This window comes from Abrus precatorius, unplaced genomic scaffold (genome assembly GCF_003935025.1).
Source record: "Abrus precatorius isolate BTA unplaced genomic scaffold, Abrus_2018 Scaffold8, whole genome shotgun sequence".
Lineage (NCBI taxonomy): Eukaryota > Viridiplantae > Streptophyta > Magnoliopsida > Fabales > Fabaceae > Abrus > Abrus precatorius.
In genome coordinates, this window is record NW_020874428.1 from 13,344,171 (window position 1) to 13,416,259 (window position 72,089).

Below are 72,089 nucleotides of genomic sequence, written 5' to 3' on the forward strand. Positions count from 1 at the left end.
AAACTTTGGTGGCAACTCTATTATTTTTAAAAAAATATTTTTACCGTACTGTTGCAACTGTTTGGCTACAACAAGATGGCTGACATTTTTTAGTCAATACCCAATATATGCCTGGTAATTTATAATCAAAGCTCAACAACTACCTGACAATCTTTTTCTGAATTCTAGTGTCAACCTAGCATTTAAATTTTTAGCCTAAGCACATTTTCTATCTAGCAACCCATATTTAAATCCTAGTATCAGCCAGGCAATGATCATTTCAATTTTTGTCTAACCACAATACCAAACTAGCATATCCTTTTAATTTAAATCTAATTTTGTTTTAAATTATAGTATCATTTGGGTAACAACCTGACCTCATTCTTCTTAATTCTTTCAAATCTCATTATCAGCTTGACACTATTTTAATGTCAATTCAAAGTATTAATTGTAACACTCTCATTTTGTAATTTATTATTATTGCAATTTATGTTAGTTGTTTATGCAGGTTATTTGAAATTAGGAGTGTTTAATTAATGTGAGCTGTAGCGAGAAATAAGCGTCTAGAATCAGACTCTCTAACACTCTCTCGTTGTAGCGAGAATTCTCTCGCTGTAGCGAGGATGCTCTCACTGTAGCTAGAATGACAGAAAGCAAAAGAAGAAAACTTCTAGTTTTTTCGTTGTAGTGAGAAAGTTGTGAGTTTGAGAGATATTTAAAGAACTCTCACCCTAAAAACTTTATTTTCAACGAAATCACCCTTCCCTCTCCATCCTTTTCGTTCTCTCACTCTCCCTTCTTAGAGAAAACCTCCAAAATCTCCAGATCTCCCTTAGATCTGAGCTCAAACATCCATTCCACTCGAATCTATGTAAGTTTTTAGAGCTTATCCCTTGAAACTCGTTCCTATTTCTCTTTTATCTTTTTCATAATAGAAATCTACCTTGTGATGTTAGGAAGAAATCTAGTCCTTGGGTAGTATTTTTGGTCAAAATGTGGAGTTTCTCTCTAGAGCACATGAAGAACTTAGTTATTGAGATATATTTCCAGGTAGGGAGAGTTACTCCTAAACCCTACATTCTATCTAAATATGTTGATAAATCTTTATAGAAAAGAGTTATCTTATTTTAAAAAGTAAATCCATAAAGTTTTCTTAAAACTAAATAAGTAAGAAATGGATTTTTGGTATAAAAAAGGTTTCTAATCTGTTTAAAATAACTGGAGACGTAGTTTATCATAAATAGTTACATATAAGAATAAGTTAAACAATTTATGCATAAGTTACTTTATTTTTTATAATGTATGTGTTGAATAGTAAAAAGGTGAAATATGTTGAACTTTAGGCTAGAAGATTCTATTAAGACCAAGAGAATGTGATCTCCGATAGTATATTCTAGATTGCACGATTTGGGTTGAATCCGAGGTGTCTGACTCTCGGCATATTGTATGCAATTGTGTGATGATATGTGTCTGCCTTGTGATTATATACATGATTGAGAAGTTTGTTGTTGTGTGAGAGTGATATAAGAGGTATCGTATCCTATATGTGTGAGTTGGATTAAGTTTGAATAAGTATGAATGTTTGAGAATCTTTAAGAAAGTATACAATTGATTATAAGAAAAAGAAAAATTGTGAAAATATGAAAAGTGATGATATGTGTGGAGGAAAGAAATAAAAATACTAGTACGTGGGTTACAAATCATTGATTAGTGAGATTATGATATATATATATATATATATATATATATATATATATATATTGTAATACATCGATGATAAGTCTGTAATAAGACCCTCTTTTGTAGCCCATATATTCATATTTGACCTTTATTTTATTTGAATTTTACACTAATTTATATATTAATTGTGTAGTTTGGTATAAAGAGGCCGCAAGTGGATTTTGGGTGCATTTTAGGCCCAAATTGATGGAAGATTAGAGCTTCACAGCAGTCAGCACGCCCAGACCCATTCAATAAGCAAGGGGTGCTTCGAGCCTATGCACGGCTGTGCTTAAGGCCTTGCACGGCCGTGCTCATCTGTGGGAAGCCCAAATTATGAAGAGTTTTTAGGGTTTTCAAATCCTATAAAAGGGAAGATCTTAGGCATCGTAAAGGGACCATTTTTATCTTGGCTTTGGCTCTAGAATATATTTTGATCTCGTCTCTTTTGCACGTGATCCTTGGCACATGCTTGGCGACACTTGGAGCTTCAAGCAATTGTACTTGAAGACCGGGAATACATCTCATACTCTAGTTTGCTATTTCTTTTGATTATGGCTTTGTTTATTATTGTTTTAGTTCTTTTCTTTAGCATGAGTAACTAAGTCCATAGCTAGGGCTATGAGAACTATTGTTCATGAATTTATGAAATTTTGATATTTGAATCTAAATTTGATTTCCGTTTTGTGATTAGATTTTATCCTATCACGCTTCTTTCTTAATCCTAATTAATTATATCGTTAGGCGACCGTACCTCGGTTAATTAATAGATTTATAGGATAAAACGAGACAAAGGATTAGGTGGACCAAACCAATCTTTCTCTTCTAATCGTTATTAAATTAACAAGTTCATAGGTTCCTTAAGCTTTCTCAAATTGATGTCTTGCATGACCATTGGGGATATTAATTTAGAGAAAAGAATATTAATATTGCATGACCATTGGGTATTAATAGTATTCGTATGAATGATTGGTAATCACAAGGAAATCGAATTTAGAGTTAAATAGAAAAATAACATAAAGGATTGAATGAGAAAACCCATATGCCCTAGGTTCCTCTTGGATAAGTTTAACCAAGACATGCATTGTATTCCTTGCTCTTAGTTTTATAATTGATTTTATAAATTCTTATTTTTTATTAATCTCGTATATTTGAAGCTTAAACAATTGAATTAGGAAATTCTTAATAATTGGAAAACAATCCTTGTGGAACGATATTTCGGGAACTTAATTTAAGAATCTTTTATTATTTCTCGATGGGTACACTTGCCCTCCAAACAATCGACAGGTGAGATTATAACATATATGTTAAGATATGGTATGGATAGTTCAAGGATACACTAGGGGTATAGGGTCTAGAGTTGATTGTGGAAATCTGGGAGAAATGAGAGTAGTAAATGCAATTGATTGATGTGTACACGATGTAAAAGTAGGAAGCATTTACTTGCCTCATGCTCATTTCTTGACCGAATTCCTAGCTTGGAAGGCTGTGAACACATACGTTGTATCAGTATGTGGTTTAGTTTACCATCGACTATCTATGCTGCGTAAGTCCTTCGTAACTAAGGAGAGTACGTTGACAACTATTTAGGGGTCCAAAAATACCTAAAGTACTGTTAATCGATGAGATATTCAGATTTGAGATGAATAAAGTGGCATGAAGATATAGATTGGATAATGATAATTGGTTAAATGTGGAGTAATATTCATGGATAACTTTCGTTTGATTGAAATTGTATGATTAAGTAAAGTGGCATGAGTTCAAACATTGAATTTAAATGGGTTAATTAAATAAGAAATGGAATATGTATTAGTAAATACAATAATGAAATATGTATATGAATGATTTTGTCTGGTTAAATATGTTAAGTATGGAATATTGCTACTTGGTTACCTGTTGTATTAGAAAATATTTTTGTATTATTATTTATTATTCTATAAAATAAGAATTTTAGTGGGGTAAGGGATGCTCACCCTTACAAACTTTTTCAGGTAACGAAGCAATAAAAAGGGGGATTGATCCATTCTAGGATCATACTCGCAAAGGGGTAGGAAAGAGACTGCTCTGCTAGGATCGATTATTTTGAAGAATGTAATTACATTAATTAAGTTTTTAATAAATCTATTGTAAATGACGATTCAAAGCATATGTTTAATATTTAGTAATTAATTGTTAATAGAGAAATTTTAGCTTTTCTGTAATTGTAAATTGATAATCTCAAAATTATATTCTTAATTCTATTACGAACGAGATTTATATGCATGAAGTTTTAAAATATTGTTCATTTTCAGTGATTCAAAGTTTATGCATATGAATATCCTTTCTATTAATTCATCTCTACTTATTTTAATCACATCATATTGATATTTCTATTTTTTTTTGGAGGAAATTATGTAAATAAATAAGGAATGTTACGTTAATATATCATTCTTTCATTTTATTTTTTATTTTGAGTCTTAAGCTAACATTAACTTGATACCATTCTCTTTTAATCTGTGTTTAAAGCTTGATATTTTCTTAACACTTTTCATTGTAGATACCTAATTCATTCACATTTCTAACTGATTATTTTATTCCCTTCATATATGCAAATTCACTTATTTGTCATGTTCTCACCAATTTTATTATCTTTTATTTTCTTTAACATTGTATGTCTGTGAATTAATCCTTAATTAAAATTTGTTCACTTCCTTACTTATTTTTTATTTTGATAACATGAAAAATGCTATTATTCATATTATTTAATAAAAAATATGTAAGGAAACTTTGAACATCAAATTTTATCTGAGGCTCTATGAAAAATTAATAGTGTTTTTTTACAAGTCTTTCACATTTTTTTCTCTTTTTTTTAAGTAAAATGAAATAAAAGTAACAAAAATTAAGCAAGGTCTTGACTTTTCTCCCCTAAATCATGTTTGATGTCTTTGTTTATTGACAAAAGTGAAGTCACGAGTCTTCTGCATCCTGCCTCATATTCAAATAAGTTATACAGTGTATGTTGGACAACGGAAATGTCATGTTATGGTGATAAAAGGAAAAGGAAATAAGAACATGAAATCAACATAAACATTTCACAAAAAAAGGGGATAGAGAAGGAAAAAAAGAAGAAGAAAGGCAGCATTCATGCACCCTACATCTGCTCACTATATATATACATATCTTCATCCCTAAAGGGGGAGAGAAAATCTAAAAAAAGAAGAAAAAGGGAGGAATGAAAAATCATACGAAAAAAACTAAAGAGAAATAGAGAAGCAAATGAAATTGAGGATTAAGAGATCAACAAGAGATGAAAAGAAAACATCTAAAAAATAAAAAACAAGATTTGAATACCAAAAATTTGGAGTGGGGTTCTCAGTCACGAATCTCCATAAACTCTTTGCCACATCTGCTGTTGTCATTGGTACCTCTTCCCATTCTCTTATATTCTCTCTCTCTCAACCATCTCCCTTTCTCTCACCCTTTCTCACATCTCTTTTCCTCTTTTATCCTTTCTCTTTTTACGACACTAAATTGCCGTTGCAGCCACCACGTTCCAACCATTATGAGTTGTCACCACCGTTGTGTAATACTCTCTTTTCATATTCAGAAAATTATGTTTTTTTTATTAAATAGCATTAAGGTGTGTTAGGAATAAATTGAGAAGAGATTTAGAAGAGGTTGGTGTATGGAATCTTGCTCATGCGACACTGAGCGCCTAGAAATATCTAGTTCCAAAGCAATCTCGCTCAAGCGAGATAGGATAGAATCAATTCAACCGTCGCCTCACTCAGGCGAGATGGAGATCTCGCTCAGGTGATCTGCATCGTTTAGGTGAGGACTCACACAAGAAATCTCGCCTCTTTGGTCACCATCTCGCTCAGGCGAGATAAAGCTCGCTCAAACGAACATATCAGAGAAACACTGGAAAAACCATTGTCTGCATATCTCGCTCAGGCAAGGAAGCCGTCGCTCAAGCAAGCTGTATGTCGCTCAAGCAAGATTGCGCGGGGCTAAGGTATATTTAAGAGATTTTCAACATGAAAATTCATTTCATTTCAACAACTCACGTCCGTCTCTCATATTCTTTGAACTCTCTTTTCTTATATCACATATAAAAGCCTTAGAAACTCCAAAACTTCACCGAACACAAGCTCAAACTTCAAATCTACGAAATCATCGGTGAGTATCTGAGAGCTCGAACCTCTCATTTTCACTTCTATCTTCTATATTTTCTCTTTACCCAAAGAATCTCTTTTCTTTAAGGTGTAGAACTACCTTGGTCCGTGATGAATCCACATTTTATTGGATTTTTACTTGTCATTTTGATGGTTCTTAATAGAAAAAGTAAACTTAGGAATTGTAAATAACATAAAAACATCATTTTGGTCAATTTATCATAGGTTTCTTAATTTTTGGTTAAATTACATTGATTTGCATGGATATAGTTTGCAATTTTGATCATTTGAATAATTGTGCAGGAGTTTCTAGACTTATTCCATGGATTTTTAGCATTTGAGAAAGTTTGAGATGAAAGTAATCACTTTGGAGTCCATAGTGAACACTACAGCAAGCTAGATCCAGAAGGGCTGACCAAAGTGATCACTATGAAACCATAATGACAACTCCAAAAAGGCCAAAAAGCACAAGACTTACGCGTAGCTACTATGGAACCATAGTAGACACTTTGGAGCAGCCAAAGTTATCACTCTGATACCAAAGTGACAACTCTAGAGAGGCTAAAAGCACAGGACTTGCGCATAAACACTATGGAGCGAGAGTAACTACTATGGAGCGCTACACGTTATCACTATGAAACTATAGTAGTTACTTTGGGCAAAAATTTCTGTACTATAAATAGGATTTGAGAAATTAGGATACGGATCTTTTTACACACTTTTAGCTTCTTTTGCCATTTTAGGGGACACTTGGAGAGCCTAGGGTGGCCTTGGGTGACAGCCAAGGGTCCAACCTAGGGTTTGAATTTCATTTCTTCTTTACTTTTCTTTGATTTTCATCTTGATGTTATTGATTTCTCTTTATTTTCATCTTGTAATGGTGAGACCCATCCTCATGGAGGGCTAAATTTTCTTGTAATCCCTAATGAGTTCATATGGATTCTTAAATTCCTAGGTTTTGAATGTTAATATAATTTATTTTCTTTCATGAATTGCTTCTTCCTAATCTCTTGAATTGAATTAATGGTTGAATGAGGGGAACATTGCTTAATTAACCCTAATTCCTTTTAATGATATTCTAAACTTGAATTGCTTAATTCTAGGTTTATTTTTAAGGTTGCGTAATCTAGGGATGAGAGATTAGAGTCCATTGAATTGCTTAATTTGTATGGAAACATAAAGTTGATTTTTGTTTGTTAAATTAACCTAATTCTGGGAGGAGAGGAAGAGTATTAAATCTTGAGAGGAATAAGGATAGAGTCTACATGAATGAACTAGGGGTTACCACTTTTTATTGATTGAACTTTATAATTTTGTTTCTTGCTTTTTACATTGATCTTGAAATCACAAAATCCCCCTTATTTACTTGCTTTTTGAATACACTGCACACCATATGTTTGATATTTGATTACTCGTCCAATGATTCATGGGAGACGACCTAGGTTAGCACCCTAGTATTACATTAATTTCTATTTATATTTTGGTGAGGATTCGCAGCAAATCTTTCGTTTATCAGTTCATGAACCAACCTTCTCTCACTTTCTCAACACCAAAACTAATTTTCTAAGGTAAGGAGAGCTCTATCTTATTATTAAGGAATGTTATGTTTGTATATATGAAAATGTTTGATTTGAATATGCGATAGGTGATAACATGTTTTGATATGTTTGGAATATGACTTGATATATGTGAAGCATGTTTTGGTGGTAATTGATGATGATAGTAATCTTTGTTCTAAATATATGCATGAATATAGTGGACTAAGACCGAGGAAACTAACTCTCGGCAATAACTGATTTATTTTATGAAGTAATAATAAGTTAGAATAAAATATGGAGAAATGAGATATAAATATGAAAAGGGAAAGGAATATGATAAGGACGGGTATAGATAGTTTAGAGGTACACTGGGAGTATGGAAGATGGAGAAAACTGAAAAGTCTTGGAGAAATGAGGGGTGGTGGATGCTCCTCTTAAATTGCGCAAGACAAATGAGAGTAGGAGTACCACAGGCCTCACACTCGTTTTCTGACTAAACTCTTGACCATACTTTTACTAAAAGGGGCCTGGTTAGCACACGTTGTATCCGTGTAGCTGCGACTATTCAGCGACTATCTATGCTAAGGAAGACTTCAAGGGATCCCAGGGGCAGTGAAATTGAGAAATGGAAATGTTAGTAGTAATAGACTTAAATTGAATAAATTAGATGAATAATGATTTTATAATATGATGTTTGCATGATTTCTTTATCTGTATCATTGAATTATTTGTGATTGTATGCTTAGTAATGAAAATAAAGACTCATTCTTGTATAACCATTTCAAGAAACCAGGATGACAGCACCCACCAACAGCCTTAGACTTGTAGGTAGTTCTGTAACTCATAGGTTAAATTATGTATTTAATGAGTATCAGTGACTTTGTTCCTTTAGGATTATTGTATATGAAAGTGATGTATCTAGTGATCTTATTATGATATAAATGAAATTAACTTTTAGTATACCTTTTGATTTTCCAGTAAGTAGAATCCATTATACTCTATGCGTATATATCTTTCCTGGCACCGTGAGGACTCCAGCAGCTCTGACGTACCTGTTCACGTACCATGACCATGATTATCTTGGAAGACCATCACATTGGACATTCGAGAGAATTACTAGTACCTAGGTTACTACAGACCCTGGTGATGTATATCTCAAATCAGATGACGATTTCGATTCTGACGATATAGCAATGATAAAGGGATGGCATGGGGATGACTAGTGTTTCTTTGGTCACGTGATGGATAGGCTTCGCATTAAGACTCATTATGTTTTGTATTTTGTGAATGGTCGAAATAAAGTCCTAATATATTTTATTGTATTTTAATGAATACTTTGTAAATGTTAACATTATGTATATTATAAGAATAATGTATGTTCATGTATTTTAATGCTAATCATTATTAACTCGTTATTCAAAGTTTTGTACATTTAATCAAAATGAATGAAATAAATGATAATTTTACTGTTATATTTGATCAGTAACTAAAAATTTATCTCATTTTCCATTTAATTCTGAAATTTTAGTATTATTGTTTAAAATAAAAATAAGGATGTTACAAGCTGCTCCTAAACCAACGTCGTGCCCTCTCTGTCCCTCACCTAACTTTTTAGAAAAATTCCTAATCAACGTTTTAGAAGTTCAAGAGGCTAGGTTTTCTTTATCCCTTAGGGCTCATTTAGTGCATGAAATTAGAATTGACGTTCAAAATTGTAATTCCAATTTCAATTTCATCAAAATTAAACTACACGTAAACGACTCTCAAACTCATTTTTATTTTTATTTTTTATTTCTATTTTATTTATTATTCATTATGATCTAATATATTTCTATAGTATGGTTTAACATTTCATAATTTAGTTGTTTCATTATCTGTCTATGCAAGGCTCCTTTTGATATGTTTTGAACTTGTGAATTTTGTAAATTTCTAATTGACGTGTTCCTTTTGTGTTCTGTTTGCCATCGAATATAGCAATTTCGTTTTGTGAAACATCGAATTGGTTTTTTAGTGACAAATTGGTAAAGTACATTTGGTAAATTTATGAAAAAAAATACACAAATTGGTATCTAAAAGTGACACTTTTGATCTATGAAAGATTCGCTTACACAATTCACTTACACTTTTGATCTATTTATTTTTCTTATGATTTAATGTTAATTAAACATTCTCCCGCTATCTCATTTTTGGGTTTTGAGTTTATGATTTAATTAATTGCAATGTTTATTTTCTTAGATTAGTTATATGCATTTGGATCTTAAAAATGATGAATGTCAATGTAGAATATTTTTCTTTTAACATGTGAAAAATTTGAAATAGATAGCTATCTATGGCTTACTGCTTGAACTATGTGATTTTGGTGTGGAATATAACTTTAGTTTGTGTTTTGACGTTGTCTTGGACTATTGTGCACGGTGCTGTATAGTAGGTGCGAAAATTTTGTAATCTAACATTGCACTGTTAAATTTCAAAGAAAATTTGTCTATTTTGGGCTTGATGACGGTTAAGAATGCGGGCAAATTGGAGTTCATCAGAGACTTGGAGGCTATCAAGGTGATGATAACTGAAATTTCTGTTGTTAACACACATGTTGAAAACTTAAACATATCTTTTGTGTTTGTTTCCTTTCAAGCTAACTTTAATGACAAGTTTGACACTACCTAAAGAATTGGGTGGTGGGATCATGGGATCAAAATCCCATGCCAAAACCAAGGCGAAAGAAAAGTTGTTTGCTAGGGAAGCACTTAACAAATGTTCTTAGGAGTTTCTTATATTTTCTAATTTATGTATGTTTCCTTTTATGAGCCAGAGTATTTCATTAAAATTTTATGCCTAATGTTCTAATTTTTTATATTTGATATATTTGAATTTATAATTCACTATGCTTATAAATCAGAAACTGAATATGCGATTGAATATGCTACCACCTGTTTATATAGTTGTAAACATGTTTTGTTAATTAGAATTTCACAAAAAATTGAAAAAATTAAAGTTATAAATTATTCATAAAACAAACAGAGATTAAATTAGCTGCCATTATGTTTGTACAAATTAGTGATTAAATTAGCCACTAAAAAAAGTGATCGCAGATTAGTTACACTCTTATTGCAATTTAGCAACCAAAATTAGTCACAAAAATTGGTGGTTGCTGATTGATTATTGAATTAGTCTCATAATTTTTTGCCACAGATTAGCCCGTGAATATATTATATATTTGGTCGCTAATTCAATGGTTAAGTCCATTTGTTACTGAATTACAATTTTAGCAATTGATTTTGTTGGTCACAAAGTCACATTTTTCTAGTAAGGTATGAGTCACCAAACTAATAGAGGCTACTAAGGTATCCTATTACTAAATAAGGCTGTTAAGGTATCGTTTCTCTTCTGTAAATAACAAATGGACCTTGTTTTTCTCTCACTTTATTACCAAATAAGGCTACTAAAGTATCATTTCTCTTATACAAGTAGGATGAGTTAAAGACTTGTTGACATAGGTGAGTTACCTCCTTTTAACCATTGAATTCATAATTATGGACGACAAAAACTTTGATGAGTCTCTCGTCATTTTAGGATATCATGAACATTGTACAAGAAATAATAACTCTAAAATCAAGAGAAGATACAATAATTGAGTCTTTGCTGTAAAATTATAGGAATAAGAGAAAAAAAATCACAAATGTTACAAAAGAGAAGTTAAATTACCTTGTCAAATGATCTTTAAGAGGACTGCTGGAAATTCTCCATCTAAATTTGAGTAAGAAATTCATAATATAGAAGACTTATGGACAAGTGCTTCTTGAGACAACATGCATAATTCATTATTTCCAATAAATAAATTAGGAAATAAGAGTCATTGTAAAATATAATTATCATATATCCTTTTTCTTTACTAGTATTTAAAAAAGTAAACACATACCACATCTTTTATTGCATTCATATTAATTATTATATAAAATTTGAGATTAAAAAATTTAATTTAAATAAATAAAAGTTATGAAGATTAAATAGAAATAATTAAAATTAAGACAAATCACACATAAATTAAAAATACTATTAAACTTTGTAAACATAATTATATTAATATTCTCAATTTAACAAAAAAAGTGAATTATGGACATCCAACAACATAATAAACATTTTTTTATTAACTATAAAATCAATCAATTAAATAAATTTTTATAATATGAAGAATTGAAAAAAGTAATAAAATGCAAAACCGTACCTGAAATATATCTCTCTATTGAGTGTAATAACTATTCATTGTTATTAAAAATTTATGATAAATTATAGCAAAACTAAAAAGCATATGTATTTTTTTAAAGAAGGGATATGTTAATGCTCTAAATTGGGTGAGAAAATATAAACTATTAACATTTAATAAAATACATAAATAATAAATATTAGGCTATACTTTTATTAAATATAAAATAATTAATAAATAAATAGAAATATTTAAATAAAACAAGATGGATAATATAAAAAAAATATTTTGTTTTTTATCTAAGAATTTTTTAAGTATCTATGCACAATTCTCTTACACTTTAAGACAACAATCATTAATTCTATTAAAAAAATAAGATTTATTATAAATAAAATAATAATCAAATTGTATTACAAATAAAAATATCATGTCATATATTTATTATTTATTAATAATAAATTTTTTTGTCACTAAAATAATGGTTTATTTGGATGCTAGATGATATAGTCATTTGAAGCATATGATTAACTTTGATTCAATTGATAATACATATCTTTTATTTTCAACGCATTTGCATGATTTAAAACATTTGTAATTTAAAGTTAAGTCATTCCTTATTTTGGATGTCATTGACTAAATTAATTGTAATATGTGTTCCATGATTTTTTAATATGAAAGAATCTATCTTAATTTTGATAATATTTACAAGTCTAACTGAATATATTTGGATATGAATATTTGTATACTTGTAGTTTCTTCAATATAATTATTAGTTCTATCCTTCCAAATGAAGATAATAATTTATCAAATATCATTAAAAATATTGTAAATAAAAATATGTTTTTAAGGTTAAATTGAAATTTTATGTATATTTTATTTTCACAAAACTTTTATTTTAGTTTTTGAATAATAAGTATTAGACATTTTAATTTATAAAATTTTAAAAAGAGGAAGGATCTTCTCACACTAGTGTAAGTCTAAAAACTCTTACACTTGATCTAAGTCTTTCACTTAACTTACATTTAACGGTCAGATAAATTATATCCTGTTAGATGTAAGTTAAATAAAAAGTTTAGATCGAATATAAGAGTTTGTAAACTTACACTAGTGTAAGAAGATCCTGTTAAAAAGCTTAGATCGAATATAAGAGTTTGTAGACTTATACTAGTGTAAGAAGATCCTGTTGTTTTTAAAAATCTTATGTTAATTCCTAACTTTCAACAAGCATTTTAGTCTTTAAATTAAAATACCATTAATATAAAGTAACAAAATATTTACTATATCATATTAAGTAACAAGTGTGAAAGTTGAATTAACAAAAAATGATGTCATTTTATTGTTCAATCCATTGTGCCCTAATTATGTAAATAATCTCCTTACAAGAATTGATACTTCATAACCTCTTCCTAACAAGTTGAGATTTTTAAACTTGTAAGAGACTATTCCATCTTCAAACTGAATGAAAGATTATAAATTTTAGCTTTCATGTCTAGTTTATTAATTAAGGGGCTCCAATGGGGCAACTAAGGTTTGGTCTCTTATGATAGTGCAGGGGAAACAAAACTCTCAAGAACTTCAACAAAGCCAATAAAATTTCAAGCTTTACCAGAGAAAAGTTAAACAAAAAATCAATCTCAAAATGTAAAAAACTTTTCATAAAAAGTAGAGTTTTCAACTCAACAAACCTCCATAGATATCAATTAGAAAAACCAACATTCAACTTAAACATTCGATTTCTTTGTTTCCTTTCCCAATAATGATAAAGATTGCATCTTTAAGTAGAAACACCAAAGCTATTTATCATCCATCTCTCATCACACACTAAAGTCAATGACATCAAAGCCAAAAGTAAAAGAACTCATCCACTTTCAACCATTTTTCTCCCTCTTAAAACAGTCCCTTCCTTGAAAAACTAGTGTCCTTTAATCAAATTTCAACCCTTTCAATCTTCTTCTTTTTTTTAAGAAAATTAAATTTATCAACTATTTTACAACATAGAGACAAATCTTAATGGGTCTTGAACACTATCATTGGCACTAATGATGAAGGACAAAAATATCAATAGGTCATAATCATTTTAAGTTGTAGTAGAGTACACAAAGTTACGATACTTCACTTTCAATTTCAATGGTTCTCTCGAACACACCAATTGGACTCTTTTGTTTTTCACCTGAGTATTGTACCTAATATCTTATTCTTTTATTTCCTTCACCAACAATGATAAAGATTATATCTGTAAATAAAAATACCATGTGGATGACAGAAGGAGAAGGAAAAGAGTAAGTGGTAGATATTTAAGGAGACATAAGAGAGATAATTGTGTATGAATGGTTGGCTAAGTAAAAAAGTGAGTATGTAAGTACAACTGTTTCAAACAATAAAACAACATTAATTTTGCCAACTTAGCTTTCAAACTTGTTACTTAGGGAATTAAACAAGTGTTAAATATGTTATCTAAAATTCTACACAGAAAAATAGATATCAACCCATTGCATTATTTATTTTAGTATAAAATGAATTCTAAATAAATTTATTCTACTACAAGAGTACATATCTAGACAATAAGGAAAAATGCTTTCAAGATGAAAGTGGTTTAATAACGAATATATGTAAAGTGTAATTTGACAATAACAAACAAAAATATAGGCAAAATGAAATATGTGTAAGCTTTTATATATATGTTTTTTTTCACACTAAAATTTCCCTTTAGTGAAGAGAGAGAGAGAGAGAAATTAGAGTAAAAATCTTACCGTGAACAAACAAGAGAATTATATGTTAACTATTAAAATATGAATGATAAAAGAAATCAATGTAATAAGAGAAATGTAAAAACCACGGCTTCTTCATGTAATATATTTTGATACTGATTGTTCTCCAATGAAACTGAAATAGTCATTCTGTCTCTCAAGAAGGCGTACAACCTAAAATAACAAGTTATTAATTTCAATTAAGCACTACCCATGACCAAACAAAAGTATCAATATTATTGTCAACATTATCATGTTTTTTAATAATAATGCAAAGAGAAAAAAAAATATTTATAATCATAGATATTTTTCTTTATTTAGATATCAGAATAATAACTCATCATTAAAAAATTATTAAACATTATTAGAATTAGAAATCGACATAGCAATTACTTAATTTATGCATGATATGTTGTGTTGTTGGTTCATTATATATAGACAGTCTAATTCTCAAGGGATTTAAACCTTGGATATATATATATATATATATATATATATATATATCCAAGGTTTAAATCCCTTGAGAATTAGACTGTCTTACAGTGGATATGATTTTCCAAGATATTTCTAAAATAAATAGCATTAGCATGGAGGGTGATTTTGTGTCAGTTATGTACAAAGTTGAATTTGTTAAGTAAAGACACTTTATTGCAAAATAATAATAATCTATGTGAATTATGTAAGGAAACATAAGAATATGTTAACCATCTTTTTCTTTCTTCTTGCAAACTATTGTATTACCTACTATATAATGAAAAATAAATGAAAAACACATGTTAATGTTTATTGAATTGTGTATAAGAGAAAAAATTAAAAACATCTAAATAATGGTTAGTAATTTGGATAACTGTTGATTAGATATTGTCTATTGTATTTGTTCTACTCCTTTCATATATTACTGCAATGCCACCCTCTCCTATAACTTTTGGTTGTTTTTCTGTTCATTGACTATATTATTTGGTTTTACCTTGTTAACTATGTAGCTTCTTCTCTTCTCAATGACAATCTCAAGAATAATAAACAATGATTTTATGCAATGGTGAAGCCTATGAGTGAAAACTTGGTCATTACATAACATTAGAATAGTTTGAAGAACATCAATCATTGGAAAATGATGACTTGTGACTTTGGGTAGAAAAATAACTCCACGAAATAATTACTAAAGTGACCTACATGTAACTATTGTAAAAAAATAACAAATAGCGGTATTACTAAAGTTAAAAGATGCCAAATGGGAATAAGGGGATATGTTGGTTCTTTTAACAAGATCTCTCTCAAAATAAAGAAGCATTTCATTAAAGCATATAAATAATAAAAGAGTTAAAACTAAAGCATATATAGTTATGCTGAACAAAAAAAATGTTAATGATGAAGAGATTAAAGAAATAAATTAAAAGATGACAAAAGACAACTAATAATGATTTTCATATTCCTATTACTAAAAAGGAAAAATATTAATTTAAATTTGCTTCCTATTAAGAATTTGGAAGCATCAATGAAGTATGGAACAATCAAGATACAAGACAAACATCAATTAATCTTGTGACAAAAAAAAGAAGAAGAGAAATTTGTAGAAAATTTTAATATATTGATGAATATTTTATAGGAATACAATCCATTTCAATGTTGTGAGGTATAAAAGTTTTAAACTAATGGATGAGGTAGTTAATAATAATTTAAATATACTAAGCTAAGCATTGATGAAATGAGAGCTCTATTACTTAAGAAGGAACTCAATAATGATAAAGTCTTGACAACTGAAATAGATGAATTTTGGTTGCTCAATTAATGAGTCAATGTATATAACTTTGGTCTTCTTTTTTCTTTACAAAGTTAAGCAATGTGAAACTTTTTTGAAAAGCTTTATTTCAACAAACTATAATTAATGTGATGTTCATTGCTTATATTTTATGTTAGAGGACATTCAAAAGATTAAAAAAAAAATTAACCATATCCATAAAGGTTGTTCTCTTGTAGGACTTGTTAGATTATTTTAATAATCTTATTATAGTGGCCTATGTAACTTATAGCATGACTCTAATTAATGATTTAATGTGATGGTTGTTAAATATAAAATATAGAGCCATTGAGGGTATAATTGTAAATACAATTATAAGGAAACCATCCCCTCTCCCTTCATATAAATTAAAGAGTGGTTACCAAATAGGTTACGACATTCTCTATTCTCACTTTCATGGTTTTTGAGTGAGCTCACGGTATGCATAAATGAACTTTCTCTCAACCATCCAAGAGAAGCTGAAAAAGGAAGGAAGAGCTGGAGAAAATACTAAGGAATCAACGACATCAAAAGAGAGAGGTAACATCAAGGAACAATGGATTCAGGTTAGTGCTCTCTAAACCCTTAATTGTATGAGAACCATATATTGTGTTGTGAGAGCAACGTAATTCAAAATCTCAAAGGGAAAAGGTAATTTTATAATAGTCATTGCATAATAGAAATTACATAATGGATTAAAGAAAATTCTAACAGTTGGTATCAGAGTATAAGTTGTGAATTTTGTTGATTCTCCATAAGAGATTGGTTCTCCATTAAAGTTTTCCCCAAATTACATGAACCCTAGGTATTTTATATGATGAATTAGCATTATTTTGATGTTGAATAATTGTTTTGGATTCAATAATTGAAAACCCTAAGGTTTTAGAAGTTAAAAACGTTGAATTTTGAATCTGTAATATAAGCAGGGCCATGTATCAGTGAGCAGGGCCATGCATCAGAGAGCAGGGCCACGCATCAGGAACAGCCACGGCCATGCTTCAACGAAGCACGACCTTGCATAATGGAAGCACTGCCTTGCATATTGTAAGCACAGCCATGCATCAGGAAGCAGGGGCATGCACAAAAAATGAGCATGGCCTTGCTTCATCGAAGCATGGCCATACATTAAGTAAAAGCACAACCGTGCATATGAATTTTACGGCAGGATAAGGAATATAATTCATAAAATATATAGATAATTTTAGAATTACATCAAAGTGAATTTTACTCACCAAACTGATTAAATTCTCAAGTTAATTAATTTTAAATTACATTATCATAATGAGAACTTCACAATTTAGTGCTTAATTTTAAGAGTAGCTTGTTAGTCACCAAAGTGGCCTAGTTTTAAAAGTTCTTTAAGCATTTAATTATGTGTTATAAATTGTTCAAAAATTGTTTGATGCTATATGGAAACAAAGAGTGCACAATTTAGCTCATTAATTATAACACTAGGAGATCGCCCAAAAGTGGATCATTGCATATGATTAATGACATTAAGGAGACATGTAAACACTTCATAATATGTTTGTATATCCAAAGATGACTTGCATATTGGTTTGAGTGACTGGTTGTCAATTAAAGTTGTTTATTAGCATCATTATAGATAAATTGTGTATTTAGGTGTTACCCAATGGTAAACTTAGATGCATAATTGATGGCAGTTGACTGTCCGAATCCATTAAATTTATTCAAAGCATAAATGTTTAAGCATGTGTTAAATATTTCAGTCTCTATGAATGCATATGGCATGAGCAATGACGTAGTCAAGTTCAATGGGCTTTATTATGATGATTAGGCTGAACAAGTTCGATTATAGCTAGGTGTTATGGACTTAGATGTAGCAATCATTATGGAACAAGAGCTTGCAGCCATCACAGAGACTAGTACTGAAGAGGAAAGAACTCTTCGTGAGGCTTGAGAAAGGTCAAATAGGCTGAGCTTGAGCTTGCTGAAGATGACTATGGCTGAAAATGTGAAACCATCAATGCCAAAGACTGAAAATGCTAGGAAATTTATGGCAAAGGTAAAAGAGTATGCACAATCGGACATTACTGACAAATCCATTATAGGCACCCTGTTGACTGAGCTAACTACTAAGAAGTTTGTTGGTCACGGTCCATTCATGACCATGTGACTGACATGATCAATCAAGCGGCAAAGTTGAAATCAATGGGCATGGAGGTAAAGAAATTCTTTCTAGTACAGTTATTTTAAACTCACTCCCTCCTGAGTTTGGTCAGTTCCAGGTGAATTACAACACCATTAAAGATAAATGGAACATACAGGAAATTAAGGCCATGCTAGTTCAAGAGAAAGGGAGGCTGAAGAAGGTGAAAGAACACTCCGTCCATCTCACATTTCATGAAGGGGCTAGTAGTAGCAAGGCTAAGCCAGGTAAGAAGGAAAACAAGGACAAGAAGGATAAGGCCTTATTAAAGGTTCGCGAAGGCCGAATCCAGAAGGGCCAGAGGTGCTTCTTCTGCAAGAAGACTGGTCACTTCAAGAAAGATTGTCTGAAGAGAAAGGTTTGGTTCGAAAGGAAAGGTATATATTACGTTTCAGTATGCTTTAAATCAAATCTTATTGAGGTACCTAAAAAATACCTAGTGGTTAGATTCTGGTGCAACTACTCATGTGTCACATGTAATGCAGAGATTTCTTTCGATCTAGCCCATTAGCAGAACTGAAAAGTTCTTGTACATGGGAAACAGAATGAAGGCACGGATAGAAGGAATAGGGACTTACAAATTGATCTTGATACTGGTTGTTGCATAGATCTAGAAAAGTGTCTTTATGTTCCTGAATGTGCTAGAAATTTAGTTTCTGTTATAAAGTTGGACGAATTTGATTTTAATTTTAAGATTGGACATGGTACATTTTCTTTGTATAAGCACTCGTACTATTTTGGATCTGCTACATTAATTGATGGTTTATATTGTTTCATTCTTAATGTTAAAATTGTTGAATCTCTGTTTCATGTTGAGAATGCTATTAGTAGTAATTTGAATGTTCGTAATGAATGCTCTACTTTCTTGTGGTATCAAAGGTTAGGTCACATATCCAAAGAAAGGATGATGAGGTTAATGAAAAGTAAAATTTTACCTCAATTGGATTTTGTTGACTGAAATGTATGTGTGGATTGTATTAAAGGAAAACAAACTAAACACACATCAAAGAATTCAGCCACAAGAAGCAGTCAACTCTTAGAGTTGATACACACTGATATTTGTGATCCGTTTGACATCCCATCTTGGGGTGGTGAAAGATATTTCATTACCTTCATTGATGACTACTCACGTTATTGTTATCTATATGTGTTGCATGAAAAATCTCAATCAGTGGATGTCTTACAGGTGTTCATTGATGAGGTGGAAAGGCAACTGAATAGAAAGGCAAAGGTTGTGAGGTCAAATAGAGGTGGTGAATATTATGAAAAATTTGATGAAAGTGGACAATGTCCAGGTCTATTTACGAAACTTCTGGAAAGTCGAGGCATATGTGCACAGTATACTATGCCTGGTACACCACAACAAAATGGTGTGGCTGAAAGGCAGAATCGTACTATCATGGAAATGGTTAAGAGTATGTTGAGTTACAGTTCTATACCTATGTCTTTGTGGATGTACGCATTAAAGACCGTTGCATATCTGCTTAATAGAGTTCTTAGTAAGGCAATTCCAAAGACTCCTTATGAACTGTGGACAGAAAAGAAACCCAGTTTAAGACATCTTCATGTCTGGGGTTGTCTAGCAGAAGTAAGAGTGTATAATCCACATGAAAAGAAGTTTGATGCTAGAACCATAAGTAGTTATTTTATCGGCTATCCTGAAAAATCAAAGGGGTACAGATTCTACTGCCCTAACCATAGTATGAGAATAGTTGAGTCTGAAAATGCAAGGTTCATTGAAAATGGTCAGTTTAGTGGGAGTGGTGAAACAGGAAAGGTGGAAATTAAAGAGACACGTGCAGAAACTCCTGTAGTTGGTGTCTCTTCTCCACTTGTTGTTCCTCTTGTTGTATCACGGTCACACAACATAAGGAGACAACAAGTTAATGTTCCAAACCCACAAGAACAACATATAAAGGATGAACCAGCTAAAAATGCACAAGTCACAAGTGAGCAAGAGGAAGGTGAACCACAAGAGATAGCATTAAAGAGGTTTGTGAGGCAGAAAAGTCTGGCTATTTCGAATGACTATGTGGTTTACTCACTTGAGCATGAATGTGACTTGAGTATTGATGAGGATCCAGTCTCATTTAAGCAAGCCATGGAATGTTACAATTATGAAAGTGGTTGAATGCCATGAAAGAAGAGTTAAAATCAATGAGTGACAACAAGGTATGGGACCTAGTCGAGTTGCCTGAAGGTTCAAAACAAGTCAGTTGTAAGTGGGTCTTTAAGACCAAATGTGACTCAAAAGGCAACGTTGAGAGATACAAGGCTAGACTTGTTGCTAAAGGATACACTCAAAAGAATGGCATAGACTATGAAGAGACCTTTTCTCCAGTTTCAAAGAAGGACTCTTTAAGAATTGTTATGGCTTTAATGGCTCATTATGACTTAGAGCTCCACCAAATGGATGTAAAGACCGCCTTTCTGAATGGTGACTTGGAAGAGGAAGTTTATATAGATCAGTCAGATGGCTTCTTGACCGCAGGTAAAGAAAGTATGGTATGTAAGTTAAAGAAATTAATATATGGGTTGAAACAGGCTTCCAGACAATGGTATCTTAAGTTCAATGATATCATCACGTCATATGGTTTTGTAGAGAACATTGTTGACCGGTGTATCTATATGAAGGTTAGTGGGAGTAAGTTTATCATTTTAGTCCTGTATGTTGATGACATTCTTCTTGCTACTAATGATGTTGGCTGTTGCATAATGTAAAGGAATTTCTCTCTAAGAACTTTGAGATGAAAGATATGGGTGAAACTTCCTATGTGATTAGAATAGAAATATTCTGTAATAGATCACAAGGACTACTAGGATTGTCTCAGAAAGGCTACATCAACAAAGTATTAGAGAGATTCAAAATGGAAAAGTGCTCATCAGGGGTAGTTCCAATTCAAAAAGGAGACAAGTTTAGGGAAATGCAATATCCTAAGAATGAGTTGGAGAAGAAAACAATGGAATCTATTCCCTATGCATCAGTGGTCGGGAGTTTAATGCATGCTCAGACATGCACTCGGCCTGATATCAGTTTTGTTGTGTGAATGTTAGGCCGATATCAAAGTAATCCTGGAATGGACCACTGGAAGGCTGCAAAGAAAGTTCTTAGGTATTTACAAGGTATCAAGGACTACATGCTTACTTATAAGAGATCTAGTCAACTGGAAGTGGTTGGCTACTCGGATTCAGACTATGCTGGATGTGTAGACTCAAGGAAATTGACCTTTGGCTACATCTTCTTGTTAGTTGAATGTACGATTTCATGGAAGAGCGAAAAAGAGTATATTATTGCTACGTCTACCATGGAAGCGGAATTTGTGGCATGCTTTGAGACCACTATTCATGCTTTATGGCTGCAGAACTTTGTCTTAGGGCTTGATATTGTTGATAATATAGAAAAGCCACTGAGAATGTATTGTGATAATTCCACAGCCGTCTTCTTCTCTAAGAATGATAAGTATTCAAAGGGAGGAGCAAAGCATATAGACTTAAAATACTTATTAGTGAAAGAAGAAGTGCAGAAACAGAAAGTGTCTATTGAGCATATTAGTACTGATTTAATGATAGCGGATCCGCTAACTAAGGGATTGCCCCCTAAAACATTTTCTGGCCATGTTGGTAGAATGGGTATTATAGACAAGTCCTTGTTAGCATGATTGTGTAATTCACATATGTGTGTATAGATTGTTTTGCTCATATTATTGTAGATATTTTAGAAATTCAATAAAAGTATTGTTTCTGCTTGTTTACTTGTTATCTGAATTGTGTTAATGTACATGTATGGTTTGAGTTTGATAACAAGTTGAGTGTTAAAAACACATCAGAGTTACAGTTTGTAGTATGACTGATTAAAGCTATTATGATTTGGGTTGGTTCTGTGATACTTGGAAGGAATCAACTTAAATCATTAAAAGATGATGACTTGATATTATCAATGATATGCGCACTTACAATTCATTGAATCTTCAAGTCGTCACATAGGCCAAGTGGGAGATTGTTAGATTATTTTAATAATCTTATTATAGTGGCCTATGTAACTTATAGCATGACTCTAATTAATGATTTAATGTGATGGTGGTTAAATATAAAATATAGAACCATTGAGGGTATAATTATAAATACAATTATAAAGAAACTCTCCCCTCTCCCTTCATATAAATTAAAGAGTGGTTACCAAATAGGTTACAACATTCTCTATTCTCACTTTCACGGTTTCTGAGTGAGCTCACGGTAAACGCATAAAGGAACTTTCTCTCAACCATCCGAGAGGAGTTGAAAGAGGAAGAAAGAGTTAGAGAAAATACCAAGAAATCAACGACATCAAAAGAGAGAGGTAACTTCAAGGAACAATGGATTCAGGTTAGTGCTTTCTAAATCCTTAATTGTATGAGAACCATATATTGTGTTGTGAGAGCAACGTAATTCAAGATCTCAAAGGGAAAAGGTAATTTCATAATAGTCATTGCATAATAGAAATTACATAATGGATTAAAAGAAAATTCTAGTAGGACTTATTTATAATCATTTCACGACTTTGAACATAACAAAGAAATTTACAAATAAGATGGACTTATCAAGCATGGAGTGATGCAATGTGCCACAACATACCTGATCACCTTACAAAAGTTGTTTAGACAAAAAGAAAACCTTAAAAAAAATATTCACCTTTAATAATTGGTTAAAGTCAAAGGTAGTTAAGGAGTCGAGGAGTAAAAATGCCTCTGACATTGCATTTCATTATATGCAGCAAACTATTATATAAATCCTAAGTATTATTATTGTAACCAAATATTTTGATCCTAAAGTGATACATGAGATACATGTTGTATTGAGAGGTTGAGTTTCTTTAACCAAAAAGTGAATAAAATTACAATTTAATTAACTTTATAGAGAAAAGTAGGAAAACTTTGGCTCCTAATTTACTAAGTTGTATTATTTTTTATTTCAATAAATCTAATAACATAATCATAATTAATTGTAATATCATTTAGTACATTATTGTTCAAACTGAGTGGTGAGGAACATATAATTATAATTTTGCATAACTAAATATCAAATTTATAATTTTTTTCTGTTGATAAACAATGCATATGTTAATGAAATACGAATTGATGAATAAAGTTTTAGAACTACTATTATGTAATTATATACGTATTATGCATCTAAACGAAAAATATTTAAATAGGAATCTTCTCTATTCATGTTATCGCTATAACATTTTGAGATTACCAACTATATAAAATAGCATGAATCTATATAATATAATAACTGTAATGTTGTTGTCCAATTACCTCTCCAATCGACGGTCGCTTCTCATGATCTCTTTGCACGCAATGGTATGCTACCTTGGCCATTACGTATAGCTCATCTGAGTTATATGACTCCCCCAAACGGGAATCTACAAGTTCATGAAATGCTAACTTCTCAATTTTGGGCTCTGCCTAAAATTTTTCATTTGTAATATTGCAAAAATTAGTCAAGTTGAAATTAAGTGAGATAAAATGCAAATCAAGTTGTTTTAATAATAACTTTTATTAATGTTATTTTGTTTCATAACTCTTTAAATATTAAAGTTTACCAACTCAACCATTAAAATAAAATATCTTTTTCAATATATTGTGTACAAAAAAAAAAATCATACAAAATAAAGAGTAGACACTTCACGAGAAATACTATTTTAAAGTATAATATATTTTTTTAAAAAAATATAAATAATATTAATTTTAAAATTACATGTTTCTAAACATTAGTCAATAATATGTTGAAGGGCAATATTTGAAAATATCTGAAGTGATGAATTACCCATTGTCGAAGGGAGAGATGTTGCTCTGGACTAGAAATGGCCTTGCGTCCTGTTATCAATTGTAAAAGAACAATCCCATAAGCATACACATCTATTTGCACAGAAAATATACCGTCCTCAGCATATTCAGGGGCAAGGTATCTACACATAAAGAAAGATCTTGTTTATTATTAGTTTCACATAAGAAGAATAATTTTTTTGAATAAATCCTCACCCTAATGTGCCCATTATCCTTGTTTGCAGTGTCTTATCACTAGTCTTCCATTTGGCAAGGCCAAAGTCACCTAGCTGTATTTATATATATGCATTATTCAATTGATAACACCCACCCTTTCTTATGACCAAGTGAAAATTGAAATTTGGTTTAGTATGCTCGTGAATTGCCAAAAAAGAGAATGAAGCATGTTGTTCTATTTTACCATTGGAACAAAATCATGAGTGAGTAGTATATTGCTAGGTCTCATGTCTCGATGAATGATAGGACCTCCACGACATTCTTCGTGTAGAAAACGCAATCCTTTCGCAGTTCCAATGGCAATGGCGTATCTTTGGTGCCACTCGAGAACTTCGGCTTTTTTATCTACAAATTTGTTTACCCAAATTTCATAAAATTTAATTCTTAGTGTAAAGAAAACAAGAGAGATAATTAATAAATGTTAATATAACTCTTAAGACTGAGTTAAGCAATTAATAATAATAATAAATTATTAACTTTTTTATTACACTTTTGTAACTTTAATGTAATAAATTTATTTTTAAAATAAAAACTTACTTCTTTTCTTTAAATTCAGTCTTAAGAATTGAGGTTAATAAAATTTATAAAAAAAAATTAGTAAAAGAGTTAATAAAACTAAAATACTTACCGAATAGATGCCATTCAAGAGACTTGTTGCAAATATATTCATATACCAGAATATTTAACCTTTCTTTGAAGCAGAATCCCAAAAGCATCACTATATTCTTGTGACGAGCAAGACTCAACACGTAAACCTCAGAACTAAATTCAGAAAAGCCTTGTTTACTTTCTTCTCTCCTTACCTTAGCAGCTATTTGTTGCCCATCTTTAAGCATGCCCTTGTATACACGACCATATCCACCTTCACCTAATAAGTTATTCTTTGAGAAGTCATCTGTTGCAAGCTGTATATCAAAATAGTTGAACCTCACTAATTCCGTGGTATATAATTCTGCTGGTGTCCCACAACCAGCACAAAGAATTGGAGCATCTGAAGAATTTGGTAGAAACCCATATTTGTTTTGTTTCTGGAAAATTTGAGAACTAATGGGATCTTTATATCCTTCTTTAATACTTATGCCTGTAAGATATTTAAAACTCTTATTTTTAGTCATAAGATTAAAAACAACTTAATAGAGTACAAAGTGAGTGCTGGACACTCAATGGACAATCCCTTAACTTTAATTAAAATGCAGAAATTAAGTTAATTAGCTATTAGTAATATTAAATATTACTTCCACGTTTTATTTATAAGAATAACTATCAATATTTTTTATTTAAATTAAAATAAATATTCAATTTTAAATCATTAATTATTTTTCTTTTGTACCTTCATTTCTCGTGGGATTTATGTTATAAAAATATTTATACCCCTTATTCATATAAATGAATTTTATTCAACTCATATACAAAACGTCAATTAATACAATGACTATTTCTAAACTAAATTAAATATAAATTTATAACATATAACTACTTTTATTGATAATGTTGAATTAAGTATTTATTTATTTTTATAAATACCGGAGGTAGTAAGTTATTTTATTAATTTATAAATTGAAAAAAAAATATTTTTTATTTTTAATGGACTACATATCGTAAATATTTAAAAAATTAAATTAATGTTATAAGTACTGTCATAAGTACTGTCTAGTAATAAAACGTATCAAATCTAACAATTTTTTTTTGTTACAATTTCAGTTTCTTTTAAAAATTAAAAGTGTTTAAAAGTAATTTTTTTTATTTTCTTCTATTCTTAAATTTTAATTAATAAAATATTTATTTATAACCAAATATTATCAAAATAAATAACTTTTTTTTATATTGAGTATTAAATTAATATATATTTTTACTTTCTCTATTTAACGTATTTAATAAGAAGTTTAATTTTATGAAAAGAATTGTATTTGTTATGGCCTTTCTTTTGTCAAAATAAAAACTTAAATTTGATTATAAAAATATAAGAAAATGTTGAGAGATTTTTAATATAAAAGATCAGGTAACATATAAATAAAAAGTTAGAAAACTTAATAAAAAAATAAAAAATGTTATGCATGTTATAGATTGATCATGGATGTAGACGGAGCATTAAGCCTAATGCTGCAAGAGCAGGTGGAGTATTGAGGAATGCAAAGAGTGATTGTGCTTGGGCTGTTTTAAAAAGCTATTGGCACTTTTTGTTCATATGAGGCTGAGGTAAAAGCTATTGCACATATCTTGTTATTCTGTGAAGTTTTTTTAATTGGGAGCAATTCTTTTTAGCTGTTGGTTGGAAGCTGATGAATATTAAGAATCATTCGTGGAAGTTAGCATGATTCCATTTTTAATAAGTTAATTGTATGGGATACAGTATAGCAATTTTCATATGCTAGGTCAAAAGTGCCAAGGTTGAGTTAGGGTTTTGCCCTTGCTTCTCGGAGCAGCTGTATTATGTGATGGGTTGATTTAAAATTAGATATATTTATAACTATTTTTTAATATATGCTTAAAAATATAAAATAAAATTTTATATGAATAGTAAAATTTTTACTAAAAATCACATCATCAATATTAGTGAATCTAACGTACTGAAACTGCATGTTACAAATTTTAATAAAAACTTATTCTATATTGATTTTTAATAGTATGCCTTTGTACACATGCTAGCAAAAATTAATATTGATAAAAACACTTGAATTAAAATCAATAACAATTATTTTTTTTAACGTTACCCATCTTTTTCTTATACATTATGTTTCTTGATAACAATTAAAGTATACATGAATAAATTAATATATTGATCTTATTGGTACATGAATGTAAAGATATAAGAATTTCTATAGATGTGCATAATAAATGGTTGATGTATCAAGCTTGTTTTCATTTTCAACATGCAGTAAAATTAGTCATAAGAAATGACCACAGTTATGTTAACACTCGTGTCTTCGAAGTTAGCTGGGTGATGTAAAGAGAAGTATAGTAACAAAATGGAAAAAACAAAAAGAGACAGAAAGTCAAAAATATCTTATCGATGATATGTTAAAAAAAAGTTATGTGGTACCCTTAAAAGTTTTCATGATATTATAGGAAAAATTTTAATTAATAATATTTAAAAATATATTTAAATAATAAATTTATTTAATAATAAATTATTATATTATATTATATTACATTATTTTATTTATCAATTAGTCCTTAATAATTATTGTTAATTAAAAATTAAAATTTAAGCTGTACTTAGAAGGATGAGGTTCGGATTTCACACCGTATAATCCACCCATTGTGGAACACCATAGCCTTGGTCATGGTTCCCACTAGATCCAACGGCACAGACACTTTGCCCAGAAGCCTCCTGGAATTGACATCGCAGGTGGTGCCGCGGCGGCCGTTGTAGAAGGAGATTTTGAGGCAGAGTTTGCCGGCGAAGATGGATTTTCCGGCGAGCCTGTTGAAATTGGACTTGCTGAGGTGGAAGGTGGCAACGATGGGCTGAACCTGAGAGTCAGGAAAGTGGGTATTGGGAGGGATGAAGGGGACGAGTGCAGATTGGAGAGGAAAGTTTTTGAGCTTGATCTTGCCGAAGCATGGAGAAGAAGAAGGGTGAACGAGGGAGGTTACCAATGCTTAGGCGCACGAAAGGCAAGGATCCATGGCGTGTGACAGAGGGAGAAAGAGAGAGGGGGAGATGGAGAAGGTGAATGTTAACGGAGGGAATGCAAAGGGGAGCAGCGACGCACAAGCGGAGCGGAGCAGCGATGCTCTGGGCTTAAAAATATTTAAAATCTTAAATTTTGAATGCACATAAGAAAAATTATGTAACAAACAATATAAATAATATATTTTTAAATAAATTATTTATAATAATTTTTTTTTAATTTATCACATGTTTTTTTTAGTATTAGCATAAATTTTTTGGGTTTAGTATCTATAACAAATTTTTAAAATTTTATAGCACACACTAGAAAAGGGTGAGACAGAAAGAATGTGACGGTGAATGGGGGATATGTTTGAATAAGATGAATTTGAAAGAATTTTTTTATAAGAGTAACTTTAAGGAGATGAAGAGTGAGCTTTCTTTTGTTGATGACTTTGTCATTCAGTGGAAACAGAGAAATTAAGTGAAGCCCACAAAAATAATTTCACCCCATTGATGCCATGAAATTGCGTGGGTCGTATGCTTGGTTTATTATTATTATTATTATTTAAGATAATATAAAAATTTACAATTTAAAATTAATTAATATTCAGAAAACATATTATATTAAAAGTTTAACTTTTTATTAAATTAAATTTTTATTATTATAAAAATATTTCGATACAATCTTAAGATATTTTTTACTTCTTTTTCTTCTTTGTACTTATTCTATTCAAACATTTCTTTTTCGCTCTACTTTTTTTTATTTCTTTCTTTTTCTTCTCTATTTTATTAAGGAAATTTAATGCAGCAAGCATATTTGTAAGAAATGAAAGTAGAAAGCAGATTAGTATAAATTTGAAGGAGATTTCTGACCTGAAGAAGATCCAAAGTCTATTGAACTGTGCTCTCCTGACTTGTTAGCAATTGAATGTTTCATATTGGCCTTAAACATATTAGAGCTCTCAGAAGAAGTAACGGAATGAGGGTGACTTTTGCATACAATTATAGATTGCTCCTCGTCTCCAATGTTATGAGAATCTGATTGTGATAGTGAAACACACTTTGACAATGAATAGATAACCTTTTGTTCAGTGACACCTCTTTCTGTTATATGATTGGATCTCCAAATATCCACCGACAAGTCATCTTTAATCAATGCAACCTTACATGATATCTTGTTCCTGTAGAATCTCAGGTCTCGCCGAAGATGCCTAAGAGAAATGTATATATATAAAGAAAATGGTGAATTACATATAATATTGAACCGACTGTTTTCATAACGTAAAGCATAAGTTTACGAGTATTTTATTTCTTAATGTGGAAAATTGTTTAATAAAGCATTTTGGATGACTAATTTTGTTCGATTGTTTTCCAGGAAATTCGACTTCATCTCATAGAAGAATATAAATTATTCTACAGATCATGAAGAACATCGGCATATAACTTGAGGTAAGACCATAGTTTAAGCATCAAGAAAACAAATAGATTTTATCATATTTTATAATATTAAAAAGTAATACATCAAATTAGTAAATGGAACTTTGAGTATTAACTAATTTATTTTTTGAAAATTATAAGAACATTATTTTAATCCTTGAAGTTATAAAATATTGATATTTTAGTAGTTGAAGTTCTTTAAATAATTAAAAGAATCAATATTTCATAATTTTGGAGTTTAACATGATATTTTTATTCCAAGAATTAAATTGAATAATAGTTATAATTTAAGGAACTAATTGAGTATTTTACTCTTTATAACATGTTAACAACCATACTGAATATATATACATATCAAGAAAAATAAGGAAAATGAAAGAATGCAAATGTGCAAAAGAGTAGTGTAAAAAGGAGATGATGATATACAGCAAAAAAAAAAAAAAAAAGATGATGATGATAAATTAACGATAATAATATTTTTATAACTCATTTTTATTATTCAATTTTTATATCTCTCTTCTTTCTATATTAAACCATCTATCACATTTTCTTTTTCCTTTTGTTTTACTTTAACCCATACCCCGAACTACTTCCCTTGAGTAGGTGTCAAAGTACCATCACCACATAATTAATTAGAGAAATACAGTATAAAGAAAAGTATGCATATATCATGCACTACGGTGACTAAAAAATGTTGGAGAATCTTAATTCTGAAATAGAATGTGAAATGAAGAATGCTGAGGGTACTAATGCTTGATATGAAAAGAAGAAATTCATGTAGAGTTAACAATAAGCTCACGTGGGTTTCGAATCACCAGAGGAAAACCTTAATTTAAATCAACTTAACCTTTCATGTGCATATGCCTAATTCTGGAAGTAGGATAGTTAGCTAAAGTGAAGATTTGTCATAAAAGTTAAAGATTAATTCAAAGCTAGAAAAAATTAATCAACGATAAAAAAAAATTTGGTTACTAGAAAAAATTAATTAAGGCTAGGTTGATAGCATGTTTTATTCTGAATATGTGAGAGGCAAAAATTTCCACACCAAGAAGAAATTTTGCAAGAAAAAAAATAAGTATGCACAAATTAATTTAACCTATTCCCACTTTGGATCAGGGAAAATGAATTGTAATATCCATGTTTATATAAAGATTCATAAAACACATCTGTCAAATGTAAGAGATCGAATGGTCATTTAACAGTGTAAAGAAAGTAGTACCTATCAAGGATAATCCAAGATGCATTGTATTGTGTAACCTCTTGTAAAATAACCTGTCTAATTGGAAAACCTGCTGAGACTTTAACCTCAATTCTAACCTGGACACAAATTTATAATAAGAATGATGAACAAAAATATATTACTTGAAAACCTTCACTGATTCATTTAGTGATGCTGATTTACAGCGATGTACAACCCAAAGCACTACATTGTCTAAATTGGATGTTAAAATTGAAAGGACAACAAGTATAATTCATTCATTCTTTTGAGGTTTATATTACAGTAGGATACAAATGAAAAATACTAAATAACACTAGTTAAGCGATAATGTGCTTTCTACATTCCTTCCTAGAATTATAGGAATCATTCATTAATCTATTAAGTTATATGCATGTACTGCGCTACAATTAAGTAACGATAAAATGAGTAATATTTATCTCCAAATTAAAAGTCATCTTGCTACTCTAAGCTTTTGCAGAATTTTACAGGAACAGAAAGACTACCATATCCCATGAATTCTTGAGTAGTTAAATGAAAATATTCTCTCTAGAATGCCACCACCATTTAACCTTAGCTAGTGAGATAAGCAATTACTTGACATAGAATAACAAACAGAAAGATGTAAACATCACAAAATTAGTATATCTATCTTCTATCATATTAAACATACAGACTGAAACTATATCAACAATCTACCGTTCTAAATGCTTAAAGTATTATACAATAAAATGTGAATGAATGATTTTATATATCTGCAATCAGAAACAAGGATAGAAACAAATCAAAATTATAACACATTCTCAAAGAGCGCTTTTCATAATCTAAGATGATAAATATAATAGTAACTCTTGGGTTACACTGATCGAGAAACTAGAAGTCCTGGGCATCCCACTGATATACATTTTCAGTACCAAGAATGGCATGTAATGTATGAGCCTAATAATAAAACTATATAATCATTACGTAACTAAGCATGTTTATTAGATTTAGTTGGATAGGAAAGCATTCGCAAAACAAAAATAAAATTAGAACTTACCCCTTTATTTTCACATTCTTCATAACTAGGCAGAAGCGCACTTTTATATGCAGCAACTTTCCTGTTAAGTTCTTCCTCCATTGCACGAAAGTTCGTGCCAGCAAAGGAATCTGGGCATGCTAATGTCTGATATCCCACTGTTGATATAAAAGGGTCAAAGTCACAAAGATATGTGTGTGTGTGTGTGTGTGTGTGTGTGTGTGTGTGTGAGAGAGAGAGAGAGAGAGAGAGAGAGAGAGAGAGTGACAGGAGTAAACCGAAAGTGGGAAGGAAATTAAAAATATGCACACTACTAAAATGTCCTATATTCACATTCAAGTGGATCAACTGAACAGACCGATCTTCAATTGAATTCTCTTGCAATAAGTAAAATTTCATGGTGATAAGAAAGAAGAAACCTCCTTCTGTTATAAATATTATCAGCTACATCATAACTTAATGAAGCGACATTGGACTGGTGATATAGTGAAATCACATTATACAAGACTTAACTAGTACTATTATGAGATTGGAATTTAGTTAAATCGTTTAATTAAACATCTATTCATAAACTTAACAATGAAAATTATTAAAAAGAGCTTATTTAGGTAAGCTTTGGATGAAAAGGAAACGAGTTAAAAAGAACTTATACAAAGATCATAAGCCAATTTCATGAGCTCAAATAAAAATGTAAACAAAATGCAAGGTAACGATTTTAACGTTACCATTCTCTGAAAAGAACCAAATGAAAGTACCAATACAATTAAACTCAACCAAAGAATTTCACAGTATCTGCAATAGTCCATGTTAAGAGACATTAAAAAATCATCTCGTATATATATACGTACTTGGGTGAGGCACCTTATGCAACGCACCCAGCACAAGCAAGGTGTCTCCAGAAGAAAGAATCCTACCCTTGCTTCGAAGGTGATCAACGAAAAGTTTGATCTCATGCTCATTGCGATCTTTCGTGGCATCACATGCAACCACAACGTAAGACGGGTGACGAACGTTTTCCATGCTCATAACTTAGCAAAACCCACAAATATGCGTATTTCAATTTCGAATCATAGGCACCTTTGGTCCCTATATCTCTGACACCTTGTAGTGTACGTGGCTTTTAATTCACAAACCTTTATTTTGAGAGTGGTGCAAAAACTACATAATGGCATGATTTAATTAGATAATAATCAAAGATTGAGACTCAATGTCCAATAATTTCAAGACAGAAGAAAAATTGTGCCACAGCAACTATGACACTACCCATCTTTCTCTCCCTAGAATCTATTGGATGAGCGAGAAGAGTTCGAAGATTCCAAGATAATATGCCAGAGTATATTCTAAGGGTTCAATTTCGCTGAAATTAAATCATAAGCCGGCACGAATTGGGCCAAAGTGGAAAAGAGTACGATGAGTTTCAAGACACAAAGGCATGGTCTTTCTTATTAGCACATGCTTCCTTATATTCCATATTCTATTCAATCTTCCCTTCCCGCCACCTTCGTGTTCATATTGCTTTCTTAATTAGTTGTTTTATTTGGTTATTATTTTCGTACATGTCTGAATTTGTTTAAGTAAATTTTTAAGTTGATCGATCCTGTCAAGTTATACACTCAGTTATTCAGTTTAATTTTCAAGAACTCGTACACCAAATTGTTGACTGCGAAGTTTTTACGTTATCATCATAGTCGTTTAATGGAGTAGTGAAACAAAATAAACAAAAATTGAACGAGAGACTTATTTAATAATGAATTATAGATTTTAAAATTTAATGTTGAGATTTTTGAATTAAAGATTAATATAATAATTTTTTAAACCATTAAATACCTAATTTAGTGACATAAATAATGTGTTGCCTGAAAAAATAATTTAAGTTTTGTTTAAGAGTGGAGGAGAGAGAGGAAAAGAGTTTGATGGAGGAAGCAGGGGAAGGGAAGGGAATGGAGATTAAACCTCTCTCCTATTTAGATGTTTAATATGAAGAGAATAGGGTGATTGGGAGGTTAATAATATGAATAATATCATTTTTTTATCTTTTATTTATATATTTTTTGAAAAAATTAAATTATTTTTTCTAAAAATTTATATTTTTAAGATTTATATTTGTATTTTTTATAAATTTTTTAAAAAATTCTCACTCTAAAAACTAATATATTTTTTAAAAAAAATTAATTTATTGTTATTCTTTTTTAAATTTTTTTCAAAAAATACACAAATTATATATTTTTCTTCCTCTAAAAATTAATATTTTTAAAATTTATATTTCTATTTTTTAATAATTTTAAAAATCTCTCACTCTAAAAAATATTTTTTTAAATATTTTTTTTATCTTAAATTAGTCATTTTATAAATCTATTTAAAAAACTCCTCAAAATGAGAGAACTCACAAAATTAAGTTTAGGGTGGTTTTGGGTTTAAAAAAACTCCCTAACTCTCTCTCTCCAAATTAATTAACTCCTAAACAAGAATTAAATCTCACTAACCCTTCTCCTCCTAAATGTAACTATTAAACAAAGCCTTAAGAATTTATTCTATTTTCTTATCTCCAAGAAAATAATAGCATCATTCTTAGATTACAAGGAAAAGACTTGTTAGAATTAAGAGTTTTTAACAAACTAATATCTTAATACTACAATAGATGTTCATAATTTTTAATGATCAATATCTTCATAATTATGCAGGATGCCACAAGAGCTATGATGATTATAAGCATTTGTGGGTGATCTGAATCAGTGGAATGGAATGCCCGCACATGGAGGGATGATAAAGGAGTGAGTAGAGAGCAAATTGGAGTGGAAAGTGAGTAGAGAAGATTGCAGTAAGTGCTGATATTTACCCTTTTACCCTTCATTAATGTGTTATCATCTAAAAAGTTTCTAATTTTTTGTGTTAAATCCTAGTCATTAGATTAAAAGCACATAACATTAATAGTTAAAAATGATTGAAAAATTTTGCTTAAGCAAAAAAAAGGGATGTTAGACATCTCGATAAATTTTAAAAACTTTTCTTAGTAGACAGTAATAATAACCACTAAAAATAACTTGATGAGGATATCCAAGCCCAAGCTAAAGCCCAGGCTTAGGCCCATGGAAGAAGTCACGCATCAAGGAAGGCCTAAGATCTACTTGAAGACTTAAGTGGGCTAATGATAAGGTCAAGAGCTAAGAAAGCTCAAGAAGCATTAGCATATGAAATGCATCTTGTATTAGAAGTCTTGTATTAGAAGCCCAACATCAATTTAAAGCTCATGATACTAAAGACAATCCATCCATGGAGTTGAAGCCCATCACTTGTCTTGTTTTTGTTTACCTTAAAGGATATAAGTCCAATGACTCAAATTGAAGTTTTTATTTATTTTTCTTTCTCTTATGTTTTAAGACTTGAACCTAAGTACTTGTGACTAAGTGTAATCCTAATAACCACTGGGACATCTTAGTTTACTTGTACTAAAGGTGTTTTTCTTTTTCTCTTGTTTGATTTTAATCAGGCAAACTCTTAATATGCATTGTACTAAAAACACTTGAACTAAATGGAAAAGACAGAATGCAAATTGAACAAATTTAGAATTGTGAGATTTTCTCTATATGCTAGGGTTCTTTCTTACTTCTAAGGTCTTATCAAGAATTCACATTCTTGTGGCGATCATCTTAAACTTATCAACCAAATAGGTTTGTGGCACCTATCCTTGTTCTTTCTTCAAAATTCTTTGTTTTATATGCATTAACAATGAGAAATCTAAATCTGACCTAGGGTTTAAAAATTTGTCAATTTTCATCCTAATCCTAAAATCTCATTCCAAATTAACCTATATCATATCTCTTGTTATACAATGCCTTTTCCAGTGATTCTTGAGCCAAAATTGTAATTCAAAATGTAAGTTTCACCTCATTTTAGAAACACCATAATCCAAAATTTATAAAGTAAGATACAACCTAATTTTATTTCGTTCTGTAGTTGCATAATTATTTTTTTGTTTTTGTTTGTTTTCTTTCCTCAAGTTAAATCTGTAAACACCAAAATTTTGATTTAAAATTTTTTATTTAAAAAAAATTCTAATATTATAAAAGGAGAATGGAATCAAAAGGTTTTAAAGAAAAAAACAAAAATTTGTCTTAATAAAATAGGAAAATTCAGAATTAATTTTTAAAAAGAAAGTAGAATATGACAAATAATCAAACTCTTGAACCAATGTTACTTTATACATAAAAAGGAAAAATTTCAGAATTTTTGGCCTTTTGTGAAAACCCTAGCAATAAAAGAAAAAAAGAATCATGGAGTAGAGGAGGCATCAAAGGAGGCTAAAAAAATTTTGAGAGGAGGATTCTTAAACTTGGAGAGAAAAAGAGAAAATATAGAGAAAGAAAGGTTAGTGGAAAGGAGGAAGAACAAAAGGCAAGCAAAAATTTTCAAGAATATCAAGTAAGCTTCATCATGCATTTTATACATTTTTCTTCTTCATACATATTTATATTTTGAATAAACATTTCCTATATCAAATCAATCTCAAATGACAAAAAAAAAAATAGTTTCAAACTACCACTTCAAACATCCATGTCTCACCACCTCTCCACCCATTCCTCTATCTATCATCATCTACAAACACAAAACTCACCATAAAAAAACTCTTTCCTTACCTTTTCTCATTCATCTTCCTTTTGCTCTCACTAACCTTCATCGCTCAAAACCATGGCCTCCATTAACCTCACCTTCACCCTTTCATAACTTTTTTTGTTTTTCTTGGAGAAAAGCACACCCCTAACCCTAAAGTCCTTCCCTCTCAAATCTGAAAAATTTAAATTTGGGACCATTTTACCCTTTTTTTTATTTTTTTTATTTTTTTGTCCTAATTTTTTTATTTATTTTTATTTTTATTTTTATTATTATTTAGTTCAACATACAATTTCTTATTTTAGTTTTATTTATTTATTCATGATCATTATTATTTGTTATTATGATAATTATTAATTTATTTAATGAATGAGTTCTTATTATTTATTTTTATTTTTTTTATGTTAGCCTTGTTTAAATTATTTTATTTTATTTATTTTATTTAAAATCTCTTGATACCGTTTACTTTACAATATCATATTTAAGTTAGTTATTTTTTTATCTCATTTTAACATTAACAATAAATTATTTCTTCTTTTATATTTCATTATTTATATCTTACTTTTTAGGATTGTTATCTTTTATTTTATTTATTGTATATTTGTATCATATTAATGCGATTTAATTTTATGTTTATGATTACTTTATCTTATATTGTGAATACTAAATTACTTATTTTTTGTATAATTAATTAATAAATAATAATATAATTGTATCAATTTATAATACTAACGTATAACTTCTCTATCGTCATGTATTATAAATTGATAAAGTCTATGTGTACCTACGGTACCAAGACTTTATGCAATATTAATTTATCATATATTGTCATTTATTAATTAGTTAACCACTTTAATAATAATGCAAGATGTATTTCTCTTCTAAATACGAACTTACAAATCAATCAACTAATTTAAATCTAAATTATTTTATTAAGAAACAATTTATAATGCTAATGTATAGCGACTCTACCTTTATGCGTTATAAATTGTCAAAATCTATATGTACCAACGTTACCTTAGGTTTTATATAATATAAATCTATCAAATGAAATTTTTAATGTTTTTATTAAATGAGTATCTTTTTTAATCAATTCAAATAAAATTATTTTTTATTAAAATAGAATTAATTTCATATTTTAAATTTTCTTAAGTCATATTTCAAATTTTGATAAATTAAATTATTATCATTTCTTCATTTTATAAATTTCTATAATATCGATGTGTAATTTATATTGCCTTCGATAGTTTAAAATTATAAGAGGTTTATGTATAGCTTACGCTATCTTAAATTTCTTTCAATATTAATCATAATCAAAATTAAAATTCAAATACTCCATTTACGAATAAAATATTTCTTAATGATTTGCAATATAATTGTGTGATCTTCCTTCACTTTCTGTATTGTTTCTCGTAGGGTACATGTATAACCGCGTTATCTTGTATCCTAAACATTATAATTTTATGAAAATAATTTCAATCTCAAAATAAATTTTCTTTACTAAACTTAATTTTAATTAACCAACCTCATAACTTTTTAGATAGAACTACGTAACTTTGAGTTCCCCATTGCACCCAGGGATACGTAGAAGCGGGAATCGAACCCGTCAAGTCAAAATAATTTTTAAAATAACCCAAATAATATTTCAATAAATAATATTTCTTCTTCTAAAATAAAATAATTAATCTTTAGGGGTTAAATAAATATTTTTTTCAAAATTAGAATGAATTTGCACAATTAATTTTAGGTAACCGTTTTTAAAAAGACGTTGTAGGGTGCTAATACCTTCCCTACACGTAAATAACTCCCGAACTCATTTTTGGTTTCAAAGATCGTATTATATTTAAGTTTTTCCAAAGTTTTTCTTAAAATAAACTTTGGTGGTGACTCCTCTGATATATTTGAAAACGTTTTTCGTCGTACCGTTGCGACCACCCGGTTGTGACAAAATCTATCCTCCCAATGTCTAAGGTTCAAGGTATAAATTAGAAATTCTAATTTCTTCTTTCAATTTGAATGTTCCTAGTCCTAATTAGGTCTTTTTCTCTAAGGGGTTTGAGAAACCCCATCATAACTCTTTATTAGTAGTTATTTAAATGAAAAATGAGAAAGTAAATTTTTTTAAAAGATAAAAAATTTAAATTTTGATCGATAAAAAATATTTTTATCTTAGTTAAATTGTCTAAAATCTTTAATTACACTATTTGAATGTTTAAAGTGCCGTTGTAAGACAATGCATGTGTAGACTATCTAAAGTAGTAAGATATATGATACATGACCCATTGAGACATTCAAGGTTTCAAAACATTAATACTAAGAGCTAACAACACAAATAAAAAAAAGACTATTAAAATTAATATTCATGGAACTAATATATAAGTTGAACATGTTTTATCCCTACACGGATTTATGAGTTAAAAATTATTAGAATTTTTAAGATTTTATTTTGTAGAAGCGGTTAATATATATCAGCTCTACTCAAAAAGTAACTTCTATAAAAAGTAACTTTGAGAATAATTAATACATAACTACTTTTTAAAATCACATTCAGATAACGACTATGATATTATGCTTTATAAGTAACTTCTTCAAAAGAATAAAAAAACTAAGCAAAGGTTTTAGACATATTAAAATTTTTTATAGAAAAGGAATTTGATGAATCTAACAGAGAAATATAGTGATTCCTAAGTAAACATTCTCATGACTACGGTACATCAAAGACAGTCGCATAAAGATAGAGATAAAAGATATTGCTAGATGCATTTACAAGACAATACTTTCTATTTCTCAACTATCATTCTTCTGTATAAAAATTTTTATTATAAAAAAAGTTTGAATCATAACATAGAGGTAGAGTGAAAAATACTTGGATTGTAAATAGGTATTGGCTAACGAGGCAAAAATATTAATTTTAAAGTTAATCTTAAATTTAGAGAATAAAAATACTAATTTTATGTTAAATTTTTAAATATGTGAAATCTTTTTAATTTAATTTCTTTTATGAAAAACTTAAAATTTAATAATTAGATTAAATTAATTTATCTCTATAAAATATTATTAGATTATTTTACTAAATTAGATATCTACCATACACTCACACGTACACTTTAAATAACTTTTTATAGAAGTGAATTTCGTCAATCTAACTTTTTAATTTAAAATTTTTAAAATTTCATTAATTTAAATACTAGATGATAATTTAGTTGCAAATTACATATCAGTAGTCAGTAATATTTTAAAATTAAAACGACAAATCTTCGCAAATAAGCCAGTCAATAAAAAATAATAGATTAAAATTTAATGTACTTTATTCAAATAAAATTTTAATTTTAATTAAACCACATTTCTATATCTAAACTATGGTCGTAGTGATGATAGGGAAGGATCATGTTTATACGACCAGCCTGATAAATAAAGGTCGAAAAAAACTTATTGTTCTTAAAAATCAAGCAAAAAGTTAATCCAAGTCCATACACAACGGGAAATTAATTACATCTTTGTTAGTAGCTTTGTGCAATGGAGATTTTGTTGACTTGGTTTAAGCAGCCTATGTGAGTGCTCTAACAATTATAGAAGGATTTGTTTAGCATTATTTGGTACAACATTTCTTGATAATCGTTTTCTTCTGTTTGTCATTTCCCACTAATTTCTACCAATAGTTTGACGTATTCTTGGGGGTATGCAATTGTCAAATGTTGGAGAAAATTATCGTTTTGATTTCTAAAATTAAAAGTTCTTAATTTTATAAAATTTTTATTTTAATCTTCAATTTTGTAAAATATTTTTATTTTAATTTTTTATACTTTAATTTTTATTATTTTGCATAAAAATTTGAATGTATATTTTTTTATAAAATTTAAAATTTATATTTTTATACAATAATTTATGCATAAAATGTAAAAATAAATAAATAAAAGTTTGGTCGTTAATTATACGTTGTAATCCAGTTGTAGGGTCTAAAATTTTGCTAAAAGTATTAGATTGATAATATTTTAAAGTTGGTGCAGAAGCTAGTGGATGACATATAAAGAATAATAATGTAAAATTATGAATATTTTGTGTCTATTATTCTATTGGAGCACAATCTCAACCACCTCTGAAGCCAAATGTTAAGCGAGAAACTGCCAATTATGCAACGGTGCCCTAAGCTAGATATTTTTTGTAATATATATTTATATAAAAAAAATAAAAGTAATGAATTTTTATATAAGTACAATTAATTTATATTTTTAGATGTTTTCTTATTTAATTTTTAAAAAATATAATTTACATAAATTAGTTTTAATTTATAAAAAAAACTAATCATTTTATCTATTTATTTTGTTTTTAAGCCTCCTCAAAAATACATGATATCAAATTAAACTGTTTTTGCTTATCTCAAAGTAGGGATGGCAATGGGTAGGGTATGGGTAGGGTACCACAGTACCCATCCCCATACCCGCGTTTTAAAAAAATACCCATACTCAGCCCCATACCCGCGTGAGTATGAACATTAATCCCCGTACCCGTACCCTCTGGGTACCCGCATACCCGTCTTGTACCCATTACCCGCGTTTGTTTGAGAAAAAAATATTTATAAAGAAAAATATGTTTATATAATTTCACATAAGTAGCATAATAATACAAAAATTCAATATGTAGTTGTCGAACAAGGTACAAATATAGATAAAAAAACAAATATTCAAAGATCATAAATGTTAAATGTATCTTAATATAATAATTTTCTAAATTAAAATTCTTAGAAATAATAAGCAAAACTAAACACACAAGTTATTTGTCAGTGATAATTCTATCTTGTGTGAGATTTGATTGATTAGTAATGTCAGAACGATAACGAAATAGATCTGTACAATGGTTGTCCCTTCGTGTGGGATCACTTAGTAACCTCTTGTGACGGCATTAACAACTAATTCTAATGAATAACATTTCATAGTTATTAAATTTTAGTGAGACAGACATTGAGAATGAGAATAGAGTTAGAGTAGAGAAGTTCAATACTAACAATAGAAAGTTGATACATAAAATATTTTTTTTAACTTTTGAATTTCAAATTGTAAGAAAAATAATAGATTTAATTAAAATAATATAATATAATATATATATATATATATATATATATATATATTAATACTAGTATTTTTTAACTCATATACTATACGAAAGTATTTTATCAAAAATATAAATTTTTGAAAAATTATTTTAGTGAATTAAATATTTCTAATGTATATAAATTTAAAAAAAAAGAATTTGAATAAAAGATAAATAGTTACAATAAAATTTTATAATAAAGAAATATACGTGTATATTAAAAAAATTATACTTTTTTATCTTAAAAAAATTAACAAATAAAAATTAACAATAATTTTTTATATTTATATCTTTTCAAAAACTTCTTTGAATGTGAATAAATAGTAAGAATAATATTATTTAGATTCAATAAATTATAGTTGTACTTGTAATACATATGTTCCATAAAAAAATATTATTTTAAATTAAAATATAAAATTTAAATTTAAATATTATTAATAAATAATAAGTTTACGGTAATAGTAGGTGATTGTAAAATTTATAAAATATTTATAATATATTTATTATTTATCATTCACTTTATGATTAAAACATCAATATAATTTTATTAACAAAAATATTTGTGTAAAAAATATTTTATGTGTGTCATATATAAATAATATTTTAAAAAAAGTCAATCTCATATTAACTATGTAATAATTAAATTGTGTTAGCCGAATTAAATGATATAAAATAGTAAATAAATTTTTCTATTAAAAATATAAACCAAAATAAATTTTTTGGTTTACTTTATTATTAAATATATTTTTATATTAATCTTATATAACTTCACATAAGTAATATAATAATACAAAAATTCAATTCATAATTGTAGAATAAAGTTCAAGCATATATATATATATATATATATATATATATGCGGGTATGGGGCGGGGTGGGTACTTAGATACCCATACCCGCACCCATCCCCATTAAAATTTACGGGTTTTTACCCATAACCATACCCGTACCCGTATAGTGGGTAAATACTCTACTCATTATGGGTAAATTTTACGGGTGCCCATCGGATACTTTACCCATTGTCATCCCTATCTCAAAGTCGCACCTAGCTATCATCGCTCTCCAAGACTCCACCCGCTGTTGCGTTAAATTTTCAACTTTTTTCAAATTCTATTTGAATGAATCGGTAGTAAAAATTTGCTGATTTGTTATACAGAGTTTGGTCCTTCAGAAAAAAGAAACTTCATAGATAAGTCAGCCTTGAAGATTTAAAATTTGCTGGACATTTCCTGCAAAAAGATAAATTATAATAAATGAACTTTTTGCACTATTTATCTTCTTATATCATTATTATTAATAATTTTTCTTGCAAGAAATATAATTTTGGATTTATCTACCAGAAAATTCACTATAATAATGCAAGTAAATCCAAATAAAATAGTCCTGGATAGATTTGTAAGCAAATTTTTGTATGAAATGTTTCACTCTAGTAATTGAAATTCTTGTAAATTTTTGCAATTTCTCTTTTTGGAACATTGCTTACAGAAAAGTCAATTATAGAAGACAATAGAAAGTCAAGGATCCATTAACTTAATCGTGCTCATTTAAATGATTGCGTAGCCACAAGGACTTTGGAGCAGATATTGAGAGTCCTTGATTGCCCTTTGCCCTTTCCCAGAGAAAACCACAGTATGCAGAGTACAAGTTTCAGTAAATTTACATCTCTCCCAATAATCACTGGAATGACATAATTACATTAAAGTTGCAAAACGTGTGCATATACGCTAATGTTTTCTTGAAGCCATGAATTATGTCGGACCTATCACGTCGCAGGTGAAGCCTCAGGAGAAGTAGCAATGGTTTATTCAAACTCGAGCAATCTACGTGAATACCAAAACAAGTACTATTTGTTTTTCTATTAATAGAAAAGAAAAATGATATTGTAGATATTTAATATTTTTGTTAAAAATTTCATCAGTACAACTTCTGTTTTAATAATTGCGTCTTGCATATTGAAGAAGACAAGGTCATTTCGCTTTTAATGCATTCAAATTTCATTAGCTATTCTTATGAATATGGAATTCTACATACTAGCTAGCTAGATATTGCTTGTGAATTTCAATTAGTTCTTTTTATCATCAAAGGAAATTAACATAAAACTTAATTAGTTTATATTTGTATTTAGTTATTTATTTTTTAAAATTAAGTATTTAGTTTCAAATCAATTAATGATTAATTTGTATCTAGTTATTTATGATTTAGTTTATACCATAATTTACATACTAAAACTATGAAAATAAAGGAGAGAGAGAAATATATTATTTTTTTTGCTCATAAAAATTCATTGTTTTAATGATGGGCTTGTTTTTATTTTCTGGTTACAAAATATGTTTAAGTGGATTGAATCCTGGGTGCTCATCAAAATTAGAAAATGCTTTTAAGACTCAAAAAGTCATTAAAGAAGATGGCGTGGACTTGTTTGATATTGTTTTTGTTTGGGTTTTTAATAAACTGTTTTATTAAACAATTTTAGAAAAAAATTACTTAATCAAACAATTTAAAATAAAAATTAACTTCTTCGTACCATTACCATTATCCCACTAAGCCCAGTTTATAATTCTTAAAATGGTTTTCACTTTTTAAAACATTATAAACTTGTTTTTGTTTTTTCAGTTTCTTAATAAAATAATGTTTAAACCTTTTTTCAAAACAATAAATAAAAATAAACTTTATCAAACATTTTTTTTTTTACAAATACAAAACAATTTTAAAAAGCCTGATATTTCCTCCATGTCATTTATTTAAAGTAAAGCTAGCTTGAAAACAACTCCCTCAAGTGGGTATGGTTATGGATTATAACTATCCAAGAGTCCGCATAATAATGTTTCTATTTTAGCCCTTTTTTATTAAGATAAACTGAGAATCCACGGCTAAAGTATACAGTTCTTATCAATGTTCATTCTATAAAAATACTAAGTAATCCGACCAATTTGTATTACTAATTATTCAACCCACAGCAAGATAATAGTCACCCTTAAAAATATTTTTATTTTCTGCCATTGTTAATGATAATAACAAGAGTATATATTTATAAATTTTGAATGATAATTATTTTTTGGGATATATTATTTATTTTTGAAGCTTTTATTTATTTATTTTTGTATAACTTTATGGACATTGTAAAAATGTTATTAGTATTTCTTTTTATTTATGAATAGAAACAAAAGCAGAAGTTTCAAGAATTGATTAACGCGATTTGGAGGTCATTTTAGAGCTCTTAAATTTGTCATTGACAATTTTTGACATGCGAACATGAACAAATTGTAGAAATTTTAGGAGTTGATTGATGCAATCTAAAGTTTTATTAACATGACCTAGATGCCTTAAAAAGTTGTTACTAAGAATCTTTAATCAGAAAAATTTACCTTTAACTCTAAAGCTTCATTGTAGCATGTTACGTGAGGAAAAATCTCTGTGTCATTTTAAAAAATTACCATTAACGACCTTTTGAGTCAAAAATCTCTACTATTTTCACCGTAGAAGTTAGGCACACAAATATGTGCTCCAAAAAATTGCCATTAGTAACCTTTAAGATTATAAATATGATTTCAAGGTGCAGCGAAATCCAACATGATTTATGAGTAGAAATCATTTTATTAAAATTTATGAATTAATTAAGTTTGCTTATAATATATTTAGTTTAATTTATTTAATTTTTAAAATTTTTGTAATTAGTGTTTTTGACATTTATTAACATTTCTCTAAAAATTTTATAACTTAAAAAACATAACAAAAATGTTTTTATTTTGATATAATTAGTTACTAATTGTAATAGATTATAATACATTTAGATTAATTTAATAATTTATCAAATATTTATAATTATTATTTGTGAAATTGATAAATATTTTTGTGAAATTGATTTTTTGTCACTAACAACAATTTTTTATTTGTCATAAGACAATTATGCTATCATTACTTATCAATCATGCCACTTAAGTAAGAAATAAATAACATTTTAGAAATAAATAACATTTTACAACATGTTGTCTTTGACTGGGTTACTTAAATTTATCAAATGCAAATAAATAATCATCTTGTTAATATACTTGTGAAATGTTAGAACTCTGAGATACACACACTTTAGATTAATGATCTACTCTTGATTGATTTTACTAACCTTTATTCCACAATTGTTCAAGATATATGTGTGATGAGTTATTAGACAGTTGATCAACAATAAACAATATTGAAGGATCATAAATTAGATTAAAGTGACTAGTACAATACATTGGTTGACTTTTTGTAAATTATGACATTAGGATAGCATAACATGCGCGAGTATATATACTTTCTTTGTTATGATATGTTTTAATGTCGAATAAAAGCAATTATGTGATTGGAAATTATAATTAAGGTTCAACATGTTTTTCCTTTCTTAATAGTGGCTTAGATTATGGTTCATGTCATGATGCTAGAGAAAGTTGTACCTGCATATACTGCTACAGGTATAGGCATAGCATCGACTAACATAGTTGACTTTAATCCCTGGTAAACCAATAGTATTCTCACTTGCTCTCGAATGGAGATAGTTGCGATATCCAACGAACCCTCCCTTTAGGGATCTTAGGACTATCAAATTGGTTTTGGATCATATGGGTGTTCAGAAGATAAATTATTGATGTGTTGTTAAATATGTTAAATTTCTGTCTATAAAGCATTATTATTTTTTTGTATATAACACTAATATTTGGTTATTAATTGCAATTTCTGTGTCCATATAAGGATAATGATATTGATGTTGTAATTGTAGATAATGTGATAAGAGAATGAATTGTGTGTTTAACTATTAATCCTTTGATTTATTTTGAAGTTATAGGGTGACACAATTGACTGTGTAATTTGTCAATTTCAATATGCTTAACCTATTCTTCTCCTACCCAAAAGTCTTATAAGAGTTAATAACAAAGACTTATGAGGATTAGCAGAACTAAAGAATTAAAGACTCATTCATGATGGTCAAGTAATAATGTAGGAGTATTAGTATCAATGTGTCTTATAAGGGTTGCCAACTGACAACTATTATCCTTCTAAATATTAGACATGCATGGTACACATTATATGCAATAAATTGGCTATAATTATTCCTTCTGATGAATATTGGCATGATACACACTATTATCCGTAGTCTCACCCTTAACAGTAGCAAAACAATCAACAATATATTTTGATTACCATCATGTGTAACGACCACTAATAGAATTATTTTGTATTTTCCATACAAATGTGTTTCATGAACTGCACAAATAGTTTGCAATATATAAATGCTCTAATATAGGGACCAAAGCTCTAAAAACACTTGATATAATATTTGAGCATTAGGAACTAACTCATCATTACGGTAAGCTTTTGCATGATTCAATTGAACAATGAATCCTCAAACAGTGTCACACATTACTACACATTGTGGCAAAGCTTCAAATAAGGCTTTTTACTTACCAAAATTTTTTTCAATTGCCTTTTGCTTTCTCATCTATGCTTTCTATTACGTTGTTGTGTATCTATACGGAGACTAAATCTCATCAATCACAAATTTCATCTTAAAAGAAGGGTCAGACTCTACCATTAGCATGAACATTCTACAATTGTGTTTAAATTTAACTTCCTATGATCCTAAGAAATCCTACCCATTGTACAAGTGTGCAGGCCATTATACTTTCTAATCTCTCAAATATACTTGTTCTTTCCAAAAGTAGATCGAAGAAGCCATAAATAATCTATTTTATATCTCACGCATTTATAATAAAATGTATTTAATTCTAACTCAAACCCTCTGTAGTTCACTCCTTTTAATATAATGTAATGCTTAATTGTTTGCATAACAATTTCTTTATCATTGAATTGTTTTTCAACATGCAATTTTCCATCTACATTGTGTTTGACAAATGAGGCTCATCATCATTAACATCATCATGCACATTCTCATCTTTACTTTCTTTATTGCTTCCATATTTTCCTCCAAAATCATTGTCATTACTTTTAATGTTGTTCTATTCCCTTTTTACCTCTTTGTCGAGCATAGTGTTGCATATGCTTCCTCCTTATTATCTTGATAAATGCCTACTGAAACTTCTTTGAAATCAATATACAACATAATAGCAAGAGTTGGAGGACAATGCTGTTGATGTATCTAAAACATTTGTTAAATACCATTATCATTTATTATTAGAAATGTTTGATATTGCATGAAATTACCAAATATTGATATTAGACACTTATACGCAATATTTTTCACTATTTTTGGAAACATTACTTTAACATATTGACTAAACAAGTACTTCAGTTTTCCAAATGATATATTATTTGCCATATATACATATATTGATTATTTTCACCTAAATGTCATACATTTATGAGTGTTTGTAAGAATTTCAGGTATATTAATATTGACAAAATCATATTTTTTTTTTCATGAATGAATTAAGCCTACTTCTAAAAGCCTTCTCTTGTAATTTGTTACAAATGAGGAATGCAATATTTATATGTTTAGCAATATGTCAATGACAATATTTCTTTTTAAACAATGTTGATCAATTTTTTAGTGAATTGATAATTTTTTAATTATTTTAAACCTTTAAAAGATGTTATTGGCCACTTTTCAAACTTAGGGAAACTTTTTCTATGTAAGAGTTACCGATGACAATTTTAGTAGTCACAATATTTTTTAAAGTAAAAAATTATTTTTTTAATCTTATTAATAGTAATTTTTTATTATAATTAATTATTTGACAATTAAAAATGTTATTAACAATTTTTAAATTAAATATTTTTGAATCGTAATTTTAATAAACAAAATTTCATATTTTTATAATTTCAAAATAAAATAATCACATAAAAAAATAAAGTTGATGCCCTAGCTAATAATAAATAATATTTTTTAAAAATTTTTTATCTGATTTAATTTAAATTTGACTCTAAGATATTTTTTACACATTCATAAACTCGAATTGAGACTTTAGTTAAAGCTACCGAAACATTTGCCACTCAAACTCTTTATTAGATTAATCATGAAGTAATAACATAAAAATGTATACACAAGGTGATTTGTATCAATTAGATGCAACAGCTTGGTAGTATTTTTTTTGTTTTTCAGCTGAAGTCTGCCGGTGATCCTGCTCGGTAGAGGAACTTCATTGACACTGGTATCACAACTACAAGAACTGATTTTTACAGCTACCCACTAAACTTCCCATCTCGCTTTACAGCTACACTTCCATGATGGTAAATGCTATACTACCGTGCATTGCGTGGAAAACATCCAATAGTAGTAGTATTTGTCACTATTACCAAATTAATGAGGTGATAATGATTACTGAACACAGATTCGTCACAGAAAAAGCAACCATTATTGTCTATTAAGGCAATGAAAGAGAGACAACATTATTGTGACTACGGCTTTATGATCCACTCCACATCTTAGTGCAGCTCCTGATGTGGGGCTGTGATTCCATTGCAATTATTATTTGAGGTCCTCTCCATTCTCCAATATCTCAAGCTTTTGACACGTGGAACACCCAAGCAAATAATTCCAAGAAACCGATCCTTGTAAGGGCAGCCTTTCCTCTAATTCTTTGTTACAACTCATCAGAATAAAAGGAATATCATGCCCAAAAAAGCCAGAATGAGGAGCACAAGGTACACAACAAAGTCCCAGTGAAAAAGAGCACCAACCCTTAATCCAATAAATTTTCTGGTTAGTAGCTCTTCCTTATAACAATTAAAGTTTGGAATTTAGCTCCTTTAAACAAAAATATTTACTTCATAAAATAAATCAAAATTTATATTGACATAATTTACTATATAGGTGATTGATAGAAATCTCTAAAAGAAATCTCTTATTTTAAAGATGCTGAAGTCCTAATTTTGTGTCCTATAAATAGGTAATTGATGGAAACTTGAGAGAAATAGCCAACTCACGAGGCAAAGGTACGTCATGTCTTGGCTATTTAACAAAGTTGGGGAAAAAAAAGTGAGTGAGGGAGAGACACGGTGACCGCGTGTTTTCTTCCACAAAACTAAAGAGTAAAATTGAAAGACAAAGCAATGGTCATTGAAAGACAAAAATGGGGTGAATAGAGAATAAGGGCCCATCTAGAATCCCTTGACTTTGAGGACGCTTTCTCACTCACTCTCTCTATCCCTAATCAATTCCCCCTTTAAAATTCTTAGTCACCAAGAAATTGAACAGCATCATCACCCTTGAAGCTAACAACGTTGTGATTGTGAAGCTATTCAAATTACCCCCTTCACCCTCCCCTGCTTTCCAAACCAACCACACACAACACAAGCCTACGCAATTATTTTTTCTTCCTCTTCAAACCAACTCACACAAACACCCATAACAAAACACAAAAAGAAAACCATGCTTGATCCTCGAAGAGACCAACCCCCAATTTCTTTTCCGTTGTCCAATGAAATGGGACACACAACTCATTGTTATGATGCATGGGGAGCCACAAATTCTGATTTTTTTGCTTCAAAGAAACAATCTAAGAGCTACAAGAATTGTCATAGCTACAATGATATGGAAGTTCAATTGGGAACAGGATCGAAGGTTGATGAGTCTGGTATTTGTTCACCTCCTCTATGGGCTACAAGCCCACCAAGGAGTTCCCATCATCGCAAAAACTATTATCGATGTCTTTCCCCTGCATCGAAGACTCAAGCCATTGCAAGGGGCCAAAGGGAGCTCATGGAAATGGTTAAGAACATGCCCGAGTCAAGTTACGAGCTTTCTTTGAAAGATCTCGTGGAACACCCAAGGGTTGAAGTTGGCGAAGAGAGAAAAGGAGGGGAGAAGAAATTGAGCAACAAAAATATGCACAATAGAAAGGTTGATAAGAAAAAACAGGTGAAGAGAAGTGGGAATATTGATAATGGAGGGTTCTATCTCAAAATGGTCTTTCCAATTTCTTTGGGATCTAAAAAGAAGATGAATTATGACTTCTCGGTGAATAATAATAGTCCAAACAAGGTGTCTCCTAGAACATCTGTTTCTGATGGATCCACTAAAAGCCTTGATAAAGAATGGTGGAAGAAGAACCTTTCAGCTTCTGGTGGAGAGAGTGATAGTGGTATATCAAGTATTAATAGTGGAAGCATGAAAAGTTCAAGTAGCAGCAGCGGTAGCAGCAGCAGAAGTAATAGCAGGTATGCTCGAAGTTAAAACTAATAGAAAATAGAAAATCTATGTTTTTGAGTTTATATGTTGAAATTGTACAAAAATCGATCAAATAATTGCATGCTCTTCCCAATATGGTATTTTGTTTAGAATGATGATGCAATTAACCAATTAATTGCAGAGGGGAAATTAAGTAATTAACTAAAGTAATGTATTTTCAATTTATAAATCCAATTGAAAGTTGAATGTCTTTACTTTTCTGAGTACTTGATAGGTTAGAGTAAATGTTCTCAGATGCACTTTGATTAAGATATATAAATCATAAGCAAACGTTTTTAGCATACATATATGGTTTCCTACTAACCTTGTAGATATTTTCATGAAATGCTTTGTATGATTCTAATCAGAACAATGGGTTGTTTCTCTTTCAAATTTGTTTCTTGCGAAGTATATGCTTGAAATCTGCGGTGTCTCTGGTAAGTGACAAAGTCAATGAATGATGCCAAAAGTATGCACAGGTTGTCGGGTAGTTTGGCCTTGCGTCACGGATATTAAAGGGACGAAGGCGTGGTATTGTAGTCTTTTAATTGATAAAGTTTAATGGCGTAGCTTTTAAGGACTTTAAATCAAATCGAAATGTTCAAGGTGTTTAGTTGTTGTTGGTGGATAAAGAAAAAGAAGCTATGGCGTGGTCTTGTTTGCTAGCTTGGTACATTTTTGTCGTACACTAATCTGATTAACAACACAATTGTTGACTCGTTGCATAACAACTGTTCCAACGAATAACAACAAACAGCCTAACAAATCGTGAATAACAACTAATTTTTTGTGTGTTCAGATAGATTGTAATTCCAGATTTAGCAGAAAGAGATTCGTTTTAGTGTGTGATAATATCATATATGTTTATCATATCATTGTCGGCTAAAATCACTATTTTTTTTCTATGCAATGCAGGCATGAGATAAGTGTTAGTAGTTGCTGGCCTTTCATACGAAGACCCGAAAGTCTTTCACAAAAGTAAGTGTTGGCGCTGATGATCCAAAGTACCATATCAAATGCATATTTATGCAATTGTAGTTTTCATCGGTTTTAGACATTACTAGGCAGATAAAAGTATGCAAAACGAAGTGTGTGTGTATTTTCCCAGAGAAATTTTAATGATGTATCTTCTATTTTATGCTTTCTTTATTTAAAGATGAACATAGATCTGTGTCTCGGATAACAGATTGAAGCAGCTTAAAATTTTAGAAGTAATTGAGAATGAAAATAAGTTATTCAAGGCCTTACCTGTCCCCAAGCAAAAAGATAAGGTTAAGGCTTTTAAAAAAAATATATTTTTTATTTAGTTAATTAAGTAAAGTTTAGGTCTTTTAAGATGTCTTTTAGATTTAATGGCCAACGTATTTACCTATATAAATTTATACACATACTATTTAAATATAAAATTAATTTATAACTTTTATTTTAATATCATTATATAATTATATTATTGCATTAGTTGGTAAAAAATTTAATCCACTAACTTATTTGAAGACTGCTCACCTACCTAGGAATAAGTATGTTGACTTATATATTTACGTTATAATAAAGTATGTATATATTATAAACAGGCCTTTGGGCGAAGCCTCAAAACTTTTGTCAGTCAAACTAAGCTTATTTAAGTCAAAGCTTAGCTTGACTACTTTATTTCCATCTCAATTAATTATTACGTTAAGGTTGTAAATGAAAATTTATTTAATATAATTTTTAAATAATTGCATTTATTTTTGCAAAACTTTTACACTAATTTATTATGCGCAAATTTGAGACATGAATAAAAATAAATTTGTTTACCTTTATGAAGTTGACTATATTTTATATATTATAACTACAAGAAATATTGATAAATATATATATTAATATTACACAATTTTAACTAGATGTCAAAAAATTTTTAAAAAAATTTGATAAATATTTTTCTATCTTTTTCTTGTTCAAATTGCTAAACACTTGTATAGATCAATTTTACAGAATTTCAACTAATTACTCAAAATTTCATGACAATTTTGTAAACTTATCCAAAGTATTAATACCGATCAATTTACAGTCTGACAATTATAACTAATAAAAAAGTATAGTATCCTCAACATAGACTTTTTTATTTAAATAATAATTTTTAAAAAAAAATTACTAAATTATAAATTTTTTATAATTATTTTTCTATTTAGAGTGATTTTAACCACGTGTTATATGTTTTGCTATAACTGTTAACGAAATTTTTATTTTTAAATTTTAAAAAGAATTTACTACTAAAAATGTAAAATGTAATTTTTTTTTATTTTTTAAAATAAATTTCATCACAAAAAATATAAAACTTAGAAGATTTTTACACGTATCAAATTATTACAAAATTTGTAATTATAATTAAAATATTTATTTTAAAAATAAAAAAGTTTTGCCAAATGAATGGCGAAACTGTTTGTTAAAAAAGAAAAATGCTGAGTTAACAACTTCCATTTTCAATCCCGAAACGGCTTGGTTCATCTACCTTGACCTTCCAAGTGACATAGAAGACTGCCCCTTTCAAATTTGGAGATCAAAAAATGAAAGAAAATTATCTAATTCAAAATCGAACTTGTTGCTGGCTTGATTTCCACTTGTTAAAGCTCTGTCTAGTACTCCCTTGTGTTAGAAGTTCTTATTAGATTACTTCACATTGACTCGCTAATCACATGCACAGTTCCAATAAAATGTCTAATAAATAAATTTTTTTCTTAGTTCTTTTGGCAAAGGTGCACTGTAACGTTAAATTTTTTTTTTAATAAATAGTTTCGCCATTCTTTTGATGAAATTTTTTTCATTCTTTTAAATAAATAATATTATTGTAATTACAAAATTTATAATAGTTTGACACATGCAAAAATTTTACAAGTTTTACATTTTTTATGATGAAATTTATTTTTAAAAAAATCATAATTTCACATTTTTAGTGACAAAATTTATTTTTTAAAATAAACATATGACACATGATTAAAATCACTGCAGACAAAAAAAATAGTTTTAAAAAAGTTATAATTTAGTAATTTATTTTAAAAAAATATTATTCAAATAAAAAAAGCCTAAATATAACGCTTTAAATGAAGAAACAAATAACAATAATTATATAAGACCATATACCATCATCTACAGCAAACATGAATATTATTGAAGTCTCAAACAGATATATATCCATCAACTTACGAAATTAATATGGATAGTAAAGTTATTGAATCTAAGTTATTAAAAAGATATGTGTACATCTCTTCTGTGATTTCATCAAGTTGCTTATTCGTGTTGTTGGTAAATCAGTACTTAAGAGAAATGCTACAAGTTAACTCATTAGAATATAAATTAGCAAAACAATTATAAAATTTGTAAAGAAAGATACATTGAAGAGATTAATTTTACACTGTCTTTACAATCCTAGTTTTCTTTAACGTAGAATTTCCTTATTAAATCTGAGCACATAATAGTCTATGCCATTTGGTTGTTGAGGACACTACATATAAAATTAAACACAAAATGAACTTAATGTTTAATGTAAATAAAAGTAAAGTTAGGTTCTAGACATACCATTCCTTAACCATCTAATTTTGACATTTGATTTTGGTTCTTTAACTCTTTGAAGTGCATGGTAAGTATAAATCATACTGAAAAAAAGGATCGAAAAGACCATATATATATATATATATATATATATATATATATATATATATATATATATATATATATATATATATATATTACACTTATCGCAAAATATGTACAAAGATTAATTATCATTCATACCATTAAATACGTATGTTATTTGTGGATGATCTTTAGGATTAACGGAAACGGATCCCTTCATGTTACATTGTTAAGTATTTTGAATTTTTGTTTAAGCGAACAAAATTTTGCTTAAGAAAAAAATAAAAATAAATTAACATAAGAGTCATGTTTCACAGCAAAAATATGGGGATCCTGATCCAGGATTAACATGCATAATATCTAACTAATAGATTATCTCTTCCAACGTATTGATGGTAAATAAGACCCAATGAGATCCTCCTTATTAGCTCACTTCCATGAAGTAACTGTCGTAAAATTATTATCACATAAAATTGTAATAGGCCATGCCTTTTAAAGTGAAGATCTTCAAGGATATTCTTCAACCATATTGCTTGACAAGCATACGAAGTTGCAGCAACATATTCAACTTGATAAAGTGATAATTGGCTACTTCTTCGAAGACCATAAAACAACTCCTGAACTCAACATAAAACATACTTGAAAGTACTTTTTCTATCATCTTGATCACTAGCAAAATCACTATTTGTGAAGCCAACTAAATCTATCTTTAGTCCCATTTTGTAGAATAGTCCAAAATTTGCAGTACCTTGCAAGTATTAGAAGATTCTTTTGGCAGCTAGAAGATGCATCTCTATCAAAGTATCCACATATATGCTAATTTGACATACAATATACACAACATCAGGCCTTGTGTTGTCAAGTACATTAAACTTTCTACAATTTGATTGTAAAGTGTGTTGTTAACCATTTTTCCTCCATGATCTTTGGTCAGTTTCAAACGACACTTAGTTAGTGTGTTAATTGTAGTTCTTCATATGAAACCTATCTAAAATTTCTTGCACATATTTCTTTTGAGAACTAAAGATTCTAGTAGCAGTTTACACAACTTCAATGCCCAAAATATAATGCAACATACCTAGATCAATCATATCAAATTCAATCATCATGGACTTCATAAATTTGTGAATCATGGTAGCATCATTCTTAGTAAAAATAATATGATGATCCACAAACACATAAACAGTAAGCATTTTTCCATCATCACCAGTTTTGATAAATAATGTGTACTCGTAAAGACATTTCAGAAATCTTTCTTTCAAAACATAAGCTTCAAGTAGACTATACCAAGTTCTTGGAGTTTGCTTTAATCCATATAAAGTTTTTTTTAGTCTATATACTTTATGCTCATTTCCAATTTTTCTAAATCTAGGAGGTTGTTCAATTAATATTCTCTTCTTTCAAATTCTCATACAAGAACGTCAATTTGACATTCAATTGAAAATTAGACCATAAATTTTAAGCTGTTAAAGAAATCACCCACAAGATTGTATCATGCCTCGCCACTGGAGCAAAGACTTCTTTGTAGTCGATTCTAAATTTTTTAAAGGCCCATTTAGAAGCTGGATTAACTCCCAAGTGTTGTTTCTCTCAATAGAAGCAATCTCGATAGCCATATTGTCTCTTCATTTTTATTCCTTACCATATTCTTCAAAGGTTATAGGATTACAATTTGAAAATAGAGCAAATTGAGTAAGTGGATCATCACCTTGTTCAATTCTTGTAACTTTATAATCTATCATCCATGCAAGTTTCCTTTTTATTCGTTGAGGTCGCTCATCTTCGATATCAGTAGTTGTTGCTCATTTGTTGCAAGTTGTGCATTCTCCAAGGGTTGTTGCCTTTCTTATCTATTGTATCTGTCAAATCAGCTTGTATGCGTTGTTGAACTTCATTTTTATTCCAAATCCAAAAATACTCTTCATCAAAAATCACATCACGACTAATGAACATTTTCTTGGTGATTGGATTATACAATTTGTAAGATTTTGATTGTTCACTAATACCAAAACAAGATACATTTTTCTCCTTTCTTGTCTAGCTTTGTTTTCTTTTGATATGGAAAGTGGGCATAGGCAACACACCTAAAAATTCAAAATTGATCTATTGTTGTTTTTAGTCTGCTCCTTTGGTGTCATATTTTGAACAACTAGTGTAGGATTTCTATTCAAAGTATGAATGTTCCATTTTACAGCTTTAGGCCAAATTTTTTTTCAAACACCACTCTTTGTCAAAAGATTGCACACCATGTTCATAACTGTGCCATTCTTCCTCTTGCGTACTCCATTTTGTTGAGGCATGTAGGTCTCTGTAAGTTACCTCTTGATTCCACAAAAATATGTGAATTCATATGAGTTGTATTCTTCACCACCATGATTAATGCGAAATTCTTTATTTTAGCTATCAACTTCTTTCTCAATGAATACTTCAAAAATTTTAAATACAACAAATGCTTTAGATTTTTTTTTGAAAAATACATGCATGTTTTGCTTTGAAAATCATCAATAATGGTGATCAAATATCTTTTACCACCATTTAAATGTGGGTTTATTATCCCACAAATGCTCTAACTCCAATGCCTTTCTTGCTCGCTATCATTTTCCTTGTGGAAATTGATTTCAGTGTTTTATGCTAACAACACATTCTCCACAAACTTCAGAGTAAGTAATGAATTGAGGAAGGCTTGTTATCATTTTTTATTTATAATAAAGTCTTTAATCCACCAAATTTTAAGTGACTATAGCGAACATTCCAAAGCCATGCATCATCTTTTAATTTGTTTAAAAAACATGAACGACTGGTGATATGGAGATAAAGTGGGAACATGATTTGATGTCATGTTAACTTGGGCAATTAGGCCTAACTTTGCATACCCCATCTTTAATAGAAATTTCACATCCTTTCTCTTGTAGTTGACCCATACTGAGTAAATTAGTTTTTAAATCTAGAACAAACTAAACATTAGAGATAGTGAGTTAAATTTTCCTTGGTATGAAGTGTTATTCTTCTTTTTCCCATAATACAAATTGTGAAGTTATCACCAAACTTGATTATTGTATTACGGAAAGTCTTGTCTAATTCAGAAAAAGCCTTGTTGTCTCAACATATGTGGTTGTTGCAGCCTATGTCTAAATACCACATGTTTTGTTGAGTTTCTTCCTCTATGTAGCAAACCATCAAAAGAGACACCTCATCTTCCATTTCTACAAAGTTAATTTTTTCTCCATTGTTTTTATCTAAATTTGTGCAGCATTTTTATTGATAATGACCATACCATGTGACAACGTCACCATTCAACATATGACTTGTCTCTTTGAGTTGTTGAATAAAGGGCAAGTGACAATCGGGGAACTCAGTGCACACTCTAGATAAAGAAACTTTATGCACTTGACAGAGACATCTTCTACACACCATCTTCTTTCTCTAAGTTCTGACTTAATCTACTATATAAAGTTATTGGAGATTATTGGCAAAAACGACAAACATTCCTTCAGAGTCCGAGTGAGTGATTGAGCGTCCTTAGAGAACGAGAGGTATCTTCATCCTTTTCCCTTTTGGACCTTTTCAGTTTGAATTTTTCTTTGTGTTTATGAATTTATTTATCATGCTTTTCGTTATTTATTTTGTTATGGATAGCTAAGTTCATAGCTGAGACTATGACAGATCCTATTGCATACCCTATGTGATTTTTATGTTTAATAACAATATTAGTATTTTTTAATGTTTGGTTTTATCCTACCGAATTGAGTTTTGCATGTTAAAAATTAATCACCCTTAGCATCTCATAATTAATTGCATCGTAGGTGGTCGTACGTACCACATGTAATTAATGAAACTATAGGATAAAACATGATAAAAGGTCAAGTAAATCTAACTTAATTATTCTCTTCCAACCATTATTGAATTAACAAACGTATAGGCTTTTTTACTTTCTCTACCTTTTGCCTTGTATGATCATTAGAGGTAATCGCCTAGGGAAAATAATATTAGCATTGCATAATCATTAGGTGTCAATAAAATAAGTATGGGTGGTTGGTAAATGTTAAAGAAATTAATAATGAAATTAAACTAAAGAAAACATAGAAAGATGTAATAGGTGAAACTATATGCCCTACGCTCCTCTCATCCAATTTCTATAAAAAATTACTTTCGTGTCTTTTCAATTACCCTTTAAATTCAAATTCTTCTTGTTTTTAATTCACTGCGCATCTTTTTAGATTAAACAATTAAATCGAGGTATTCTTGATACTTAAAAATAATTTTTGTGAGACGATAACTTGGAAACTTAATTTTAAACCATTTATTACATTTCGATGGATACACTTGCCTACGAACAATACCCAATCAGTCATATAATATTAATTTTTTTTCTATAAATTAACATCCACAATGGTCATATAAAATATCAATTAAAAAACACATGAAGCATCTATCAACTTGTTAATTCAATAACGATTGGAAGAGAAATGTTGGTTTAATCTACCTAATCTTTTGTCTAATTTTATTTTAGAGGCCCGTTAACTGATTGTGGTACGATCACCTACAATGTAATTAATTAGAGTTATATTACAAGTGACTAATTCACAACATATAAGTATCTATAGTAAGACAAACACTAATCACAAGCATAAATCAAATTTAGATTCAAATATCAACGGCTAGGGAGAAAATGAGCCACATGTTTAAATCGTAGGTAGTATCAATTTTGACGTGTAGACAGCCCTATTCAGCCCTATTGAAGCACCTATGGTGATATTGTGTCGGATCTTGACATGTAGCATTGTCAAAATGGGCGCTGCGAAGGCCCTTCTTCTTTGTTCCCTCCATTAACGTTGGCTAAGAGAAATTTGTTTATTATTTCTGTAAAATTTCTCTAAACGAATTTTTAATTTTGCAGTGTTATTATGAGAAAAATCCAAAGGTAAAAATAAAAATATGAAATAAATAAGTTTTGTTTTATTTTTAGAAAAAAAAATTAACAATTTAGTTTTATTTTAAAATTTTACTGATGTTGGTGAGGTGATAAAGTGAAAGTTCATTTTTGTCGATAGTAAAGGTCAGTGCAGAATGAAAATTATATATATATATATATATATATATATTTATAATTTATTTGAGTGTGTATATATTTTTTTCGTAATTTTATGTAAAAATAATTGAAATTTTAATATTTGAATTAATTTTTTGTTAAGAAAGTAGATTTTGAATTTCGTTAATTGTTGTAATATGTAATCTGGAAGTTTAGGGCTGCATTAAATTAAAAAATTTGTTAGTATCTTTAGGTTTAAGTGCAACATCAATTGAAAAAATTGTAATTTTTTAAAATTTTTGTAATGCCAGTAAAAAAAGATGGATATTTTTTTGTAAATGTTAATAAAATTTATTTTTAGTTTAATTAATTTATAAATTAGTAAATTAAAATTACAGAAGTGTATAATTACATTATAATAATATATTAAGTTTCAGTAGATAAAAAATAGATAATTACTTAAATTTAAAAAAAAAAGATAATTGCATAATAAAACATGAAATATTGATTAAAATTTCATGAAAAACCTTATTATTGTTAAGATTAATTAGGAGGGTGAATTAAAGGTGTAAAAAATTTAATGAACAAAAAACTTTAAAATGTAGAATATTTTTTTATTAGGCCTGAGTAGACAAAAAGAAAATTTTAGGTAAATAAATTTTAAAAATGGTAACCAGTAATTTAAAATTCGTTACCAGTAAGGTAGAAATTATAGATTTTTAAATGATAAAATTTATAAATTAATTCATTCTTAATTTGATATTAAGAGGAAATTTAAATTATAGTTAAAATTAAATATATGTAGTTCAATTTAAATAATAAGATTGCAATATTGTTAAAAAAAATTAAATATATTATTACAAGATAGGTAAAAACATAAATTATTAAAAATATATTGATATTATGTTAAATTAATTTTCACTTTTTAGGTTCTTGTAGAGTAAAATAGAATTTGCATGGGTAATAGTTGTTATAAAAAAAGTAAATACGTGAAATTAGAGATACACGTCTTTTGTAAAATGAATATAATAATATAAAGTCAAATGAATTTATAAAATATTATGGTAAAATAGATTAATATTAATAAAGGTTGTGAAATAACTTTAGAATACAATATTAAATAAAAAATATAATAAAGTAAAAATGTGATTAAATTAGATTAATTAAATTCTGGTATATTAAAAATAGAAGAATTAACATAATATTCAAGAAAATTATTTATGTAAGTTAATAAATATATTGTCATAACCAAATATTAAACTAGTATGCCTCGAATAAAAATTATATGTTATCAAACAAACAAACTTTTTAATATAAATATTGTGGTAGGAATGATACAGTTGTATTATTATTTCATGGAACAAATATGTTATTGTATGTAATAAATTAATATATTGGGCATATATATATATATATATATAACTAAATATATAATAAAATTTAAATATCCGTTATATAATAATAAAAGTGTACTATTAGAAGTGTATCAAATACTAGATATGATTATTATCTTTACAGTTTATGAACACAAAGTTTATTATGCATATTAAACAAAAATGCTAATATGTAGTAACTAGTTTTGTAATGTTTATATACTTATAGTTTGTAGAAATATGAAATTAAAGTATACTGAGTATGAATATGTAATTGTAATATTATTTTCTATTATACATACGATTCTGTATATTGTAACTTGTTCAAGTATATTTGAAGTTGTGTATTTAAATTATTTAAATATTAATTTAACTAATTTATTGTCATGTTTAATATGATAATAATATTAAAATTTTATTTTAAATTTTTGTATAACTTCATCTTTTTCACAAGGTCTAGTGATTAATTTAGGGCTAGATGATTCATCATTGTTGTGTTTTCAAAGTATACATGTGTTTGAACACATTAAAGATGGTTGAGAGCATCCCATGATGAAGGTTAGGAGGTGTCAATTTATACTAGTTAGTTTAGATGATGTTCCAGCAGAGATTCTACCACATTTGGAGTTGACTGACTTTGCTGTAGTGACACAGCTTGCCAACTTTCCATTGGTTAAGCATTTCATCACCGCATTGGTTAAAAGATGAAAGCCTGAGACTCATACGTTTCATATACCGCTAGGAGAGTATATCATAACGTTTCAAGATATAGCCATCCAAATAGGTCTTCGGGTTGATAAACTTTTAGTATTTACAACTACTAGAGGTAATTGGTCACAGATAGTCGAGGATAGTCGAGGTGTTAGGTCACCACCAGAGGCTTTTGTGAAGAGCAGCTTGAAGCTTAGTTGGTTAGACCAACATTTCACTAACATTGCCATGCATAATCAAAATGAGGTTCAACTGACGAGATTTGCTAGAGCATATATTATGAAAATGATCGGAGGGTTTATGCTAGCAAACCACTCTAGCAGCAGAGTCATAGTTCGATATTTGCCTTTACTTGAGGACTTCACAAACACAAGGCAATATAACTAGGGAGGAGCAGCTCTCAGTTTCTTATATAGAGAGTTATACATGGTGACAAACATTGACAGAGTTGTCATTGGATGTTTGACTCCATTGTTGGTTATATGAGTGTGGGATAGTTTCCCACGTTTGTCTCTTCCCAATCCTCCACATTTACAACATGATCTTCCATATGGTACTAGGTATGCAACTTGACCACTTTTCTAGTTTTATAAATTATTACATATAATTTAATTTTTTTATATTAACTTTGTTTACTTTGTTATTGTTCAGGTGGTTAGTAAATTGGGTGCCCAGAAAGGTGATATAACATATTTTATGTCTATATTTATAGTTTTATTCTCATTTATAAACACTTTTAATATGCTTTATTTTTATAGCTTTTACCATTTTTTTACTTATTGGAATAAATTAGGCCTATTATAAATAAATGTTTTAATTTCTTATTTTTTGGTAATTCTGACTTCTGACTACTCTTTTAGCCATAACTTTTTCTACATATATTATTTTTGGCTGATTCTAGCTTCATTGGATTCTACAGATCCAGCGCTTCAACATGCATATATGGATCGCTAGATTTGGAGTTTTTTTCAATTTTTTATGATTTTTTGAAGTTCAGATAGATTTGTTGAATATTATTGCGGGATTACATTTTGACCCTTGTTATTTGATAATTGTATTTGGGCTTTTAGATATTATTGAGGCTCGCATTTTGGCCACTTAATTTACCCTAATCAGAACCTATAAATAGACTAATAAGGTTCTGAATTTGGGAGGTAATTAGATACTTTGAGCTTTCAAGACTTGGCTGAAATAAGAATTCTTATTTTTACTTTCTCTCAAACTCTCTCGTTCTTTTCTCATTTTTGCATGGGTTAAGTGTTTCAATGGAAGGCTAAACCTCTCGTTCAATCCGTGGAATCCAAACGCTGTATTTCAACCTGAGTTATGCGCTAATTACTCCAAGTTTGTTCTCTTTTTCTCTCTAATATTCGAATTGTTTATTACGATCGTGATTGACTTTTCTGTTGTTAGATTTCAAATTAGGACTCGATTGATGTTCTAATTTGATAATTAATGTGAATTAGGTTAAAGGATTATTTGATTTAATTTGTAACTCTATTCAACTAGGTTATTCGATTGAATTAATAATTGAATTGAGTGATTGTTCAAACGTGAATTTAAATCTTTAGATACTATGATAGTAAGAATTACACGCAATTGGTATTCTGTGGATTGATATTTTTTTAATTCATTTTTTACTCACTTTAATTATGTTCATAATTTAATTTGATTAATTGCAATTTTTAAAATCCCAAAAATCTTTTTTTTATTTTTTAAAAGAAAACCTAAAATTGAATTTTACTGAGAATGTGTCTCCATGACCTGACCTAGTTTTGACTCTATACTACAAAATATTTAGAAAACTTAGTTGTTTTGATAGCGACTCGACAATCGTTTATCAAAAAGTGAAGAAAGATTTTACATATTATAGATATAAATTTGATTGTCTAAAACGTGATGAGGTATTGCTTATTTTTAATTTCTAAATGCTATGTTATTAATATTTAAATCAATGTTATTTAATGAATTTTGTTTTTCAATTTTCAGATTGTATGATAGCCTTATAGTCAAGAGTTACTTAAAGCATTGCCCTCCATATGCTTGCTTGCAAGGGATGAACATTTGGAGGTTAGTGGTGCCCTTTATTTGTTCAAATTTGTGACTGACACCAACTAGACCGTGTAATGCATCAGTTTGGAATGGTGCAACACATTCCTTGTGCTCTATACCAATCTGATGCATTACATGACATCACATTGAGAGAGAAGACGGGAGAGAATTGGAATGATAAGTTTAGACACATCTTAGCATTATGGGAGAGGCGTAATGATTAGGTTTTCAGCAATGACCCTTAAATTGGATTATTGAGTTCTAATTCAGAATACATGCGGTGGTATATTACTCATTCCAAACATTGGATGACGAGAGATGTAGTAGTTTTTTTCACTTCTGGTATGTATTTGTATACATGTCCCTAAATTAATCTACATAATATGACTTATAATGTTTTAAATAAGTAAATTTTAATCAACCCATTTACATCTGGTTATGCATTGCAGGGAGATGTACATGAGAGGACATACTACTTGGCTACTAATGGCCAACAATCATTCACATTCGATGAGCTGCACACATTATGTGAGACCATGTTGTCTCTACAAAGTGAACAAGCTCGCATATTAGAACTAGTTTTGTCATCCAACCAACTTGTTCAGGGTAGATGCATAGAGGACCCACATATTGATCTTGGACAGCCTGAGGGACGCAAAGAAGGGAAACGTTTGCAATGATGTAGGTGATGAATCCATATTTCTACTAGTATTTTACTATAGTTTTAATCCATTTGATAAGGGAAATATGTTGGAAAACGTAGAAAAACTCATAAAATTAGAATGATTGGAGGATTTCCTTAAATAACATAGTTATTTTAGCATTTGTGAATTTTCTGTGTAGAAATTAATAATTCAAGCATGTTTTTGTAGAAAATCATGAGCAAAATTCATGAAGATGGAAGATCAATAGAAAGATAGAAGAAAAGTAGCAAGTCTAGACTCAAAGAACAAGGTTTAATGGAATGTAAGCTGGCGTCGTCACTTTCCCTGGAAAAAGTGAGCGTTCCAGAGCATGGAAATAAAGTGGAGTCTGTGCGTTATCACTTTCGCTAGTAAAAGTGAGCGTTCCAGAGGGGCTTCAGACTTAGCAAGTAGCGTGTTGTCACTTTCGCTGGTGAAAGTAAGTGTTCCAGAGGAACCCATTCACAACAAAGAGTGTGTTACCACTCTTACTGGAGAAAGTGGATGTTCCATAGAAGCTCTATACATAGCGAGAAACGCATTATCACTCTTACCAACGAAAGTGAACATTCCAGAGAGACCTCAGCTTGAGAACTTGCGCGTGGTCACTTTTACTCATGAAAGTGAAACACATGCACAACTCGACTTCCAGCGTTGCCACTTTTATGAATGAAAGTGATCACTCCAGCCTTCCAGAACATCAGAGAAGCCTGCGCGTGGCTATTCTTGTGAAGTAAAGTGATAACGCGTTCATGGCAGAAAAATTATAAATTGCAGAAACGCTCAGATTTTTGGATCTTTTTGTTCATTTTTCATTTTCACTTAGTTCTTGGGTGTGGAGAGAGTCTAAGAGAGAGAGTGGGGACGAACATCGAGCTTCAACCTAGAGGAATTGGATTGAAGATCAGTTGAAGATGCTTCTTCTACGTTTTCCTCTTCTTCTCTTTCTTTTTCTTTCTCTGCTACAATGACTGTGTAATTTCTTCATAGTTAGGAATTGTAGATCCAAAAAGAACATGTTGAATTGATTCTGGATCTGGATTTCAAATTTTGGAATGGATTGAATGGTTGATTCTGCACTTTACGTAGTAATTGAATGGAAATTTGATTAACTAATTTCAGAGGAACTCTTGTCAATGGAAATTGAATTTATTCTTCAAATCTGAACCAATCACCAAGATTATAGCTTTTTTAGGGATAAGAGAACTTGATCTTGCAATCCTCTGGTTTCTCACACTTAAAGCAACATTGAATTGAATCAGATCTAAGGAATTAGAGTGATTTAATTGAATGTTAGGTTCACTGAGTTAAGGAATTAACCTCTGAATAATACAACGTGAAACTGATTGTCATTCTTTCCAATTACTTGTAAGTTCAGAACTTTATTGATTCAACACTGGAGTTTTGGTAAAGCAATTCCCTAGCTATGGTTTCTACCTCTGTTTTCTCACATTTGCTTGTTCATTGTTCTGTTTTTTTTCTGATTTCAATATTTGTCAATTTTAATTCCAAACACTCTTTGAAATTCGTTAAGCTCAACTAATTGTGGCCTTGTGAAGTGGTAATTGAATACTTTTATTCCCTGAGATCGATACTTGGGACTCTAACACAGTTCTATCATTTTTTATAACTTGCCACATCAACACTAGTACACTTGCTAGTTAAATCAACTTCTCCTTAGAAGTGTGACAGTAGGACACAAGTGCAAGCTACAACATGGACTATACCCCTTCTACCAGTTAGATAGGACGGGCTATATTTGTTCCCTCCACAGGTGTCATTCATCCCTTCTCAGTCTACACAGAGTTCATACTTTCACTCATCATAACCTACCACACATGTTGGTTCTCCGTTTAGTAGTTCACAAGAGTATGTTCTCGACTTCCATCATTTTATGACTATCCTCCATAAGATCCTTCATTGTTCAGACCATCTGCACAAGGTCCATTGTATGAGACAAGGGGAGAGGCTTATGTAGAGCCATTGAGGGATCGTGGCATTGATCTAAATTCTCAGTTTGGAGCGGTTGCAGATACTGGTGAGCAACATGTGAAACGTAATCCTTATCGAGAGGCCAGAGATCAACCTTGATATTGCATCTTAACTCCACATGAGGACCATAATTAGTAGGGAGGACAACATTGATATTACAATCTTAGTATAACTTATGTTCATTATGTAGTATGGCTAATGATGTTGTATATATGTTATTTATTTATAAATTGACATTTATCATACTATTACCATATATATACACATTCATGTCATCAACATTATGAAATATAGTACATAGTGACATTTCCAACAAAATTCTAACTACCACTGAAATAGTCATACATCACCATGCTTAACAAAGTAAACATGTAATTATAAACAAAATACATAGTAGCGTAAAGTAAATATGTAAGTAGAAACAACATACATACTAAACAATATATACTGCATTATTCTCAGTTGCCCTAACTTTGTCTAGGCAATGACATTGGTTGTGATCAATTTCTCTACACAAAGAATATCGTTGACGTGGTTGAGAGTCCACTTAGTCCATTTCATTCCTAATACATGTAGACTTTGGTTGACCTTTTACCCTTATTCTTTGTTCGTGAGGTAGTAACTTCCATTTGTTGGACGTTAAAATGTTTTCATTTCTAAGAGGCCACCACTGCAATGAGTATGCATTAACAACATATTGCACTGAATAAACAGGATCAACCTATTACCAATAACCTATATTGACTGATGCACAAGCAGCTATGACATGTGAGCATAGAAATCGATACACTTGAGACTTTTTTCTTTGGCAATATTAATTGGATAATATGACAGTCCACTTATTACCACCTCGTTGCATGAAAGGATTAAATGCATTATCTATTTCAAACCTTGTTTTTTGAATGTCATATCGTCAAACTTGAAGTGTCCAAACTTGACGTGAAGACACTTTTTGTTGAATTTTTTTTTTCATTTGTTGCATTAATTTATGACAAAATCTCTTACCATTATTAAGCTATATTGTTGCTTCTTGACCACATTTAACAAAATACTCAACTAAGCCTGAATACATACATTTTACTAGTGTAGTTATGATCAAATTTCTCACTCTTTTTAAAATTTTGTTAACTGATTCTGAAAAATTGGTTGTCATATGTCCATAACGCCTTCCTTCGTCATCATAGGACAAAGTCCACTTTTCTTTGGAGATACAGTCAATCCTACCTCTTATGTCCTCTAACTAATTACGAAATCATTGCAATTTTTCTTCAAATATTTGTTTGCATGTTGTATATCCTATTAAAACCAATGATATAATAGTATTAGTCAAAATATTATTGTAACCATAAACAAGAACTACAAAATCCACATAAATTAAAACAACCCAGTTCATACCTAATTTTATAAGCTCTTTCTTCAAATTTAGGTTTTTGACTCGCTGATTAAAATTGCTTGCTATGTGACAATGCAATACACATGATATGCATTGGGAAGTTGCCATCCAATATGTAGATTAGACACTGCACCTTTGATACTTTGATGTCTATTAGATATTAAAGAGTTAGTTGCCTTTTCTATGACATGAAGACGAATGAGAGCAAAAAACCATTCCCATGCTAACAAAGTTTCTCCTTCCATAATTGCAAATACAATTCGAAGCACGCAATTATTTCCATCTTGATTGATAGCAATCAATAAAGTTTGTCGGTGCTTACCATACAAGAACATACTATCAATTGTATTAAAGATTTGCGAAAATTAAAAGCACTTTTGCATTGTCTGAATGACCAAAATAACCGAGAAATACTTTATATCTATTCTCAGCTTGGTGACCCCTCACATAGTCATTGGTTTCAATCTTATAAACAACCCAGGAGCATATAATTGCATGTACTCCAACCATCTGGGCAATGTAGCAAATGATTCATCCCAATCATCAAAAACCCTTACAATGGCTTTTTGTTTTGCCTTCCATCCTTTCTTGTAAGAAACTTGATAACCAAATTGACCATTAATTCTTTATTAAATTAATGTGATTGGCACTGACGGTTGTTCTTTTACCATACCTACGATTAATAATATAAATTTTAGTAACATTCTTCAATAAATTTTACAATCTTTAAACAAGAAATGACAATTATTTAGTAAAACTTACCGAGAACATAAGAGAAAATGAAGTTTGAATCATGTTTTTTGTGGTCTAGAGACATCATTGGATTAACACGTGTATCTGTTCCACCACATCTTATGATTTTCCACTTGTTATAATTTTTGCCCAATGTTGTTGTAACTCTCCAATGGCATCCACTTGTATGATTTGGAAATTTCACATGCAACTTTGTTGGTTTTGCTTCCACCACAAAATAACTTTGATGTGTTTCCATTGCAAAATGTTTAATAACCATTTTTACATCACCTTTAGACTCAAACACTAGCCTAACATATAATGCATCACCCCCCTCCATGCTTCATCTACATGAACATCTAAATTTTCCATTTCTTGATCAACATGTTCCTAATTAATATAAGTATAATGCGAACATGAATTCCAAAAAGGAGTTTTAATCACGCTTGCATTAAAACGAAATCCTCAAGTTAATATACTTTAATCATGAAATATATAAATTAAATTATAAAATATATAATACCCTTATAAATAGATTAAGAAGGTTCTAATTTAGGAGGAGGCAATTAGACACTTTGAGTTTTTGAGATTTGGTCAAAATAATAATCCTTGCTTTTACTTTCTCTCGTTCTTTTCTTATTCTTGCGTGGGTTAAGTGCTTCTATGGAAGACTACACCTCTCGTTCAATTTGCAGAATCTAAACGTTGTAATTCTGACTTGAGTTCTGAGTAAAATTGCTCTAAGTTTGTTCTCTTTTTCTCTCCAATCTTAGAATTATGTATTGCGATTGTGATTAACTTTTCTGTCGTTAGAGTTTAAATTAGGACTTGATTATTGCTCTGATTTGATAATTAATGTGGATAGGTTTAAATGATTGTTTCATTTAATTCGTAATTCTGTTCAATTAGGTTATTCGATTGAATTAATAATTGAATTGAGTGATTATTCAAACGCGGATTTAAATATTTAGATATTGTGATAGCCGGAGTTACACGCATTTGGTATTCTGTAGATTGGTGTTTCTTAATTCATTTTTACTCAATTTTATTCTGTTCATAATTTAATTCGATTAATTTGTAATTTTCAAAACCCCAAAAACCTTAATTTGCATTTTTTTTCGAAGAAAACCTAAACTTGAATTTGTCTAAGAATGTATCTCCATGAATCGACCTAGGTTTGGATCTATACTACAAAATCTTTAAAAAATCTTAATTGCTTTGATAGTAACTCGGCATCGTCTATCACAGTTACAAGTCATTCAATGACATAGTTCCTTCCAAGTATCACAGAATCAACTCAAATCAAAATTACTTTAATTAGTCATACAATAAACTGCAACTTTCATGGTTTGTTATTACTCAACCTGTTATCAAGCTCAAACCATACATGTACATTAATATATTGTAGATAACAAATAAATAAACATAAACAATACTTTTATTGAATTCTCAAAAAATGTCTATAATAGTATGAGGGAAACAATCTATACACATATATGTGAATCACACTATCATGCTAACAAAGACTTGTCTATAATGCCTATTCTTCCAACATGGCAAGAAAATGTTTTAGGGGACAATCCTTTAGTTAGCAAATCAACTATCATTAAATCAGCACCAGTATACTCAATAGACACTTTCTGTTTCTGCACTTCTTCTTTCACTGATAAGTATTTTAAGTCTATATGCTTTGCTCCTTCGAATACTTATCATTCTTAGAGAAGAAGACGACTACAGAATTATCACAGTATATTCTTAGTAGCTTTTCTATATTGTCAACAATATTAAGCCCTAAGACAAAGTTCCGTAGCCACAAAGCATGAATAGTGGCGTCAAAACATACCACAAATTTTGCTTCCATGGTAGATGTAGCAATAATGGACTCATTTCTGCTTTTCTATAAAATCGCACCTCCAACCAACAGGAAGATGTAGCCAAAGGTCAATTTCTGTGAGTCTACACATCCAGCATAGTCTAAATCTTAATAGTCAACTACTTCCAGGTGACTAGATCTCCTATAAGTAAGCATATAGTCCTTGGTGCCTTGTAAATACCTAAAGACTTTCTTTGCAGCCTTCCAATGGTCCGTTCTGGGATTACTTTGATATCGGCCTAACATTCCAATAGCAAAATTAATATCAAGCTGAGTGCATGTTTGAGCATACATTAAACTCCCAACCACTGATGCGTAAGGAATAGATTCTATTGCTTTCTGTTCTAACTCATTCTTGGGACATTACATTTCACTAAACTTGTCTCCCTTTTAAATTGGAATCACCCTTGATGAGCACTTTTCCATTTTGAATCTCTCTAAGACTTTGTTAATGTAGCCTTTTTGAGACAATCTAGTAATCCTTATGATCTATTACTGAATAGTTCTATTCCAATCACATAGGAAGCCTTACCCATATCTTTCATCTCAAAGTTCTTAGAGAGAAACTCCTTTACATCATGCAACAACTCAACATTATTATTAGTGAGAAAAATGTTATCAACATATAGGACTAAAATGATGAACTTGCTCCCACTGACCTTCATGTAGATACACTGGTCAACGATGTTCTCTACAAAACCATATGACGTGATGATATCATTGAACTTAAGATACCATTGTCTGGAAGCCTATTTTAACCCGTATATTAATTTCTTTAACTTACACACCAAACTTTCTTTACCTGTGGTCAAGAAGCCATCTATTGATCCATATATATTTTCTCTTCCAAGTTACCATTAAAAAAAGTGGTATTTATATCTATTTGGTGAAGCTCTAAGTCATAATGAGCCACCAAAGCCATAACAATTCTTAAAGTGTCCTTCTTTGAAACTGGAGAAAAAGTCTCTTTATAGTCTATGACATCCTTTTGAGTATATTCTTTAGCAACAAGTCTAGCCTTGTATCTTTCAACATTACCTTTTGAGTCACATTTGATCTTAAAGACCCACTTGCAACCGACTCATTTTGAACCTTCAGGAAACTCGACTAGATCTCATACCTTATTGTCACTCATAGATTTGAATTATTCTTTCATGGCATTCAACCACTTTTCAGAATTGTTACATTCCATGGCTTACTTAAATGAGACTGGATCCTCATCAATACTCAAGTCACATTTATGCTCAAATTAGTAAACCACATAATCGTCTGAAATAGTAGGTCTTTTCTGCCTTGTAGACCTCCTTGATGTTATCTCTTGTGGTTCACCTTCCTCTTGTTCGTTTGTGACTTGTGCATTGTCAGCTGGTTCATCCTCTATATGTTGTTCTTATGGCTTTAGAACGTTAACTTGTTATCTTCTTATGTTGTGTAACCGTGATACAACAAGAGGGACAACAACTTGAGAAGAGACACCAACCACAAAAGTTTTTGCATGTGTCTCTTTAATTTCCACCTTTCGTGTTTCATCGCTCCTACTAAACTGACCATTTTCAATGAACCTTGCATTTCTAGACTCAATTATTCTTATACTATGATTAGGGCAGTAGAATCTGTATCATTTGATTTCTCAGGATAGTTGATGAAATAATCACTAATGGTTCTAAGATCAAACTTCTTTTCGGGTAGATTATACACTCTTACTTCTGCTGGATAACCCCAAACATGAATTTCTCTTAAACTGAGTTTCTTTTTGGTCCACAGTTCTTAAGGAATATTTGAAACTGTCTTACTAGAAACTTTGTTAAGCAGATACGTAGATGGTCTTTAATGCGTACATCCACAAAGACATAGGTACAAAACTATAACTCAACATACTCCTAACCATTTCCATAATAATATGATTACACTTTTCAGTCACACCATTTTGTTGTGTTGTACCAAGTATAGTATTGATAATACGAAAAATTTGTGGCGAATCCTCATCAAAATATAAACAGAAATTAATGTAATACTAGGGTGTTAACCTAGGTCGTCTCCTATGAATCATTGGATGAGTAACCAAATATCAAACATGTATTCAGAAAGCAAGTAAAAAGGGGGGTTTGTGATTTCAAGTTCAATCAAATTAAGCAGAAAATTAAATTACAAAGTTCAATTAATAAAATGTAGT

The 72,089-nt window shown here is 29.6% G+C and overlaps 2 protein-coding genes across 2 annotated transcripts; one reads left to right on the forward strand and one right to left on the reverse strand.

The window, feature by feature from the left end:
• Positions 1 to 14,434: 14,434 nt before the first annotated feature.
• On the reverse strand, positions 14,435 to 25,441 carry LOC113874259 (proline-rich receptor-like protein kinase PERK13). The gene is made up of 6 exons (XM_027512497.1): positions 24,955 to 25,441; positions 24,511 to 24,671; positions 24,306 to 24,379; positions 24,091 to 24,232; positions 23,580 to 23,729; positions 14,435 to 14,512 (listed from the first exon to the last, which is right to left on the reverse strand). The coding sequence occupies exons 1-6, from the start codon at positions 25,439 to 25,441 to the stop codon at positions 14,435 to 14,437; spliced, it is 1,092 nt and encodes a 363-aa protein (XP_027368298.1).
• Positions 25,442 to 49,312: 23,871 nt separating this feature from the next.
• On the forward strand, positions 49,313 to 51,642 carry LOC113847356. The gene is made up of 2 exons (XM_027476412.1): positions 49,313 to 50,459; positions 51,385 to 51,642. Exons 1-2 carry the CDS (start codon positions 49,672 to 49,674, stop codon positions 51,449 to 51,451), a joined length of 855 nt encoding a protein of 284 aa, XP_027332213.1. The 5' UTR covers positions 49,313 to 49,671; the 3' UTR covers positions 51,452 to 51,642.
• Positions 51,643 to 72,089: the final 20,447 nt, after the last annotated feature.

What these genes read in the sequence shown, in the direction of transcription:
- LOC113874259 (XM_027512497.1), bottom strand. Translation starts at nt 25,441, where the DNA reads ATGACTAAAAATAAGAGTTTTAAATATCTTACAGGCATAAGTATTAAA. An exon ending in TCTTGAATGGCATCTATTCG is followed by an intron (nt 24,672 to 24,954) that starts GTAAGTATTTTA and finishes ACAAATTTGTAG; the next exon opens with ATAAAAAAGCCGAAGTTCTC. An exon ending in AGCGACCGTCGATTGGAGAG is followed by an intron (nt 14,513 to 23,579) that starts GTAATTGGACAA and finishes TTGTTATTTTAG; the next exon opens with GTTGTACGCCTTCTTGAGAG.
- LOC113847356 (XM_027476412.1), top strand. Translation starts at nt 49,672, where the DNA reads ATGCTTGATCCTCGAAGAGACCAACCCCCAATTTCTTTTCCGTTGTCC. An exon ending in AGCAGCAGAAGTAATAGCAG is followed by an intron (nt 50,460 to 51,384) that starts GTATGCTCGAAG and finishes TATGCAATGCAG; the next exon opens with GCATGAGATAAGTGTTAGTA.